The sequence below is a fragment of the Tamandua tetradactyla genome, chromosome Y, assembly GCF_023851605.1.
Source record: "Tamandua tetradactyla isolate mTamTet1 chromosome Y, mTamTet1.pri, whole genome shotgun sequence".
NCBI classification, from domain to species: Eukaryota; Metazoa; Chordata; class Mammalia; order Pilosa; family Myrmecophagidae; genus Tamandua; species Tamandua tetradactyla.
The window spans coordinates 8,550,894-8,622,982 of record NC_135354.1 but is presented as its reverse complement, the minus strand read 5'-3'; the positions used below and the strand labels follow the sequence as shown (position 1 = coordinate 8,622,982).

Below are 72,089 nucleotides of genomic sequence, written 5' to 3'. Positions count from 1 at the left end.
TGTATGGGCAGTACTTTCTTCTACCATTCTGCCTTTTGGATTTAAATGTCATATCCAATTTTTCTTCTTTTTACCTTTACCTTTTCTTCCCCACACTGATCTCTCCTGTCTCTTCTTATCTGTCTCTAGTGTTCCCTTCAGTATTTTTTCCAGAAGTCTCTTGGTCTCTTGGTCACAAATTCTATGAATTTTTTTGTCTGAAAATGTTTTAATTCCACCCCATTTTTGAAGAACAATTTTTCTGGATATAGAATCATTGGTTGACAGTTTTTCTCCTTTAGTATCTTAAATATATCCTCACACTCTCTTCTCACCTCCATAGTTTCTGCTGAGAAATATAGATATAGTCTTATTTGGCTTCCCTTGTGTGTGATAGACTGTTTTTCTCTTGCTGCTTTCAAGAGTCTCTCTTTCTCTTTCACATCTGACATTCTGATTAATAAGTATCTTGGGGTACGTCTGTTTGGATCTATTCTGTTTGGAGGAGACTGCACTTCTTGGTGCAGTATCTTTCATAAGAGTTGGGAAGTTTTCAGTGATAATTTCCTCCATTAGTTTTTCTCCTCCTCTTCCCTTCTGTTCTCCTTCTGGGACGCCACACCATGTATATTTGTTTGCTTCATGTTGTCATTCTACTCCCTGTGTCCCTGCTCATATTTTTTCCATTATTTTCCCTGCATTTTCTTTTGCTTGTCATATTTCAGATGTCCCATCCTCCAGTTCACTACTCCTCTCTTCTGCCTTTTTAAATCTGACATTGTAGTTTTCCATTGTTTTTTAAAATCTTTTCTACTGTGTCTTTCATTCCCCTAAGTTCTGTGTTTTTTTATTCAGACTTTCGATTTCTTCTCTTGCTCAATTCTTGCCTTCTTTATACCCTCCCTCAATTCATTGATTTGATTTTTGATGAGGGCTTCCATGTCCGTTTGAGTATTCTGAATTGTTTCATTTCCTTTATCTTATTTGAATTGTTGGTTTGTTCCTTTGACTGGGCCATATCTTCAATTTCCTAGTATGATTCATTATTTTTTGCTTGTATCTAGGCATTTAATTACCTTAATTAGTTTATTCTGGAGATTGCTTTCACTTTTTTTTTACCTAGGATTTTCTTGCTGGATGGCTTTTTTTGTCTATCTGTTCTTTGACATTCAGTTTAGCTTATTCTAGGCCTCTATCTTAGGTTTTGTTTAACAGATCAGAATTTTTCACTGCTGCTTTTCTTGTTTCTTAACCTGACTGTACAGTGCCTCTTTCCCCCCATTACAAAGGTCTACTTTGGTATTATAGACCCCAGCCAGATGTTCCCAGACCAAACTGGCCTCCTCTCTGGAGTAGTCACCCGCCTCAGTTTTCCCTGAGGATGAGACTCAGCAGGTTGAAAGAATTTCCTGTGAAGTCTCTGGACTCTTGTGTTTTTCCTATTCTGCACAGTATGTGGAACCTGTCTGTCTGCAGGTCCCATCAGCATAATGTGATGCAGCACCTTTCACTTCAGCAGACTCTCCCTGCTGGAGACCTGGTAGAGACAGAGGAGAGGTTGTAGGCAAGCTATAATTGCTTCATTTTCCAGTCCTTGGGGTCTGAATTCCTTGAGGGAGGGATTCCACCTGAGCTGGGCCCCACTCCTCTCCTGGTGAAGGCACAGGCTCCAGACAAACACTCAAACAAGCTCAATATGGCCTTGGGCAGTGGAACCTGAGAAGCCTTGCAGCTGTATCTAAGAAATAGTCAAGCTGTAAAAACATAGCCTCAAAAAAAGAAAAAGAAAAATCATTTTCAGAGCAAGAACCCCATTCCTTGGGTTTACCAATCAAGAGCTTAAGTTGGTATGTTGCTCTGTGTATCTCTAGGTGCTATGTGCCCCATCCTTTCCTTCAGGGCTCAGACCTTTTCAGATCCATAAAAAGCCGCTGTTTTTTTCTTTTTGCTTTTTCTGTGATCTCTGCCCCCTCTGTACCGAGGCAAAAGCCACCGACCTTGGCTTTTACTCAATGTCCAACCGAGATGGGGACCTATTTTTAGTATATTTAGTATATAAAAAATATGGTTGATTTTAGTCAGAATATGTAAACCAATTCCACAATTGGAGCTTGGTTGCACTCAGTTCCTGCTGCTGGTAAAGTCCTTTCCTCTCCTCCCTTTGGGGGAGGGACACCAGTTGCCATGGCTTGGGGAACTCACAGTTCTGGGGGGTGGGTCACAGTCAGTCCAGCTGGTTCAGACTGGGGTATGCTGTGCATCTGGCCACTGATGGGGCACCAGCAGTTGTCCTGTCCTGTTCCTGGCTGTTCATTAGTGCTCTGGAGAATGAACTAAATCCCGCACCTCACTAAGCTGTCATGTTGGTTCTCCCCTAACCATACCAATTGTATTTTAAAAACAACTTTCAATGTAGTAACTCAGTGAAGACCAATTTCTACAGAAAATGGTCAGCCTCAAGCAAAAATATGTTGTCACTGTACATTCCCACATGGCTGGGTGGGTGATGAGCTGCTTGTCAGACAGTGGGGGGCATACAGTTACCACAGGCAAAATAATGGCACACCTGGTGTCCCTAATGCCCACATCTACAGGTAAACAAGAGCCTTAGTTTTCACACCATCAGGCTTTTCTTTGCATTTCATTGGCCTAGAAGTATTAGAAACCACCAGGGGAAAGAAGTATAAGGACTCAGTGTATCCCAACTCCCTACAGTCTAGACCAAGAGATATTGTAATTTGCACCAAACCACAGGGACCCCTCCCCACCCCTTCTCCCCTCTACACCCCTCCTTCTCTCCCACCCCTCATCCCGTACCATCCCCTCCCCCTCTCTCAATCAGATGTGTGGAGATGTTCAAACTCTTCAGGGGTCTCTCACTACAAATTGAAAATGTCCAACAGAGCCCCCAAGTCTGAGATTTCCCATCCCCCCACCCCACCCCCAATCCTCCATGCAGATTGGTGTAGTTGAGGCACTGACTCCTGCTTTGGGTCCTTGTTTGCACCCTTGCTCAGATGGGGACATCCTCCTGGGTTTGCACCAAAGGCCACACAACTCAAACATTATTTCTCCCTCAAACCTTCACTGCTTCCAACCACTTCCTGAAAGCAATAATCTCTTTTCCTTTTCTAAATTCCTATCATTTCTTGGTATCTCTGCTCCCTGCTGCAATTTACTTCTCATCTCTCTAAATAGTTTGTAAGTCCTCCATAGCAAGGTCAGAGTGGGTCCTACTTTGTAGAATATCACCAAGAAGGGCCTTTGAGGATTAAAGCATAGCTGTGGGTACAAACCACTTAAAGTTTAAAACAGAGTCATTATTCTTTTCTTAACTTTTAAATACACATTTTATTGACTTCTGAAATTTTGGTTTTATACCATAATATACTGTAAACAAAGTACAGCATTAAATAAAATCCTTTTTTGCCAGTGCCACAATTTAACAAATAAGATTCATGTAAAACATGCAGGCAGTTCACAGCAGAGGTGTCTGCTTTGGCCCAGGTCTTCCCTCCCAATCCCAGGTGATCATGGGGCAGAGCTGTGTCCCCAGAGCAAATCACCCATCCCCAGGCAGAGCTTTGACCCCAGAGCAAAGCACCCAGCCCCCAGGACTCATGCAGTAGCTGCTGAGTACATCAATTTCTGTATTAAAATTCTCAATCCTGTGATGGGTGACATCAAGCATGTCCCCACGAGCAGCTCAGTGCTCACTCCCATAAGCAGTTGGCAAGGTGTGGGCCATGGCTGGGGCAGGTAGGCTGGCCTTCTAGGGTGCAGCATGGCACACACAGCCACAGGGATGCCCGCCCCAAGATGTAAGATGAAGTGACCCTGGTAGTGACCCTCATCTATCAAAAAACACAAAATAAAAATATCCTTCAAATAAAAAAAGGAAAGAAAAAGACTGTGTTATGCTACATCAAATATGGAGACTTAGGAGGTTAGAAATGAGACTCAGCATTCCTCTGTCCGTTTACTGGGCACACACCCAGAGGTGTCCTATATGTGAACCACCAAAGAGGTGTGGCCCATTCTTGAGCTGTGCATGCCCTCGGGGATGGGGCTGGCATCCTTTTGGAAGGCTGACTCCTTCCCACCCTGCAGCTGCTCCCACCAGACCCCTGGCCCTGTGACCCCTCCCATCACTATGTCACAGGGCAGCCCCCAGGCATCTCACCACGTGTAAACACCTCGTGGAAGTGTTGAGCTTGTCTGCCCATTGCTGGCCTCCTGGATCCAGCTAACTTGATCCAGAAAAAGAGAAAAGACACGTTACAAATATCAGAAAAAAGAGAAGATGTCACTACAGAGCCTATAGACAAGACTGGAATAATAAAGAGAATATTCACATCAATTTTTGTATCCATACATTCTACAATTAAGGTAAAAAATTCCTTGAACAAAAGAACAATGTATGTAGGACTGGCTACTTCTTCTTTAAATTTGCAAATAATTGAGACTTCCTGGAAGAAGGCAGAGCTCAGTGGAGTGAGTTCACTTTTGCTCCAGGAAACAAGGTAGGGGGTGGGGACAGAATGACAATGACTGCAGTCCTGGGGGTGAGTAATCAAACTGGGATGTTAAATAGTCTGGGGAGAGTAGCAGGGGATAGGATGGGGAGAGTGGGGTGGGTAGGTTACCGTGATCCCCACCAATGTGGGCTGTGGCACTCAGGCAGGTGCAGCCACAGGGAGCTGACCATCCTCCAGTCCAGCCTGCCCAGCTTCCACAGGGGGAGACCTCCCTATGTGAGTCACAGTGGACAGAGCCCATGGGAGCCTGGAGTTGAACCCAATTGTCCACTGAAGATGGCTGGGTCTCAGGGCATGACCACCAGCCCTGAGGGAACAGCCAGCCTTGCAGGTGTGGTGTCTGGCAGACCCACCAGCACTGTGGGTCAGCTCTGCAGTCCCATCAACAGAGACTGGTCATTCGGCCAGGCTGACCTGGAACATTTCCTCACTGCCATGCTCCTCCCCAACCAGAAGACTGAGGGAGGAGTGCTTCAGGACTGCCAACTCCTGGTGAGAAGGCATAAGTACAGGTAGGTTAGCTCCCTATCTGCCTACATTTTTATTCATTTTTAAATGTTTTTCCTAATATTGGCCTTTCTTTCCCCCTTTTTAAAAATATATTCTTTCTATACATCTTTCTTAATGGTATAATTGTTTTTTCATTATTTTTTGTTTTTATTTTTACAGACATTTTACATATTTGTAGATTGTTTTCTATTTCTTATTTCATACATTATTTTTATTATTCCACTTCATTTCGTATTTGTTTTTATTAAATTTTCTGTCCCTTGGGCAGTGTGATGGTGGCTCAGTGGAAGGTTGGATTCCTGGTCCCTTCCCATGTGAAAAAATTTTCCTCTTCCTTCTGCTGTTCATGACTCTGACTTCAGTTCCTGTATGTTGTATGCTGTCTCTTTTTTATTCTGGACCTACTATTGCTGAGGGATTTTTTTGTTGTTCTGCTAGTTGTTTTATTCATATTTTTATTAAATTTTTATTTTATTTTAGCAACATTATTTTTTCTTCCGGTTTTTTTGGGGGGAGGATGTTGCATGGGCTTGGAGTTGAGCCTGGGTCTCCCATATAGCAGATGGGCATTCAATCACTGAAATATTCATGCATCCCAGGTATTATGAGTCTAGCTTCTAATAGGCCCTCAAGTTGAATTGTAACATGAGATCTGGACCTTGATTTGGCAGAGAATAAAAAAAAAACCAAGTGCAAAAGGAAACCTTCAGCAAAAACCAACTTCCAAAATAATCATATCAGGAAAACCAAATGCCCCAAAGACAATAGAAAATCAAAAATCACATGAAGATCCAAGCAGAAATGGTTCAGCCAAATGACCAAAGCAAAATTCCAGAGGAAATACAGAATATGGAACAACTATTCAAGAATGCTTATAAAGAAATAAAGAATATCATGAAGACAGTAGAAGAGCAAAAAAGAATAATTCTGAAGGTTAAAAAGAAAAATAGCAGCTCATGCAGAATTGAAAGACACAGTAGACCAAATGAAAAGATACATGATGGCAGTTTCAAAGAAACATAAGAAAGAACAAGTGAACTAGAAGATAGAGCATCTCAATTAGAATGTACAAAAATAAAAATCACAAGAATAATGAAAAAAAGCAACAGGATCTTAGGGAAATGATGGGCAAAAAGAGGTGAAGAAATAGAGGAAACACTGGTGTCTTAAATGGAGAAAAGAATAAAGAGCTAGGAGAGTTAGTTGAAGATTTAATCAGGGAAAACTTCATAACCTTTACAAAAGACATAAAATGCAAAGCAAAGGAGACCAGCAAACTCCAAATATAATAAATCCCAATAGTCTTACTCCAAGACATATACTACTCAAACTGTCAGGTGTCAAAGAGAAGCAGAAAGTCCTGAAAGCAGCACAAGAAAGCCAATCTACTAAAACACTTAAGACTGATTTTAGACTACTCAACAGGGACCATGGAAGCAAGAAAACAATAGTATGATATATTTAAGATCCTGAATGAGAAAGGTTTAAACCAAGAATTCTTTATACAGCCAAGTAAACCTTCAAACTTGAGGGAGATATTAAAATCTTCGAAAACAAAAAAAGATTGACAGTACTAGTCAACAAGAGCCCAACCCTACAAAAAACACTAAAGTAAGGTCTGGCAGCTGAAAAATAAAAAAAGACAGGAGAGGGAGGTCTGGAATATGGCACAGACTTGAAGAATATGAGTAATGGATATTTATTTTAATTGCATGGGCAGGCACTAGGAATTGAACCCTGGTTTCTGGCATGGCAGGTGAAAACTTTGCCTGCTGAGCCATGGTGGCCTGTTTGAGAAATGGAAATTTAAAGGAAAAAAGAGAGAAAGAAAGAAAATAATATATAGATTTCACGAATAAAAACTAAAGGAGAAGATAATAGAGTCAAGAACTGCTTATACAGCAATTACATTGAACATTAATGGATTAAACTCACCACTTAAAAGGCAGAGACTAGCAGAACAGATTAAAAACAATAACACATCCATATACTGTTTACAAGTTACATATGTTAGATTCAAGGACATAAATAGATCAAAAGTGAAAGGACAAAAAAAATCTCCTATGCAAGCAGTAATCAAAAGAAGCAGGAATAGCTATATTAATATCAGACAAAATAGACCTGAAATGTAAAGAGGTCACAAGAGACAAGGAGGAATGCTACATATTAATAAAGGAACAATTTTCCAAGAAGAAATAACAACCATAAATACATATGCTCCCAATCAAAGAGCTTCAACATGCATGAGGCACACATTGGAGAAACTGAAGGGAGATATAGATGTATCAACAGTAATAGTGGAAACTCCAAAACGTCCCCCTCTGCTATAGTCAGAACAAGCACACAAAGATCAACAAGGAAACAGAGAACCTAAACAAAAGGATAAATGAATTAGATGAAATAGACATATACAGATTATGACACCCCAAAACACCAAGAAAAACATTCTGCTCTAGCACACATGGAACTTTCTCCAGGATAGATCACATGCTGGGAAACTAACTGGGTCTGTACAAATTTAATAGGACTTTAATTATCCAAAGCACTTTCTCTGATCACAAAGAAATAAAGCTGGAAATTAATAATCACCACAGAACCAGAGCTTTCACAAATATATTGATATTAAACTCACTCTTAAATAATCTGTGGTTCAAGGAAAATATTGTTAGAGAAATCAGTAAATATCTGGAGACAAATGATAATGAGAATACAACATATCAGAACTTATGAGATGTGGCAAAGACAGTGCTGAGCAGGAAACTGACTGCCCTAAGTGCCTATGACAATAAAACAGGAACAAGTAAACTTGAGGACTTAACTGCACACCCGGAGAATTTAGAGAAAAAGCAGGGAATTAACCCTAAAAGCAAATAAAAGAAGAGAAATAATAAAGATTGAGGGAGAAATAAACACATTGGAGAACAATAATACAATAGAAAGAATCAACAAAACCAAAAGATGGTTGTTTGAGAAAATCAGTAAAATTGATGGACCCCTACTAGACTAGCAAAGAAAAACAGAGGATGCAAAACAAAATCAGTAATGAGGGGGGGTAGTAATCACAGATCCTGAAGAAATTTTTAAAATTATAAGAGAATCCAATGAATAACTCCATGCCAACAAACTGGATAATTGAAATGGGCAAATTCCTAGAAACACTTGAATTATCTACACTGACTTGAGAAATAGAAGACCTCAACTAACCAATTACTAGAAAAGAGATTAAACTGGTCATTAAAAAATCTTCCCACAAAGCAAAGGCCAGGAACAGATAGGTTTTCCTGAAGAATTTTATCAAACATTCCAAAAAGAACCAATGCCAATCCTGCTCAAACTCTCCCAGAAATTGAAGAAAAGGAACCCTACCTAACACATTTTATGAAATACCATCACTGTTATACCAAAATAAGACGAATATGATACAAAAAAGGAATGCAAAAATTCTTAGCAAAATACTAGCACATCCAATCCAATGCCACATTAAAAGAATTACACACCATGGCCAAGTGGGAGTCACAACAGTTATGCAAGGATGGCTCAACATAAGAAAATTGGGCAATGTAATGCATAATATTAACAAATAAAAAGGGGGAAAATTCACATGATCAGTTTGATTGATGCTGAAAAAGCATTTGACAAAATCCAGCATGCATTTCTGATAAAAAAAACATTTCAAAAGTTAGGAATTGAAGGAAACTTTCTGAAAATCATAGAAGGCATATACGAAAAACCCATAACCAGTTTTGTACTTAATGGTGAGAAGCTGAAAGAATTCCCCCTAAGATCAGGAGCAAGACAAGGATGTCCATTGTCACCAGTTACTCATTCCTGTATTAGAAGTCTTAGCTGGAGCATTTAGATGGGGAAAGAAATAAAATGCATCTAAATAAGGAAGGAAGAAGTATAATTTTCATTCTTTGCAGATAGCATGATGCTATACATATAGCTCGCTGAGAAATCTACAGCAAAGTTTCTTGAGCAAATAAACAAATTCAACAAAGTGCTGGGATGCAAGATTAATGTACAAAAGTCAGCAATGTTTCTACACACAAGCATTGATCTATCTGACATGACAACTAAGGAAAAATTTCATTCAAATAGCGATCAGAAGAATCAGGTATCTGGAAATAATCCTAATAAGGGATGTCATGGACTTATACAAAGAAAATTATCAAAAACAAAATTGTAAAAAGAAATTAAATATGACTTATATATATGGAAATGTAGTCCATGCTCAAGGATAGGAAGGCTGAGTGTCATCAAGATGCCAATTCTACCGAAACTGATCTACAGATTCAATGCAATACCCATCAAAATCCCAACAATCTATTTTGAAGACTTGGAAAAGCTGGCTATCAAACTAATATGAAAGGGGAAAAGACCCTGAATAGCTAAAGATATCCTAAAATACAAAAGTAAAGGAGGAGGGCTATCACTTCTGGACTTTAAATTACTATGAAGTCACAGTAGTCAAAGCACCATTCTACTGGCACAATGATAGACCAATGGAACTGAATAAAGAGCATACAGACAGACCACCAAGTTATGGACAGTGCTTCAGGGGGCCCAGACTCCATGAAATGGCACCACAATACTTCATAAAAATAGTCCCCTATGATGAAACTGGGGCTATTACCAGCTTCTGCTATGGTAAGGAAGACAGTGATAAAAATCCTGGGTATCTAACATCTTCTTATACATTCTTAACATTCAAATTCCTCCCAAAGACTTTAAATTCTTAATACTGTGAAGTAGTTAAATGATTCTATCATAAAGAAGGTGTTTTAGTTTCCGAGGCTGCTTAAGCAAATACCATGAAATGGTTCAGCTTAAGCAACGCAAATTTATTTGCTCATGGTTTTTGCGGGAGCCGTTTCCTGTCCTGGTTTCTGTGACTTCCGCTTGGGGTCCATCTCTTAGCAAACGGGGGGACTCGGGCAGTCCGGATCTGCTTTTGGTCCCAGGGGCTCGAAGGTGTGGAGGGCGCATGACACTCAAGGAAGAGTCACGGGAATGAGTGGAGGTGCACATCGAACGTTTATTAGAGGAAGTGCAGTTGCTTATATAGGGTGAAGCATTTAGGGGAGGGGTGAGCGAGATGGGCTTAAAGCAATTTTTTGATTGGTTGGGACGGGTTTTATTGCCAGAAATGGAAGGCTCAGGCGGGGGTTTTAGAGGAAAGGCTGGTCCTCACTTGAAGGACCAATGGGATGGTTAGAAATGTGCTGTAAAGAGTTGCTAGGTAAAGAGCTGGAGGAATGGGGACCGAAGTGATATCCGGCAGTTTTAAGGCTGAGGAAATGTTGAAATCAAGAAATCATCTCAGCAATGTTTCCTTCCCAAAGACCAGTTGACAGTAATCCTAGGCTTCTCTGTCACATGGTCAGACAAAATGGTGGCATCTGCTAGTATTATCCTTCTCTTCTGGGTTTCTTTGATTTCAGCTTCTTGCTTCCCTGGTGTGGTGTTTCTACACACAAGCATTGACCTATCTTCAATAGAACAATTCTTTCATCTGGGAAAGAGAGGCAAGAGTGGATATGATTCTAAAGTTTCAAGATTCTCGCATCAAAAATGTACAATTTACAAATCTGAACTCCTCAGGGAAAAAACCTGAAATTTATACTGAAAGATCTGAAGGTAACAGAACAGTATATCAAAAGAAAATGGTCACCTATGGCTATAAGATTTGTCTCCTGAGGCTCGACTTCCAATTACCTCCAAATACGTGCCTGGGGCACCTTCTGGAATTACCTGCTGGGCAGGGATTTCTAGGGTTCCCCTGGGCATCCCCTATGGCCTCCTCTACTGCCTGCATAAACTTGGGGTCCAAGGGGGTAGTTGCATTACAGTCCATATATATTTGCCTGCAGGGTGGAAAACAGAGGTGAGTATTCCAGGAGGGGAGGAGCACAAGGAACCAGGTATTATCTGTCCCTGTCACAGAGTCCAGTGCTGCCAAGGGTTGGGCACCAGCCCCCATAAACACAAGGTGCACCAAACCTTCATGACTATGGGAAGCATGCATGTAGATTCCAATTATCTAGTATTTGCCAGTGTCTTTAATAACTGATAGGAAGCTGGACATTGAGATTTTCCAAAATTCCTTCCACAGCTCGGACAGGGTAATGAGTGTAGGGCCCAGGCCACTTATCCTGACCTTGCTGCCCTGTCCTCCTGAGGGCTGGAGGGGCAAGCTCATGTCTGGAGCCTTATATTCTCAGGGTGGGGGTGGGGGCTTCTTTCTCCTCTGTATTTTAACTTTTAGTTCCCTGTCCCTGTTCCCAAACATCTGCGAGGCTCTGGGCCAATAGGATGCCCCCTTCTCTCACCCCTCTCTGCTCCTCTCCTCCTGGCAAAGGCAGGCAGGTTTCCTCCTCAGGTGTGGCCAGTGCCTTTCCCTTGACCTGAAATGACCCCCTTCTTATGGGGTTCTGCCCTTGACTGCTTACCTTCCTGCAGCTCTCTGTGAAATGACCTGTTCCTGGCTTCCCACTAGGTCCAGCCCTGCTTCTCATCAGCTCCACAGAACATATAGTGAATAGCCACATGAGTGCAGGCAACTCTCTTTTGTCCATTGCTCCATCCCTGACCTGAGAACAATGGTTGGTTCATTCTCAGAGCTCCATTTACCTGCTGACAGAATAAATGTTATAGGAAACACACATCTCCCATGAGAATGCTCAGTCAGTAAAACTTATTTGACTTTTTCTTTCCCAACATCCAAACCTTCAGAAGTGCTAACTCAGTCTATACACGGTAGGGAACTCTATGCTATTAGCTATTCTACTGATTTAAAAGCAACCAATGATATTTAAACCAATCAATGTGAAAATTTAAATGCAATTGCTAGCTATGGCTATTAAGGCTTGGATGTTTTCTGGTTTTGAAACCGTCCAGTATAAAGGGAAGACATGTTGATATTAATGAATCTTTTTCATAAGCTGTGCATAATCAATAAGTACAGGGGTGGGAACTCTGGAGGGCCTACAGCCCTTAGAAATCTGGATTAGTAGGTGATGACCCCATGAGTCTCCATGTCCCTTGCAACTTATGCACTTAAATCTTTCAGTTCTTAAAACTAGCTATCACCCACTACCTCGTGTTGCCAGTCTTTGCAGGGAACTGCAGCTGTTCAATCTGCTGCTTTGCCAAGCTAATTTATGGCTTAAATTTCAAATCGTTTTTTCAGCTATCACACTTTGTTCTCTTGTTTGCTACTTTCTTAAAGGATATCAATAAGAGATGGGAAAATTAAACTCTATTAGTTTCATAGCCAAAAACTTTTTTCAGTTACCCTAGGGGACAGTTTTCCCAGCTCCCTCCTTTCCATACCAACAAAAGTAGAACCTCGAATGAAATAGATTTAGGTCTGAACAAATCTTTCAAAGATACACAAAAACAGTCATATTCTAAGCATACAAAGAAAGAATAAAAAATATAAATATTGAACCCATGTCTGAGCTCTAGAGAAAAGACACCCAAAAATGGACATACTGGCCCCAGCCCTAAAAGGAAAATGATTCCCCAAGGCTCAGGAGATGTCCTCCCCAGTGTTCCAGCTGCTTGGGCCAGTGGCCTAGGAGACATCCCCCAAGAAACATCCTCTGCTGCTACATCCAATGAACCAGCAAATCCTGTGGTTCCAGCTCTCGTACATCTACCTCCCCCACCTCTATCACCATGATACCAACACAAGCCACCTCCCTTCCTCCTATTAAACAATCTCCATAGGTGTCCATCCCCACACATACTCTTCACAAAGCAGTCAGAAGGACTCTTAATACCAAGTGACATTCTCCATCTGCTCCAATCTCCCATAACCACATAATCTATAGCACAAGCCTGGAAGTCTCTCCAATGCTGTAATTTGCTCTGTCTTGTCACCCCAAAGAGGGCAGAGCTAATAGCTATCTTCACTTGGGGCCAGCAGGACTCCTGGGGCCTCCTCTCTGTACTCTGGACCTTGCAGTGGCTGTTCCACTTCCAGGAACACTTCCCAGAGCTGTGGTGGCTGATTATTTGCTTATACCTGGACTTTAGCCTAAATATCCCCTTCCTGGGAGGGTCTCCCCCACCGCACTTCCATCTCTGATGGAGGCTGCCCCATCAGATGTCCAGTGTTCCATCTCTGCACAGGGCATCACTGAGGGACCCTCACAAGCCACCCCTTCTCAGGACCACTCCATAGTGACCACCATTGGCTATCTGTTGTGTGCTGAAATTATATTAATGATCTCAAATTCCAAAGAACGCCATAAACATGCTGACTACAATTAGAATGCAGATGAACTGAGAAAAACATGTCTTTACAATAAGTTATAACCAAACATCTGACAAAGAACTGACATGGGTGGCATGATGCTTGCCAGAGGGATGCCTCTTATAAAAACCCAGCTCTGGGCAGAGTCCCCCTGCAGAGCCCAGATCAGTCTACCATCACCCTCTCGCTAGTGGCTCAGGTCCCTTAGGGTTTAGGGGTGACGGCCACATGCCCTCTCCTTAGGAATTAGGGGTTGGCCATGGCATGCCCCCTCCTTAGGGATTAGGGGTGACCACTGAACGCCCTCTCCTTAGGAATTACAGGTGCCTGTTACACACCCTCTCTTTAGGGATTGGGGTGACCACTGCATGCCCTCGCCTTAGGGATACTTTACCTGATTTTCCACAATGGTAATCTTTTGCAAAACTATAGTTCAATAGCACAGTCAGGATATGGACATTGATATAAACCATCTATGCTATTGATAATTCCCAGGCTTCACTTGTCATTTTTGTGTGTATCTGTGTTTGCTCCCATAGAATGTATCACTTGTAGTTCATGCATCCACCAGTTCCCTCACCACAAGCATCCCTTTATGGCTTCTTTATAAACAAACCACTCCTCTCTTCTGAGCCTTTCATCTCAAAGACCTGCTACTAGTCATCTTTTATCACTTCTTCAAACTGTGCTGCTCAAATAGGTTCTATAAATGAAAAACTGTATCACCTTTAGGAGCACAATTCCCAGAAATTTATCCAAGGTGGGAATATTAGTACTCATTTCTTTTCACCATGGAGTTGTCTTCCACAGGACACATGTCTCACAGTCTGTCTAGCACTCACAAGTTGAAGGACAGCTGGGCTGATTGCAGTTCATGGATAGTATGAAAAAAGTTACTATGAAAATTGATATACAGATTTGTTTGCTGGATATGCTTTTGTTTTCTATTTTCTCACCAAATATTTAATAGTATTAAGAAATTTGTAGAAATTTAATATCTGAAATCTCCCCTAATACCTTGCAATTTTCCAACAAGTAAAAGAAATAAAGAAAATGTAATGAGTTTTTCACCAAACCACCTTTATTTTTTAGCTTGTTAATGTTCCTAGAAATGCAATATGTCAGAAATGCATTGGCTTTTTTAAAATTATTTTTATTAATCAAAAAAGCAAAGAAATTAACACAACATTTAGAAATCATTCCATTCTACACATGCACTCAGTAATTCTTAGTATCATCACATAGATGTACGATCATCATTTCTTAGTACATTTGCATCGATTTAGGAAAAGAACTAGCAAAACAGCAGAAAAAAGATATAGAATGTTAATATAGAGAAGAGAATTAAAATAATAATACTAATATATATATATATATATATATATATATATATATATATATATATATATAAAGGAAAAAGAAAAAACAAAAACAAAAGATACAAACAAACAAAAAAACTATATTTCAGGTGCAGCTTCATTCAGTGTTCCAACATAGTTACATTACACTTAGGTATTATTGTGCTGTCCATTTTTGAGTTTTTGTATCTAGTCCTGTTGCACAGTCTGCATCACTTCAGCTCCAATTACCCATTATCTTACCCTGTTTCTAACTTCTGCTGGTCTCTGTTACCAATGATATATTCCAAGCTGATTCTCGAATGTCAGTTCACAACAGTGGGACCATACAGTATTTGTCCTTTAGTTTTTGGCTAGACTCACTCAGCATAATGTTTTCTAGGTCCTTCCATGTTATTACATGCTTCATAAGTTTAGTCTGTCTTAAAGCTGCATAATATTCCATCGTAGGTATTTGCCACAGTTTGTTTAGCCACTCGTCTGTTGATGGACATTTTGGCTGTTTCCATCTCTTTGCAATTGTAGATAATGCTGCTATAAACACTGGTGTGCAAATGTCCGTCTGTGTCTTTGCCCTTAAGTCCTTTGAGTAGATACCTAGCAGTGATATTGCTGGGTCATAATCCATTCTGCCAGTCTATGTCTTTTGATTGGGAAATTCAGTCCATTAACTTTTAGTGTTATTACTGTTTGGATAATATTTTCCTCTAACATTTTGGTTTTTGTGTTATATATATCATATCTGATTTTCCTTCTTTCTACACTTTATTCCATACCTCTCTCTTCTGTCTTTCCATATCTGATTCTAGTGCTCCCTTTAGTATTTCTTGCAGAGTTGGTTTCTTGGTCACAAATTCTCTCAGTGACTTTTGTCTATAAATGTTTTAATTTCTCCTTCATTTTTGAAGAACAATTTTGCTGGATATAGAAGTCTTGGTTGGCAGTTTTTCTCTTTTAGTAATTTAAATATATCATCCCACTGTCTTCTAGCTTCCATGGTTTCTGCTGAGAAATCTACACATAGTCTTATTGGGTTTCCCTTGTATGTGACAGATTGTTTTTCTCTTGCTGCTTTCAAGATCCTCTCTTTCTCTTTGACCTCTGACATTCTAATTAGTAAATGTCTTGGAGAACGCCTATTTGGGTCTATTCTCTTTGGGGTGCGCTGCACTTCTTGGATCTGTAAATTTAGGTCTTTCATAAGAGTTGGGAAATTTTCAGTGATAATTTCTTCCATTAGTTTTTCTCCTCCTTTTCCCTTCTCTTCTCCTTCTGGGACACCCACAACACGTATATTTGTGCACTTCATATTGTCCTTCAGATCCCTGATCCCCTGCTCAAGTTTTTCCATTCTTTTTCCTATAGTTTCTGTTTCTTTTTGGAATTCAGATGTTCCATCCTCCAGTTCACTAATTGTAGCTTCTGTCTCTTTAGATCTACCATTGTAGGTATCCATTGTTTTTTCCATTTTTTCTTCTTTGTCCTTCACTCCCACAAGTTCTGTGATTTGTTTTTTCAAATTTTCTATCTCTTCTTTTGTTCAGCCCATGTCTTCTTCATGTCCTTCCTCAATTTATAGATTTGGTTTGTGAAGAGTTTTTCCATTTCTGTTCATATATTCAGCATTAGTTGCCTCAGCTCCTGTATCTCATTTGAACTATTGGTTTGTTCATTTGACTGGGCCATATCTTCAATTTTCTGAGCATCATCCATTATTTTCTGCTGGTGTCTGGGCATTTGATCAGATTTCCCTGGGTGTGGGACCTGGCTGGTTGAAAGGTTTTTCTGTGAAATCTCTGGGCTCTGTTTTTTTCCTGCCCAGTAGGTGGCACTCGTCTGTCTGCGGGTCCCACCAGTAAAAGATGCTGTGGCTCCTTTAACTTGCCTTCCGAATCTTGCAGTCGGCCCGGGAAACTGCACGTGGAGGGGGAGGTCACCAGCCGCTGCATCTTGGAGGAGTGCCGGTCCAAATTGCCCAGCTAGCTCGAGACGCCAAGCGTGGCAGGAGGGCCCCACTATCCAACATTCCCAGTCAGACTGGGGAGCCACGTGCGTGGAGGGGACCCCAGTTGCCAGCCGCCCCAGCCGGAATACATGCGCCCCTCGGGTATCTCACCGCAGTGGATTCTCCCTGCCCGTTCAGTCATTCCAGAATGGGGTATGCTGTCTTTTTGGTCTCTGTCATGGCTCTGGGCGCTGTTTTGTATTGTTTCTGTTTCTTTAGTTGCAGTTCTGGAGGAGGAACTATGACCTGCATGTCTTACTAAGCCACCATCTTCTCTGGAAGTCTGCATTGGCTTTTATAAACAGAATATAATAATTTATAAGTTTACAGTTCTAAGGCCATAAAAATGTCCAACTTAAGGCATCCAGAGAAAGACACCTTGAATCAAGAAGAGCCAATGATCCTAGATTTTTTTTTCTGTCAGCTGGGAAGGCACATGGTGACATGTCCTAGCTTTTTCTCCCAGATTCTCTTTTGAAACAGCTATGATGGGTGCATTTTCTTTCTGCATCTACAAAGGTTTCTGGGCTAATTTGAAAGGATGTATGTCCCCTATAAAAGCCATGTTTTAATCTAAATCCCATTTTATAAAGTCAGAATAATCCCCATTCAATACTATATGCTTGAAACTGTAATCAGATCATCTCCCTGGAGATGTGATTTAATCAAGAGTGCTTGTTAAGCTGGATTAGGTGATGACATGTCTCCACCCATTTGGGTGGGTTTTCAGAAGTTTCTGGAGACCTATAAAAGAGGAAAATTTTTCAAGAATGAAGGAGATTCTGAGAGAGCTGAGAATGCTGCAGCAACATGAAGTAGAGAGTTCATCCACCAGTGCTTTGGAGATGAAGAAGAAAAACGCCATCCGGGGAGCTTCATGAAATAGGAAGCCAGTAGAAGAAGCCAGCAGAGGATGTGGTATTCACCATGTGCCTTTCTAGATCAGAAAGGAACCCTGACTGTGTTTGCTATGAGCCCATCAGTTGAGAGAGAAACTCTGAATTTTATCGGCATTCTTAAACTGAGGTATCTTATCCTGGATGCTTCAGATCAGACATTTCTATAGGCTTGTTTAAATTCAGATATTTTCTCAGCCTTAGAACTGTAACCTAGCAACTTATTCAATTCCCCTTTTTAAAAGCCATTCTGCTTGTGGTATACTTCATACTGGCAGCGATTAAACTAGAACACCAGGTCTTCTCTATGTCCCTCAAACAAAATAACATATGCAATTGGTGAAATACTAAAGTAGACATGAGAATTTAGCTGTTTTCTATTGTCAGGCACTAAAGATATTTCCAAAAATGTATAATGTTGCCACATTTCTCCTTAATATTTTGCACAGGCTTCTCATTAAAAGGCTTAGATGTCATCAAATCCTGGCAGGCAGTGGGAATTGTTGGATGAGGGCAAAGAGGAGATAAGCTGCCAAGGAGGATGGACAGGGGGTGAGAGGCAGTTGTGTGTGATGTGAGGGGCGGGCACAGACCTACTCAAGGGGATTGGAAGGTCCTTTGTTAACATCTGGAAAGTCCTGGCCAAGTCCTGGAGAGGAAGCCAAGGAGAAGGCTGGTGTGCTGGTTTGAAAGAATGCATGTACCCTAGAGTAGCCATGTTTTAATTATAATCCCATTTAGTAAAGGCAGCTATTTATTCTAATCTCTATTCAATGCAATATGGTTTAGACAGTAATGAGATCATCTCCCTGGAGATGTGACTAAAACAAGAGTGGATGTCAAGTTGGATTAGGTGAGGACAGGTCTCCATCCATTTGGGTGGGTCTTGATTGGTTTCCGAAGTCCTATAAAAGAGGAAACATTTTGGAGAATGAAGGAGATTCAGAGAGAGTAGAGCAGAATTACATAGTCACAAGAAACAGAGTCCACCAGCCAGTGACCTCTGGAGATGAAGAAGGAAAATGCCTCCCGGGGAGCCTGATGAAACAGGAAACCAGGAGAAGAAGATGGGAGATGACACCATGTACAACATGTGCCTTCCAGATGAGAGAGGAACTCTGACTGTATTCACCATGAACCTTCACACTTGAAATAGAAAGTTTAAACTTCATCAGCTTTCTTGAACCAAGGGATCTTTTCCTGGATGCCTTATATTGAACATTTCTATAGACCTGGTTTAATTGGGACATTTTCTAAGACTTCAAACTGGAAACTTACAACTTTTTAAGTTCTCACTTTAAAAGCTATTCTTCTTCTAGCATGTTGCATTCCAGCAGGTAACAAACTAGAACAGCAAGTGAGGCCTCAGGGTCATGCTGGGGAAAGGGTGCTGTGTGATGGTGCGGAGAAGATGTGGCTGGCACTGGATGCAGCTGGGAGGGGTGGTGAGGTACACCAGGGATGAGGTGCAGTGTGGATCCCAAAAGGAAGGGGCTTCAATGGGTAGGGTAAGTCTGGGGGATGGCAGAGAGGGGAAAGGGATGGGTAGGAAAGGCTGGATGCAATGTAGACTTAGGAGAAGGACTCAGCAGTGATTAGCACTCCCATCTTTTGCTCCCCATCTACCTCAAGAGCTGAGGACATGGTCGCATCTAGGGGAGGTCTGTGGTGGAAGAAGGTTCACAGGGAGAGGTGGAAATAAGCTTCAGGGCTGTGGAGTAACTGACATCGTGCATGGGAAATGAAGAGCTACAAGATGCTCTTCAAACTGCAAGCACAAGGACGAGAGAACACCCAGGAGTGGGAGGAGGGTGGAAGGCCACACCTGCACTGATAACCACAGAAAGTCAGCCAGAGCAGGACTCAAAGATCTAGAGCCATCAATAGATTACTAACAGAAATAACAGAACCAGTAGGCATACACATAAATATAACATTAAAAATGTACTTTTGGGTGGGTCCTGGTGGATCAGCAGGCAAGAATGCACGCCTGCCATGTCAGAAGACCCAAGTTCACTTTCCGGGGACTGCCCATGTTAAAAAAAAAGAAAAAGGACTTTCATAACTTACATTTCTGGTGAGAAAAAAATCGCTGCTATATAGTGGGTGTGGAGCACCCACAGGGCTGGGTAAACCACCTTTGGGTTTGATTCCCAAGCTCATACTTTTCCAGCTGCAGCTCTTCAGCCATGAGCCTGTGATGCAGGACACAGAGCACTGTGCAGGAACTGCATGGCAGGATATGCTGATGGCTCTGACACCCTCCAGTTCCAACAATCACCCGTTTGTGGTAGTGAAAATATTCCTTCATTATGAGTTTCGGCCTTGAGAAGCAAACCAGCATAAATGCCAAAGCTGGGGGTGGCTTTGAAGGCCAGCTTTCCTACTAGGAATTTTCCATTAGGAAGGAAAAACAAGGGGTCTAACCAGGTTGGTGCAGGAACTGTGGGACCTGAAGCCATGGTACACACTGCACAGCTGCCTACCACCAAAGCTAGCTTGGGAGAATCCACAGCTGGGAGCTCCCAGGGGAACCCAGAAGCCAGTCAACATGGTCTCCCTGCACACAGAGACCCCTGAGCTGGTGCCCAGAGCCTACCATGCCCCTCTGCCTACAGAAGCCTGTAGGCCAAGGAGTGAATGGATGGGGAGGTAGGGATGGGGCAGTGAGCCATGCTGAGCCACATCACAATCCAGTGAGTGCCAGGCCTGGCCCCACTAATGACATAAAGTTGAGTAAGGAGACACTAGAAGAGCAAAAAGTAGAGTTTGAAAGAATAAATAGAAAAACAACAGATCTCACAGAGATAAAAGATACTTTTGACTAAATTAAAATATCCTGGAGACACATGACAGCAGCTTTGAAGAGGCAGAAGAAAAAGCAAGATAGAAGAAAGGACCATTGAATGAAAATGCACAAAAGAACAAGTGGCCAAAAAGACAGAAATCCTGGAACTGGATTGCAAGGAAATGAAGAGTACAAAGCACGTAAATATAAGAATCACTGGTGTCCCAGAAGGAGAAGAGCTGAGTAAAGGGCCAGAAGATTAGTTGAGGAGTTAATGGGGGAAAGCACTCCAGCCCTTATAAAGCACATAAATATGCAAAGAAAAGAAGCCCAATGAACCACAAATAGGATAAATCCAAATAAGCCTATTCCAAGACATATACTAGTCAGACTGTCAAATGCTGAAGAGAGACAGAATGTCCTGAAAGCAGCAAGAGAAAAGTGACTTATCCCATACAAGGGAAGACACAGAAGACTGAGTTCAGACTACTCCAGAGGCACCATGGAGGTGAGAAGGCAGTGGTATAATATATTTATGGTCCTGAAAGAGAAAGACTTTCCAGCCAAGAATTCTTTACCCAGCTAAACTGCACTTCAAAAGATGAGTGGATAAATGAAATATGGTATTTATATTTGATGGAGTATTATGAAGCGCTTAGATAAAATGTTGTCCCAAGGCATATGACAGGGTGGGCCATGGTGATTCAGTGGCAGAGTCTTCACCAGCCATGCTGGAGACCCGGGTTGGATTCCCAGTGCCTGCCCATGCAAAACCTAAAGACAAGAACAAAAAGACATAAGACAATGTGGATGAGACTTGAGGACATGAAGTTGAGTGAAAGAATTCTGAGACAAAAGGATGGATACCATATGATTTTCTCATTATGGCTTTGAAAAAGCCACCAGTGTTTTGGAACAGATAGAAGGAAAAGGCTGAGATGAGGGTATGGTGGCCTTCATGACAAACCCTGGGACCACTCCTGTAGCTGCTTGTTGAAGTGTAGTTTGAAATTATTGATTTTTCTTTATTTGCTTTGCATATAAATGCCATATTTTACAAAAGAAGATAAAAAATAACAATAGGCAGCTATAGTAATATTAGATAAAACAAATTCCTGAAATCAAATATTTGAAAATATTTGTAACAAAGTCACTACTATAGCCAAGCTCATATCTGTAATTACTTTCTAATTGATATTTGCAGAATGTATACTTTTCACTGTTAATCAAATGGGACTGAAGATAATGTATAATATTTAGAACTTAAGAAACTTTGATAGCTGTATCTATAGATTTTTCCTTCCTTCCTTTAATTTTAAATGGGTTCATGAAACTTACAGTGCAAACACAGATTTTACAATCATTATTTGGATACTTGATTTAAATATGCCTAAGTTTAGGCTGATGAAGATATTCACTTTCAGTAGTTCTAAGTGTATTGTTTGTTTCTTAATTTTTTTAAATGTCGATATCACATTTATTTTTTTAATTTATTAGAAAAATTAACTAACACAACATTTAGAAATCATTCCAGTCTACATATGCAATCAGTGATTCTTAATATCATCACATAGATGTATGATCATCATTTCTTAGTACATTTTCATCGATTTAGAAAAGAAATAGCAAGACAACAGAAAAAGAAATAAAATAATATAGAGAAAAAATAAAAATACAAAAATACAAAAATATAAAAAAACAAACAAAAAAACTATAGCTCAGATGCAGCTTCATTCAGTGTTTTAACATAATTACATTAAAATTAGGTAGTATTGTGCTGTCCATTTTTGAGTTTTTGTGTTCAGTCCTGTTGCACAGTCTGTATCCCTTCAGCTCCTATTACCCATTATCTTACCCTATTTCTAACTTCTGATGGTCTCTGTTACCAATGACATATTCCAAGTTTATTCTCTAGTGTTGGTTCACATCAGTGGGACCATACAGTATTTGTCCTTTAGTTTTTGGCTAGTCTCACTCAGCATAATGTTCTCTGGGTCCATCCATGTTGTTACATTCTTCATAAGTTTATTCTGTCTTAAAGCTGCATGATATTCCATCGAATATATATACCACAGTTTGTTTAGCCACTCCTCTGTTGATGGACATTTTGGCTGTTTCCATCTCTTTGCAATTGTAAATAATGCTGCTACAAACATTGGTGTGCAAATGTCCATTTGAGTCTTTGCCCTAAAGTCCTTTGAGTAGATACCTAGTAATGGTATTGCTGGGTCCTATGGCAATTCTATATTCAGCTTTTTGAGGAACTGCCAAACTGCCTTCCACAGTGGTTGCACCATTTGATATTCCCACCAACAGTGGATAAGTGTGCCTCTTTCTCCGTAACCTCTCCAGCACTTGTCATTTTTTGTTTTGTTGATAATGGCCATTATGGTGGGTGTGAGATGATATCTCATTGTGGTTTTGATTTGCATTTCTCTAATGGCCAGGGACATTGAGCATCTCTTCATGTGTCTTTTGGCCATTTGTATTTCCTCTTCTGAGAGGTCTTTTCCCACTTTGTAATTGGGTTGGCTGTCTTTGTGTTGTTGAGTTGAACAATCTCTTTATAAATTCTAGATACTAGACCTTTATCTGATATGTCATTTCCAAATATTGTCTCCCATTGTGCAGTCTATCTTTCTACTTTCTTGATGAAGTTCTTTGATGCACAAAAGTGTTTAATTTTGAGGAGCTCTCATTTATTTCTTTCTTTCTTCAGTGCTCTTGATTTAGGTTTAAGGTCCATAAAACAGCCTCCAATTAAAAGATTCATAAGATATCTCCCTACATTTTCCTCTAACTGTTTTATGGTCTTAGACCTAATGTTTAGATCTTTGATCCACTTTGAGTTAACTTTTGAATAGGGTGTGAGATATGGCTCTTCTTTCATTCTTTTGCATATGGATATCCAGTTCTCTAGGCACCATTTATGGAAGAGACTGTTCTCTCCCAGGTGAATGGGTTTGACTGCCTTATCAAAGACCAAATATCCATAGATGAGAGGGTCTATATCTGAACACTCTATTTGATTCCATTGAGGCTTCATAATATGCTTTAAAGTCAGGCAGTGTGAGACCTCCAGCTCGGTTTTTTTTCCTCAAGATACTTTTAGCAATTCGGGACACCCTGCCTTTCCAGATAAATTTGCTTATTGGTTTTTCTATTTTTGAAAAATAAGTTGTTGGGATTATGTTTGGTATTGCACTGAATCTGTAAATCACCTTAGGTAGAATTGAATCTTAACTATATTTAGTCTTCCAATCCATGAGCATGGTGTCCCCTTCCATCTATTTAAGTCTTCTGTGATTTCTTTTAATGGTTTTTTGTAGTTTTCTTTGTATAGGTCTTTTGTCTCTTTAGTTGAATTTATTCCTAAGGATTTTATTCTTTTAGTTGAAATTGTAAATGGAATTCATTTCTTGATTTCCCCCTTCACTTGTTCATTGCTAGTGTATAGAAATACTACAGATTTTGAATGTTGGTCTTGTAGCCTGCTGCTTTGCTGTACACATTTATTAGCTGTAGTAGTTTTGTTGTGGATTTTTCCAGGATTTCAACGTATAGTATCATATCTTCTGAAAACACTGATACTTTTACTTCTTCCTTTCCAATTTTGATGTCTTGTATTTCTTTTTCTTATTTAATTGATCTGGCTAGAACCTCCATCATGATGTTGAATAATAGTGGTGATAATGGACATCCTTGTCATGTTCTTTATCTTAGGGGGAAAGTTTTCAATTTTTCCCCATTGAGGATGATATTAGCTGTGGGTTTTTCACATATTACCTTTATCATTTTAAGAAAGTTCCCTTGTATTACTATCCTTTGATGTGTTTTCAACAGGAAAGGACGTTGAATCTTCTCAAATGCCTTCTCTGCATCAATTGAGATTATCATGTGATTTTTCTGCTTTGATTTGTTGATACGGCATATTACATTAATTGATTTTCTTATGTTGAAACATCATTGCATATCTGGGATGAATCTTACTTGGTCATGATGTATAATTCTTTTAATGTGGTGCTGGATTCAATTTGCTAGAATTTTGTTGAGGATTTTTGCATCTATATTCATTACAGAGATTGATCTGTACGTTTCTTTTTTGGTAATATCTTTGCCTGGTTTTGGTATGAAGGCGACATTGGCTTCATAGAATGAATTAGGTAGCTTTTCCTCCACTTCAATTTTTTGAAGATTTTGAGCAGAGTTGGTACTAGTTCTTTCTGGAATGTTTGGTAGAATTCACACGTGAAGCCGTATGGTCATGGACTTTTCTTTTTGGGGAAGCTTTTGAATGACTGATTCAATTTCTTACTTGTGATAGGTTTGTTGAGGTCATCTGTGTTTCCTGTAGACAGCATACAGAAGGATCCTGTTTTTTAATCCATTCTGCCAGTCTGTCTTTTGATTGGGGAATTCAGTCCATTAACATTTAGTGTTATTACCGCTTGGGTAATACTTTCCTCTACCATTTTGCCTTTTGTATTATATGCATCATATCTGATTTTCCTTCTTTATACACCCTTCTCCATACCTCTCACTTCTGTCTTTTCATATCTGACTCTAGTGCTCCCTTTAGTATTTCTTGCAGAGCTGGTCTCTTGGTCACAAATTCTCTCAGTGACTTTTTGTCTGAAAAAGTTTTAATTTCTCCTTCATTGTTGAAGGACAATTTTGCTGGATATAGGAGTCTTGGTTGGCAGTTTTTCTCTTTTAGTAATTTAAATATATCATCCCACTGTCTTCTAGCTTCCATGGTTTCTGTTGAGAAATCTACACATAGTCTTATTGGGTTTCCCTTGTATGTGATGAATTCTTTTTCTCTTGCTGCTTTCACGATCCTCTTTTTCTCTTTGACTTCTGACATTCTAACTAGTAAGTGTCTTGGAGAATGCCTATTTGGATCTATTCTCTTTGGGGTGTGCTGCACTTCTTGGATCTGTAATTTTAGGTCTTTCATAAGAGTAGGGAAATTTTCAGTGATAATTTCTTCCATTAGGGTTTCTCCTTCTTTTCCCTTCTCTTCTCCTTCTGGGACACCCACAACACATATATTTGTGTGCTTCATATTATCATTCAATTCCCTGAGCCCCTGCTCAAATTTTTCCATTCTTTTCTGGATAGTTTCTGTTTCTTTTTGGAATTCAGATGTTCCATCCTCCAGTTCACTAACTCTATCCTCTCTTGAAATCTACCATTGTAGGTTTCCATTGTTTTTTCATCTCTTCTACTGTAATTTTCATTCCCATAAATTGTGTGATTTGTTTTTTCAGATTTTCCATTTCTTCTTTTTGTTGATCCCATGCCTTCTTCATATCCTCCATCAATTTATTGATTTGGGTTTAGAAGAGATTTTCCATTTCTGTGTGTATATTAAGAATTGGTTGTCTCAGCTCCTGTATCTCATTTGAGATATTGGTTTGTTCCTTTGACTGGGCCTTATCTTCAATTTTCCTGGTGTGATTTGTTATTTTTTGTTGGCGTCTGGCCATTTAATCAGATTTCCCTGAGTGTGGGACCCAGCAGGTTGAAAGCCTTTCCTGTGAAGTCTCTGGGCTCTGTTTTTCTTGTCCTGCCCAGTATGTGGTGTTTGTCTGTCTGCGAGTCCCACCAGCAAAAGATGTTGTGGCTCCTTTAACTGTGGAAGACTCTCGCTGCTGGGTGTATGGTGGAGACTTAGGAAAGCTTGTAGGTTGGTTTTAATGGCTTCAAATTGTGAAGTCCTGGGATCTGAATTCCTTGAGAGAAGGATTCCACCTGAGTTGCATTTCACCCCTCCCATGGGGAAGGTTTAGGTGTTAGAGAGCCCTGAAAGAAGCCTGCCTCTGCATTTGGGGCAGTTTCAACCTGTGTAATCCCAGCGCTGAGCCCAGAGGCAACCAAGCCTCCACAGAAACAGCTGCAGAAGGCTCTGTTTTGCCCCCTTTCCTTTTTTTCAGTTATCCCAATAGGCAACTTCCACCTTGATCAGTTTTGCCTGAGCTGAGGGCCTATTTTTAGTAGTCAGAAGTTGTTCATTAATGCCACTATTGGTGTTATGTTGGACTCAGTCTCTACTACTGTTGGAAACTCTTTCCTTTCCCTCTTGGAAATCGCCTGTTGGGGAGGGGTGCCTGCCACCACGGCTTGGGCCACTGCTGATCCGAGGCTCCCAGCCGGCCCAGGAAGCTTCATGTGGGAGGGTTGCTGGTTGCCGGCTGCTGCAGCCTGGGGAACCTCTGATCTGAGGCTCCCAGCCAGCCCAGGAAGCCACACTTGGGGGATGGGTGCTGGCCACTGTGTCTTGGGGAACCACCGATCCATGTCTCCCAGCTGGCCTGGGAACCTGCGTGTGTGGGAGGGGCTCCAGTTGCTGGCTGCCATGGCTCAGGGATCCATTGATCCGAGTATCCCAGCCTGCCTGGGAAGCCATGTGTGTGGAAGGGGCTCAAGTCACCCTTCACCGTGGCTTGGGGAACCACTTATCTGAGGCTCCCCGCCGGCCTGGGAAGACACATGTGTGGGAGAGGCTCCAATCACCATCTGCTGCAGCTTGGGGAACTGCTGATCCGAGTCTCTCAGCTGAGGGAGGGGGGCCGGCCACCAACCGCCATGGCCTGGGGAAGCACACACCACTCGGTGACCTCACTGCAGTGGAGTCTCATAGCCGGTCCATCTGTTCCAGACTCCACCTTCATTCTTAAAGGACACTTTTATGGGATACAGAATTCTATATAGTCTGCTTCCTGTTTGGACAATGAAGAGTCCACTGTCCTTTGGCATCTGTTGTTTTCTGCTGAAGGGTGAGCTGCCAGTTTAATTGTTCATTTTGCACTACACTCCTTCCCCTGGAAGTTTTACAGATTTCCTCTCTCTAAGGTTTTCTGAAGCTTTACTATATAGCTGGGACTGGATTTTTATTTTAATTTTAAAATGAATGAATTAATTTAATTCATTATGAATTAAATTAATTCACTTATTCTCCATTCTCAATCCCCGCCTACCTGCGGAGCCCAGGACATGGTCCCCGTCTCGGAGAGGTCTGGGGTGGAGGAAGGTCCAGGGCGAGAGGTGGAGATGGGCCTCAGGGTTGTGGAGAAACTGACACCCTGCATGGGAAATGAAGAGCTGCCAAGATGGGAACTGCAAGCACCCTGAGGGGAGCCCACCCAGGAGTGGGAGGAGGGAGCAACTGTGCCCTGCCCCTGGGGGTGGGGGCTGACAGCTATTGGCCCTACCCCTCAGAGGTGGGCAGGGACAACAGTCCCACCCCTCCCCCCACAGTGGGTGGTGGTGACTCTGCAGGCGGCCTTCATTGTGGGCTTATCCTCGGGGCCCTGCCCACAGTGGTCTGGCCCCACCCCATTTCCCCATCAGTCTTCTCACTGCCCAATAGGCTGGGAGAATGGGGCAATGCCCACATTCCATGCTGCCTATAACCTCCCTGGCCACTCCCTTCCCTGGCTCAGTTCCACATTGCTGCAGTAGCTAGTGGATGCAAGTTCACAGTGGTTGCTGGATTAGATGATGGTGCTCCTGCGACCCTTTCCCTTGTTCGAGATGTTGGAAGAAGCCTGATGGCAGAAATTGGCTAGGGCCAGAAAAATGTTACGTGAATTTCAGCTGAGAAACAATCTCCTCTTTCCACCAAGAGCAAAGAAGAATAAAACGACCAAAGTTGGGCCTGAAACACCAACATCTGGTGGCCACTCGGCTGAGGATGCACCCAAAGACTGCACCACTCCTGCTTCACTTGCCGATGACACCACCCCTCTTGGCAGTGCCCATCTCGCCTGTGCTAGTTCTCCATGTACTAGTGGCATGGCATCACCTGAGAACTATGATGCCGAAAGTAGTCCTCTTCCCTCGGAGGAAAACAATACTGTGTCCTCTACTGAGAGCCTGCAACAGGTTTCACGAACCCTTCACGGGCTCATGCCTGAGTCCTCATCCAACATCAGTGGGAAGGACCAGACATCCTCAAATGACATGAAGAATCTAGAGAGCCAATACCAAGACCTATCACTAGGCCTGGATTCCAGCAGTCCTACACACAATCAACTCACAAAGAAGATATAAGAGTTGAACCAAGAAAAACAAGATGCTTTGGATCAACTGAAGATAGTCAAACAAGAGTTTGAACAAAAGTTAACGAAGGAGCAAGGAGCTCTAAGACAACAGCTGCAAGAACACACTCAGACAATTGAGATTCTAGTGTATGAGAAGTCTGATTTACACACAGCCCTTATGCACACTCAACAGGCTCTCAGACAGAAAGCAGGAGAGGCAGATGATCTTGTAAATCACTTGCAGTCTTCAAGGCAATGTGTAAGTGAGCTGGAGCAGACACCGTGCGCTGTCTCTGCTCAGCAGAAGCAGACGGACAAGACCAACCAAGATCTAACCGAAGAACATGAGAACCTGAAAGTAGACCTCTGCACACAGAGCAAAATCAATGAGACCCTAAAACAATGTAACTCAGAGTTAGAAGAGAAACTTCGGGTTCTGCTCATGGAAAAGTCAGCCAGGCAGCAAGGGATGGATGAGCTGCACAAGAAGCTGCAGATGAGAGAACTTGCAAAACCACCACCACTACAACCTGGAGATCTTAACGACAACCAGCAGTTATGGCAGACCCTGGAGGAGTGGGTAGCCCCACCCCAGAAGCCCCCAGCCACGCCATCTGAAATGGAACAGTGGCTGCAAGCTGAGGCTAGCAAGCTGCAGAAGAAACCAGAGAAACTATCAGGGCAGCTGCAGGCCCAGGTGAAGGACAATGAGGGCCTAAGTCTTCTGAATCAGGAGCAGGAGTTGAGGCTGCTGCAGCTGGAGCAGGAAGCTGAGCTCTGGGAAGAGCAGGCAGCAGATCGCAAACACATTCTGGAGACCATGGAGAGCGACCACGTCACCATCAGCCGTGCTCTGTCCCAAAACCATGAGCTCAAGGAGCAGCTGGAAGAACTACAGAATGGCCTTATCAAGCTGAGCAATGAAAATATGGAGGTGACCACTGACCTACTTTCAGAACAGCATGCTAAGAAAGAACTGGCCAAGAAGCTGGGAGAGCTTCAGGAACACCTGGCAGAACTCAAAGAGATGATGGAACTCAACAGCAAAGAGGCTCAGGCTTTGCAAGAGCAGCGTGACCAGTACCTGAGCCACGTGCACCAGTACACAGTTGCCTGTCCAGCTCGTGGCTGCCTATCAGCAGCTAGCCACCAAGAAGGAGATGCTGCAGAAGCAGTTAGTGCTGCAGACCCAGCGAGTGGAAAAGCTGCAGCATGAGGAAGTTCAGAGCCAGGCTATGGCTGAGATGATGTGCCAGGAATTGCAGGGGACTCAGGAGTGCCTGGAAGCTGCCAATCAACAGAATCAACAACTGCAGGCCCAGTCGGGCCTCATGACCCTGTCTGGGGAAGGAAATGACATAGACAGTGAGCCAGCAGATGAAGACGAGAAACATCCACAGCTGAGCATCCCTGAATACCTAGACAGTCGAGAGGCCATGGTGGCACCTTTAAAATTGGCTCTAGCTAGTGCTAAAGAAAAGGAGGCATGTCTTCGCAGGCAGCTGAAGGAGCAAGAACAACACTGCCAGCACCTGGCTCAGGAGACCTCACCCCAGTGTGAGCCAGAGGCATCCCCTCCCACTGGGACCAGTGGGGAAAGTGTATCAGGGGACATTAATCAAGCTCTGCCAGGGGCCATGAAGAAGCTGCAACACTGCTTTTCTGAAATTATGCAAGATCAACTAGATTTGAAGGACTGGGTGGAAGAACTTGAACATCACTGCCTGCAGCTACCTGGAGAGATAGACACAATTGGTGAGTGCATTGCCCTCCACAAAAATCAGAGAGCAGTAAGAAGGAGCATCACCGTGTACAGGAGGACATTAGCTGCATAGCAAATGACAAGGAAGACATGATGGTGAAACTGCTCGAAATGCATAAGCTCAGCAAAACACTTGTTGGTGATCAAAAAGGACAGCATGGCATGTTTCTGGCAGCTGCCCAGAGCCCTGCTGGTCAGGACACAGCGTCCCCAGCCTCCCAAGTGCTTGGAGCCAACAACGGACAGGGACCTTCCCAAGGGGAACCTGGCAAATGATGTAGGATCCGTGAACGGAGAGGCCCTCCAAGGCAAAACTGTTCCCAAGACTTCCACTGCCCAGCAGAAAATGCAACTGCTACATGAGACTCAATACCCCCAGGATCACCATGGCCTGGGCGATAATCCCTGCATCCCCTTCTTCTACCAGGCTGAGAAGTATGAATAAGCAAAGGTTCTGGTCATCTAAGCCTGTCTCTGGCCCCCACTTTATCCCTAATACTCTTTCCCCACCCCCTTTCATGACCCCTTTTCCTACCACCCTTTATCTCTAGAGTAGCAAAGTGGGGACCCTGAGGGCCTCCCTTCAGCTTCTTACACCCCTTGCTACCTTGGCCAGGATAGGACTATATTTTAACTTCTGGGCTAAGAATATTTAGTTCTAATAAAATTAAAAGAAAAAAACAAAAAATGTTTAAAAAATGAAAAAAATAACTAAAAAATGTATATATAAAGGAAGCAGGACATTTTCTTATAGAAACCTGCTTGATGACATCAGGCCTTTGAATCTCCAGGTAGAAGTATTGACGTGCAACTCAAGAATTACTGGGGATGAGCTGTAGACTTCCTTCCCCTGCAAAAGGAGCATAATTGGTCTTTTTGGAATAAATGGAAGTCTCCAGCACATAAACTCTTATGCCCAGAACTACCAATCTGTCATCTTAGAACAAGGGATTCATACAACTCCTATTTAGAGGGGTGGATTCATTCTTTATCCTCAGGGGCTCAGATGCCCCCTCTTAGAGGCACTGTTGGGCACACTGGTTCCGTTTATTTCAGCTTCTCTTCTGGGCAGTATTTACACATTTATTTAGGCAAGGGCATGGGCTGGTGGCAACAGTGATGCCCCCTCAGAATGTAAAGACTGTAACTGTGTGACATTTTGTAAATCCTGGAGGCAGGACAGCACCCTGTTTAACAGCGGAGGCTGGGGCTGGCTAATGGAGCCTGGTGCTTTATTGATATATGGGGAAGCTTCTTCATTGATTTATGGAAACTTCTTTATTGATATATGGAAAAGCACAGAGGAAGGAGGTGGGAATAGGGTCTGCACCCATGTGAGAATAGCAACTCTACTTATTGATACCTGGTTCAGTACAGAAGAAAGAGGGGGAAGAGTGTGTTTTACCCTAGTGATACTGATTATTTTTATTTCTACTTCACTGTTAATTCTCAATAAATAGGTTCTGCCCACAAAGAAATGTTAAGTGAACATGTAATGAATTCATGAACTTAATTTGTAAAAAAGTTTGCCAATATGCTCCCTTCCTTGTCCTGCCATCACACCCTCCCCCAGTAATCTGGAATCTGTTATCTCTGTGAATTTACCATTTCTAGTAAACACTTACAACTATCATAACATTTTTATCCTTGTGTGCCTTCCTTGTCACACTGAACATGACATTTCAAGATTTTTCCATGTCGTAGCACATCTCATAACTTCAGGTTTCTCATGGCCAATGACATTCTGTTGTGTGCATGTACTCATTTTGTTGATTCATTCACTTGTGGATGGACGTTTCTGCTCCACTTTTTGGCTATTGTGAACAATGCTGACATAAACACTGGTGTTCAAGTGAAAAAATATTAAAATGAACAAATACTTGGCAGCAGTTTTCAATTAAAGATAGACTTTAGGGTTTGATTTGGGGAGGGCAAAAATGTGAAAAGCTGTCAGGTTTGAACACTATGTTAAATAGGCTACTGTGACACAATAGCTGGTTCCTTATTTAATGGAAGTGACTACAGAAAGTCTTCTAAATTATGGATGATAAGGTCAATCTAAACCTCAGCAAGGAATTTTATTCTGATATTGCACAGACCCTTTGTCTTCTAGTCAGAGTACTCAGAGCACTTTCCTTCTAGTCAAGAAAAGCTTATTATAATCTTCCACTAAGATCAGACCAATCATCTGCATTATCTTAATAGGGAAAACTAAACTCTAGTTTTTTATGAATATGCAGTTGATGCAAAAATCTCTTGCAAAATAGTGCAAACAAGCCTATCAGTTTTGGGGGTAGCATTGAGTACAACCAACAATTCCCTTTCACAAGCTTCTACAACTTTTCTTATTGAATCAACTCTCAAAACCAGGCATTTATGAAACCACGCTCCCTTAGACAAGTTCATCAACTTCTAGTCAGCATTGACCACCACAACGCACTTCCTCAACTCTCTATGTTCACCCATGGTTTGCCTTCCACCTTCTCCAGTCAAAGGCACACACCTTTCTTTAATAAAGCATTTCATGAATACTTTACACACACACACAGACCTACCTCATGTTACCAAAAATATCTTAAATACTGTCTTAAGACATCAAGGGGCTCAAGGGCACTGGCCCCATGGCAACTCAAAGCTCAGCAGGAGGAAGGGGGCTTGCTAGGAGGCACGAGGGCTAAATACTTGGGTGGCTCTGGGGTCTGGCAGGGTGGGGCAGAGTGGGGCAGAGGGAGACTGAGGAGGAGCTGGAAAAGATCCAGGAGCCCAGCTGTGCCCAGCAGAGGCCCAAAAGTCCTGGGAGCAACGTGAGCCCACTCATGGGGGAAATCAAGGCCGCCTCTGTATGTTTCAGTCCCATCCTGATGAAGCAACCCAGGCAGAGGAGGCCAGGAGGCTTTGGGGACAGCAGGCACATAGAGACCTTGAGACTGAATTCACCCACTTCATCCTTCCCTTGCTGCAGTCCTTTCTCATGTCCTTCCCCCACACTTCCCACAAAGGAAGGCTGCCATGCTGTCCACTGCTGAGGAGTTGACACCAGAGCTGAGAACTGATAGCAAAGGGAGAGGGACCCACACATGTCCCCTCCCCACAGAGTGTCCTGGCCAAACACCAGCTCTTGTGCCAGGACTGCATCAGGACACATGCATCAGGAGCTGGGTTTTTGGGACCCTAGGAGATCACCAGGGGTGATGGGCAGTGGACAGGACAGGGGACTGCAAGCCTCAGCCAGTATCGTTAGGGGCCAACAGGGGCAACAACGGGAGTGATGTCACAGGGTGTCCACATGCCCGAGAACACCCTCAGGGGCTGCATGGGGCACACGCAAGCTCTGCTGAGACCTCTGGCCCCACAGCTATCACCGGGCTACAGGGACAGTGCAGGGAGGGCTCACAGAGTTCCCTTTCCTGGGACACCAGCAGAGCCTCCTACCTGCTGCAGAAACGCATCCAACATGGCCCCGCCTCTTGGCCACAGCATCTCGCAGAAGCCACCACGTTGGCTCTACATTTGTTTAGGTGTTGACAACAGTAGAGCTCATGGCTGTGGTGAGGAAACAGCACTTTTGCTGGTACAAACTGATAGGTGAGAGAGGAGACAAGACCACCAGACAGGAAGCTGCCCACACAGGGATGCAACAGGGCTGTGTTGGACGTCAAGGGACATGACGGGGCCGAGGCAAATGCTGAGGTGATACACTGGGGCTGTGCTGAACACCAAGGGAGATGATGGGGTGGTGCTGAACACCAAGAAACCATAACAGGACCAGGCTGGGCAGCAAAGGGACATGACGGGACTGTGCTGGATGCCATGGATTGGTGGGGCCATGCCAGACACCAAAGGACACAGCAAGGTCATACCAGGCACCAAGGGGCATGATGGGGCCATGCCAGACACAGACGGAGATGAGGGATGGATGCCAAGGGACCTGAGAGATGGACACCAGGGGACATGGGGCCGTGTTAGATGCTGAAGCAATAGACACATGGCAGGAAGCATGCTACTGCATCTGGGAACTGAAGTTTCCCCACGAAAGCATCAGGCTGTTGGCAGGAGGTGCTTACTCTCTTACACACGTTTGAAGCTGTTCTCCATAGTACAGTTTCTGTAGTAAAGCATAGCAAAGCCTCATGTGATATGATCAGAGCTGCTGAGGAATTCACCTGAAGAAACCCATCCCTGGAAAAGGTTGAGATGGAGATAGCAAGGAGGGAGGAGAGAAAGGAATTTGAAAAAATGTGACAGAAAGTATCAACAAACAAAGCCAGGATTTCCAGAAAGATAAATGAATAGTGTAGCTCAAGTTCACTCCTGCTCCATGGACAAGTTAGAGAAGGGACACGAGGGTGGCTGAGGTGGTGATCCCAGAGTACGACTGAAAACACATGGAATAAAAATAAATTATATGGGGAAAAATGTTAATGTAAATTTACATTGAAATGCTAATGATCAGTGAAAGGGAGCAGTAAGGTGCAGGATATGTATGAATTTTTTTCTGTTGTCTTTTTATTTCTTTTTCTGAATTGATGCAAATATTCTAAGAAATAATCATGATGATGAGTATGCAATTATGTGATGATACTGGGAATTATCGATTATATATGCAGAATGGAATGATCATTAAAAAAAAAACAGTGCCACTGATATGGGAGAGCCTTTTGCACCACTTACGGAGGGCCCTGGCTGCAGAGACCGAGGAGCTGAGTGGCAGAAATCTGGAGCATGGCACAGTGGCATGGAGCCCACAGGAGTGCATGGATGGGATCCAGGGAGAAAGAAGTAAGCCAGGGGTTTTGTTTGAATGCATTACCCTCACCAGAACAGCCCATGGCCCCATGACTCATGCCACACCCCATGCATGAGAACCCCATCACCATCTCCCATTCCCTACACTCCCAGTAACCCCTCCCCAACAAGCCCCATCACCTTCATACCAGGGCAACACTTACCTCCCTACCCATTGTGTTGCAGAGCCTCACCCCATGGACCGTGAGCTCTGTGCATCAGTTTATGGCTCTCCTAAACCTGTGCAAGCACACAGCCCTCTGTCATGCTCCCCAGCTCTGTGAAAGCAGAGACAGCACAGCCTGGTCACACCTACACCCAGCCCACAAAAGCATAATGCAGACCTGCTGCCACAGCTCTACAATGCACACAAATGGCCCCATGTCCTCGACCACTGCACACCAGAGTACCATCCCCCAGATGTGCACACCCACACAGCTACATCTGCCCTGGATGCTTGGCACCCAAGCTCAGAAACATCACTTGACATCCACAAACTGTACCTATACCTGCTCTGAAACAAATCAACACACTGACTGTTCCACTCCGTACCCTGCTCCATGCTCTACAACCATCCTGCAAACATAGACTACTGAAAAAAAATCAAGCCCCAAAGTAAATCAAGGTATTGACATGCAATGCAAACAGTAGAGGATCACTAAGAATACCACAAGGCAGACAGACATAGACCAAACTGACGACTAGGTTAAAACACCAGAGGAGACACAGACATTCCAATAACTGATCAAAGATGTTTGTATGACTCTACTTATTAAGCGGGAGAGCAAATGACATAAAGGAGAGCAAGAAGACAGTAGAAGACCATTAAGAGTAATTTGAAATATACATAAAAAAGAGCAGATATCACGGAGATTAAAGGCTCTGGTGACCAAATAAAAAACATAGTAGAGGCACACGGCACCAGATTTGACGAGACAGAAGAAAGAATAAGTGGTCTAGAGGCCAGGATAACTGATTTCAAACACTCAAAACAGCAAATGGCAAAACGATGGAGAAATTTGAATTGGGTCACAGGAGAATGATGGACAAAACAAAGCCCTCAAACATAAGAATCATCAGTTTTAAGAAAGAGAAGAGAGGGGTAAAGGGCTAGAAAGAACAGCTGAGAATAGAATGGGGGAAAACCTCCCAACCCTTATAAAGGACATGAATATATATGTCAAAGAAGCCCAGTGAACTCCAAACAGAATAAATCCAAATAAGCCTTCCCCAAGATACACACTAATCAATCTGTCAAATATGGAAGAGGAGCACAAAATTCTGAAAGTTGCAAGAATAAAAACAATCTATTACATACAAGGGAAGCCACATAAGACTGAGTTCAGACTACTCAGCTAGCACCATGGAGGCAGGAAGGCAGTGCTGTGATATACTTAAGATCCTGAAACAGATCATTCAGGGGGCTGTGTCCTGCCTGGCATGGGCAGGGCACTGTGTCCTGCCAGGAGTGGGCAGGGGACTGTGTAATGCCAGTTGTAGGCAGAGGGCTATGTCCTGCCAGGTGTGGGCAGACAGCTGTGTCTTACTGGGTGTGGGTAGGGGGCTGTGTCTTGGCTTCCTGCACCTCCACCCTGCCAGGAAAGCCAGCATCAGTGTGTAAGTTACAGGAGGAGGGCAGGGATGGTCCGCCATACCATTCTGGGTGGCAGAACCAATGTCCACACACAGCTGCCCATGCCCACCTGACCAAGACAGAGCCCACGTGCCTAGGACTGTGTCTACATGTCTGCACCCACATGCCCTGGATAGCATCCCCACCAGCTGTGCCACCCTGCACCAGTCCATGTCATGAAAGGGTCAAATTCCTGTGCTAGGGTCACTGCAAACAATCCACACCCAACATAGGGCCTACCAGGTCCCCACCTACCAGACCTCAATGCCATTCAGGGAAGCCCAAGGCCACATGGCTGGCACATGGAAGGCCACCCCTGCACTAGTCACCACAGCAGGTCAGTCAGAGCTGAAGCCCAAAGACATAGACCCATCAACAGTTTACTAACAGAAACAAGAGAACCAGTTTGAAGATACATAAATACAACATTAAAAATGGGCTTTCATAACTGTTACATTTCTGGTGAGAAAAAAATAGCTGACATCCAGTGGGTGCAGAGCAGCTGCAGGGCCAGGGAAGCCATCCTCAGGTGCGACCTCCTTACTCATCCTGTTCCAGCTGCTGCTTTTCAGCCACGACCGTGCACTGCTGGACACTGAGCATTGTGGGGGAACTGCGTGGTGGGGGATGCCTGGGGCTCTGACTCCCTCCAGTTCGAATAATCACCCCTTTCTGGCAGTGAGAATATTTCTTTATTAGGAGTTTCTGCCTTAAGAAACAAGCCAACACAAAGGCCAAGGGTAGGGTAGGATTTGAAGGCCAGCCTTCCTCCTAGCACTTTTCCATTAAGAAGATATACCCAGAGATCTTCCCAGGCTGGGGCAGGAACTGTGAGACCAGAAGCCACAGTGCAAACTGAACTCCTGCCTGCCCCCACAGCTAGCTTGGGAGAATCCACAGCCGGGAGCTCCAATGGAGAACACAGAAGCCAGTCAACCTGTTCTCCCTGCACACAGAGACCCCTGAGCTGGTGCCCAGAGCCTACCATGCCCCTCTGCCTACAGAGGCCCATAGGCCTAGGAGTGCCCAGATGTGGAGGCAGGGATGGGGCAGTGAACCATGCTGAGCCACATCACAACCCACTGAGTGCCAGGCCCAGCCCTGCTAATGACATAAAGGTGAGCAAGAAGACACTAGAAGAGCATAAAGTAGAATTTGAAAGGATAGACAGAAAAACAACAGATCTCACAGAGATAAAAGATACTGTCAACTAAATTAAAAATATCCCAGAGACACACAACAGCAGCTTGAAGAGGCAGAAGAAAAAGGAAGCTTGAAGAAAGAACCATTGAACTCAAATGCACAAAAGAACAAGTGGCCAAAAAGATGGGAAACTTGGAACTGGATCACAAGGAAATGAATAACACAAAGCACATAAATATGAGAATCACTGGTGTCCCAGAAAGAGAAGAGCTGAGTAAAGGGCTAGAAGATTAGTTGAGGAGATAATTGGGGAAAGCACTCCAGTCCTTATAGAGCACATAAATATGCAAAGAAAATAAGCCCAATGAACCACAAATAGGATAAATCCAAATAAGCCTACTCCAAGACATATACTAGTTAGACTGTCAAATGCTGAAGAAAGGCAGAAAGTCCTGAAAGCAGCAAGAGAAAAGTGACTTATCCCATACAAGGGAAGACAGAGAAGACTGAGTTCAGACTACTCCAGAGACACCATGGAGGTGAGAAGGCAGTGGTATAATATATTTATGATCCTGAAAGAGAAAGACTTTCCAGCCAAGAATTCTTTACCCAGCTAAGCTGCACTTCAAAAGAAAAGTGGATAAATCAAATGTGGTATGTACATTTGGTGAAGTATTATGAAGCACTTAGATAAAATGCTGTCCCAAGGCATATGACAGGTGGGCCATGGTGACTCAGTAGCAGAGTCCTCACCAGCCATGCCGGAGACCCGGGTTGGATTCCCAGTGCCTGCCCATGCAAAAATTAAAGACAAGAACAGAAAAACATATGACAATGTGGATGAAACTTGAGGACATAATGTCAAGTGAAAGAAGTCTGAAACAAAAGGACAGATACCATATGATTTTCTCATTATGGCTCTGATAAAGCCACCAGTGTTTTGGAGCAGATAGAAGGAAAAAGCTGAGATGAGGGTATGGTGGCCCTCATGACAAATTCTAGGACCAGTCCTATATCTGCTTGTTGAAGTGTGGCTTGAAATTATTGATTTTTCTTTATTTGCTTTGCATATATATGCTACATTTTATAAAAGAAGATAAAAAATAACCATAGGCAGCTATAGTACCATTATATAAAACAAATTCTTGAAATCTTTTGTTGGATATAGAATTCTATATAGACTGCATCTTGTTTGGACAAGGAAGTGTCTGCTGTCCTTTGGTGTCTGCTGTTTTCTGCTGAAGAGTGAACTGCCAGTTTTTTTTTTTTTTACATGGGCAGGCACCGGGAATCAAACCCAGGTCCTTGGGCATGGAAGACAAGCACTGTTACCTGCTGAGCCACCATGGCCCACACTGATGCCAGTTTTATTGTTCATTTTGTACTACTCTTCTTCCCCTGGAAGCTTTTCAGATTTCCTCTGTCTAAGGTTCTCTGCAGATTTACTCTATATCTAGGACTGGATTATTTTTTTAATTTTGTAAATAAAATCTTTATTATGAACAGGCAATGTTATAAATGTGAAACATAGAAGCCGTTGCTTCAGAAGTCAATTGCATTCTCTAGCTACAGAGATGCAATGTGTAGTTCATTGCTAAATGGAAGTTCAGATTTACTTCCTAGGTCGTATGATTTGAAGTTTGCTCTCTTTACCAGAGCCATAATAGTGAAATCATACTGTATCTATCCTTTTGTGTCCAACTTATTTCACTCAACTTTACATGTTCTAGGTTCATCCATGTTGTCCTTTACTCCAGAACTGCAATAATAGACCCTCATATGCATATGACACATGTTATTTATCCACTCTCCTGTTGATGGGCACTTGAGTGTTTCTCTCTTTTGGCAATTATGAACAGTGCCACTAGGAACATCAGTGCACAATTTATCTGCTGGTGTTTTTTGGGCTTCTTGAACTTGTACATCGAGGTCCTTCTTCACTTTGGAAGTTTGTCACTTGTTTAATCCACAAAAATGACTTTCATTCCACTCTCTGTGCTGTCCTTTCCAGACTCTAAGTACACATATATTAGACCACGTACCTTTTATATCTCTTACTCATCTCCTTCCCTACTCACAGTTGTTTGGGGCTATATACCCCAGAGAAATATGGTTTTGAACTAAGTCTATTTCTTTTAAATAGGATGAGGTCACTTCAGATAAGTGTGGCCCAGGACTGTCTTAATCCTATTACCAGGGGCCACATAGGGAAGGTCACAGGAAGGGTAAGCCCTAGAGAACAGCCAGAAGCTGGAACTCAAAAGAACTCAGAAGAGAAAGGAAAAACCACCACGTGCATTACCAGGTGTAATGGCAGGTTCTCATGTCAACTTGGCCAGGTGATGGCGCTTAGGGATTAGGTCAGGCAAGCACTGGCCTAATCGTTACTGCAAGGTCATTTCAAGGCTGACTCATAAATGAGAAGGGTGGATTATTAAGGCATCAGTCAGTTGACTGCAGCTGTGGCTGATTACAGATATGATCAACTAAGAGCATGTCTCCCACAAAGGAGAAAATTCTATCAGTTAGATGTGATCCTATCAGTTGTGGACTTTTAAGGAGTAGTAGAATTTTCACTTCTTCAGCCAACAAGTCCCTACTGTGCACTTCATCAAGACCCTTCCTCAGAGTTGGAGCCTGCAGCCTGCCCTATAGTTTTAGGGCTCTAGTATTCCCATGGGTGTGTGAGATACTTCTATAAATCCTAAATTTGTAGCTATCTCCTGTTGGTTTTGCTTCTCTAGAGAACCCTGACTACTACACCAGGTGACAGAGGAGCCCAGGATCCTGAACCACAGCAGCCAGCCCTGAGCACCACAGTCTTCTTTGAGAAAGCATCACCTTAGTAATGTCTTCATTTGGACTTCTCCTGGCATCAAAACTACAAGCCAATAAGCATTTGTATCAAGCAGCTCATCACATGGTCTGTTCATTGGCAATGAGGACATGAAAACATCACTCCTTTTGTCTCTCCATGCTTCATTTTAAATATTTTTTCTGTCCTATCTGTAGTTCATTAAATATACCTTTAGCTCCACTAGTTTCTAGCTAGTGCCTTGGGCAAGCACACAATGTCAGAAAAGCCTCATTTACAAAATGGAGTCTTTATCTCTAACCTTCCCTCCAGGAAGGTCTAAATGCAATAATAAATACAAAACGCAATGTTAAATTAGATCTACTCAATAAAATACAGTCCTATACCATTCCCCATATTTGGTTAATCCCAAATCTCAGCTTCTAGCAAAAACCTGTCTTCTAAGCTTTAAAACTCACAAATTTACTGACTATCCAATCAAAGCCATCCCTAAATCAACACATCCCCAAATGAACATTCCCTCCACTACTACCACCCTGGTTCACACCTACTTCTCTGGCCCCTTTCTCAGCATGGTCGGGGCTGAGTGGTGATGAAAGCAGGTTCTGGGGTGAGGGCACCAAGTTCAAGTCCCTCACCTGCCTCCTCCTGGCTAGAAAACTTTGTTTCTGTTTGCCAATGCTGCCAGAATGCAACATGGCAGAAATGACTTTTATAAATTGGATTTATTAAGTTACAAGTTTACAGTTCTATGACCATAAAAATGTCCAAACTAAGGCACTCAGAGGATTATACCTTGACTCAAAAATGGCTGCATCCTCTCCTGGCTTCTGGTTTCAAATGATGCTCTCAGCCCCTGGGGATCCTTCTGGTTCTGGCCTGCTCATCATCTCATGGGAAGGCATGTGGTGATGAAAACTGGGCTGTGCATCTCCAAACGTCTGGGTCCATGTTGGCTCTCCAAATATCTGCATCTGCTTCTTACAGCATGTTTCTCCCTAAAGAATTCCAGGTAAACTAGTCAAGACCCACCTTGAATGGGTAGGGTCATATCTCCAAAGAAGGCCACACCCACAATTGGGTGTGTCACATCTCCATGGAAACAACCTAATCAAAAGATCCCACCCTACAATACTGAATCAAGATTAAAGAACATGGCTGCCCCCACAAGAATGGATCAATCTTTAAGAGAATATGGGTATTTAGGGGTAAATAACAATTTAAAAATGAACACAGACTTCAGCCAAGTCACATAACCTCTGTACATCTCAGTTTTGCCTTCTGTCAAATCAGCAAGACAACACTACCATATACTCCACCAAACTGTTTTTGATTTCTAAATGGGATATAGGTAAAGCAGGTAGGAGAGTACCTTAAGAGTCATGTAATGAGTATTCCAATTAGATGATGCTATGAATTATTCCCTCTCAGAAATGGGACCCTTACCATGATGGTAAAAGAACAGAATGTGGCTGCAAGTGTGTTTTCGGCTGCTGTTAAAATTGAAACAGGCATGGCTGGGAGGGGTGTGCCAACCAAGGATGGTTTTCTACTTCCAATGTCCCATGGAAGCAGAAACTGCCCTGAAATCACTCCACAGGTGGGTCTCCACAGCCCCTCAAGACCAGGGCCAAGGTCAGGTCCCTCCAGTCCCAACAGAAAGGAGAGGCCCATCACAGAGGTGACCCCTGCACCTCTTGTCTTGGGAGCAGCCAGCCACTTCAGGCTTTTCTTCTGAAAGACCTTTTCTTCCCTACCTCTCTTCTGGGGCCAAATCATGAATAGCCCTTATAGGAGAAGATTTCCAAAGAAAGTCATCTCCCATTCATGGCCTTGTTGTAAAGTAGACCTTACTAACAAAGGTCAGGGAGAAATGACATCCATCCAGCCAACCCCTATGTTGGCTTGGTTCCTCTCCCCCAGGCACTGCTTACCACATGACTAACGATTATTTCCCAGTAAAAAAGTCACTGCCAAGAAATCAGTGTTTCCAAAGACCAGGAAGTAGCAAAGAACTGCACAGGTTTGGGGGCAGGGTTAAAAAACAGGCTGGGGAAGGAGACAGGAAGAGACAGATTCGATGAGAAAGCAGGTAGTGTAGAAGCAGTTTCAGAGCAAGGCCGAGAACATGTGTGGATGCACACTGGAAGGGGACTTGGCCCTTGGGGGTGGGGGTGGGCATGTCATCTCATGCAAAGTTGGTCACACAGGAAGTGAAAATGTTTCCAGAAAGGGGAGATAGGATCACAAATAAATTCTCATGACAGAAAGCAAGATGTTTAACTACAACTACTAAATGACATCAAAGCGAACACAAAACCAAAACCCCTATGTGTTACTCCAGTCACACAGTTATAAAATTCAATTCCAGAACCACATTTCATGTTGACTACTAAAAAGAACAAATGGGTAGGGGAGCATTTTGTTCTGCTTTTACAGAACATAGCAGTGTTGCTCTGTGGACCTTGTTCTCTGCACATGGTGTGGAAAGCACTCGGTGCCATTCTCTTAAAGAAGCACCAGACGAAATGGGAGAGTCCCTATGGCTGCTCCCAGATAAAAATCACCATGTGTCACAATGTGCAGAACCCAAGCCCTGCCCTGGAAAAGGGGTTTGTAGGTATATGCCAAGAGGAGAACAGGGCTGCCCCCAAGATGAGACAGTTCACAGGAAATTTCCACTCTTATGAAGGCATCACTTCACGAGAGGCCTTAATAAAAACTGAGTAGACTCATCGTGAAAAAAGCAGAGGTGGAGAGTTGGGGTCAAGGACACAAAGGACACAAGGCTGGTCGGTCTTGCAGGTCCTGTCTTTTTGTGCTAAGGGACCTCTGAATGAGAAGTGGCTTTTGTAAGAAGCGTGGTGCCACCTCTTCTGCTTGCTGGAAAGACCTTGGCTAACCATCCTCAGTGGGCCAGACCTGCACAGCTGAAAAGGGGAGCTTTCACTTGTCCAGTAACCCCAGAGAGCACCCATACAAACCCTGGAGAATTTGCTTCCTGCATCATAGCTCCCAATGTCTTGTCATCTGGACAGTGAGGAGCAATGGGTCCCCAAGTCTCTGAGGACAGGTCACCCCCACTGGGTCTTGGGCAGCACATCTGGGCACACCCCTGCATTGCCTGGAAGGAGACCCTGCCCCACACTGGCATCCTCCTTTCACCTGGATTGACCCTGCCCATTTTAACCTCCACAATTTCTCCCAGGATGGTGGGGATGCCTCACTAGAACAGACCCCTGAGAAGGCAGCATATGGGAGGCGGCTGGCTCTCCACTATGTGTGTGGAATTTTGAGTGAGGTCAAAATTAGGTCTCTTTTTTGAGACCTTTGACTGTTTGAGGTCTAAACAGGGACACAGGGGCACTAACGGTAGATCCTGAGTGCAAAGGACAAAGAGATCACCCAACCTCAAGCTGAGGACACCAACAGATGAGCAAACCTGCTTGGCTGGACAAATAGATGTTCTAACCAGACAGCGGGCCATGAGAAGTGGGTGAGACTTTCAGACCCCAGGCCTGTGCCCTCTGATATTTGTCCTGCCATGCTGCCCAATTCTCACTGAGCCAGAGGGCAGGCATGCCACCCAATGTACACCCAGGCAGGGGCAGGACACTCGGTAGTCAGCAGCACAGGGATGGTGGGTCAGCTCCTTGCAACCACCACTTGGCTGGGCTATGGTTTGCATATCTGGCTGTTCCCACCCCTATGGCAGGCGTGGCATTTGCTGTGGGGTGCTTTGCCCGGAAGCATAGCCCTTCCATCTCCTAGGGCCATTCCTCTTTAGCTTTTAGAAGCAGCACCCTGGGTGCTTGGCTTCTGGGGCCACTGGATGGGGTCAACCAAGGGCCTAAGTGAGCTTCTCCTCTCTGCCCGGGGGTGGGTGAGTCTGGTGCTCAGACACAACACAGCTCTGTGGGGAATGTGTGCCTTGTGTGAGAAGCATGTCAAGGGAAAGGCACAGAGGCAGAGGGTTTACTGCTAAGAATGACAAAACCAGGAATGCAGCCTTCAGCATGGGGAGGGCATGCACCTCTGTAAAGTTTTCTCCTTTCACCTGCTAAAGATCTATGCAGTAAATGAAAGCTTTGCTGCACCCTCCACTGAAAACACAGCCTCTCGGTCCACAGCCACCAGTAGCTTTCAAAGCTGCATGTCTGCTCATCTCTGGCAGTAACTACTTGGAACAGAAGTCCTGGAGGTGTGCAGGGAGGCCCTCACTGTGGGCAGGGAGTCAGAGACCCAGGACGGCCATACCCAGCTGAGAAGCCACTGGCCCTGCCCTCCTGGACCTGGCTGAAGAGAGCAACCCTGGAGCGTGGTAAAGGGCACCTCAGCATGGGTGTGGGAGTGCTGGGTGCGGCAAGGAGGTGACTGGTGGGCAGGAAAAGGGCTGTGGACACCCATGCCTACATCCTACACTCTGTGGCTCATTGTGTTGCCACAGACAAGGTTGAATGATGCCATGGATGCGATGGGAAGTCCCATCCAGGTTTGTCCAGGGTCATAGACCAGGAGCAGTCCAGGAGGGGGGAGGGGGGGTGAGGGGGTCAGTCCTGGATGTCACAGGACAGTGCCACTCAGCAACTGCAGCATCTTGTGGTGCACCCACAGGATGCCAGGGACTCCAGGTCCAGGGGTCCTGCTTGCCCATGGCCCTCAAGAAGCAGGCCCAGTCCAAGCCCTGCCTCCGTACACCCATATCCAGGAGCAGCAACAATGAGGAAGCATATACACTGGCTTTGGGTCCAGGGCCCAAGCACCCCGAGACCTCTGTTGGGTCCCCCAGATGCCTCATCATTTGTGGAGCAATGGCGGGTTCAGAAGCAAGAATCCCATTGTCTCTGGGCCCCACAAAAAGGAAGAGGAGCTCACACACACTTTTGGGTGAGCAGATCAGAATAGTCGATTGATGGCCCAAGCTTCTGACATCCACAGAGCTTTCCAGACAAGCGAACCTGGGGCTGAGAATGCCTTTATCTCTTCAAGAGCAGGGTCTTCTCACCACCTGCCTCCCTCCAATTTGGGGAGCAAAAGCCCAAGTTTTAGTAGTTAAAATAAATCAAACTGAAAGACAAAACCCATATGGCCCCCACACGTACACACTGTGTGAACAGCTGTCAAGGGAAACGTGCGAGCACCTTCTTATGGAACTGCTAAGAGAAGTGATTCTTTTTATAAACTCGAGACATTTGAAAAGCAAGTGACCCAGTGCACCCATCTCCGTTGACACAGGATCTCCCAATTGAGGGCAGGTCACAGCCCAGCATACAGAGCCCACAGTCAGCATTTGCTGGGGGGTCTCAGGGCACAGGATGCACCTTTCCTGACAGGTGCCTCTCCCCACACTGGACATGGCCATTGCTCCAAACAGAAGAGGGATGCCGCCACTGGCTCACATAAGTTTAAAGTCAAAGAATCTTCAAATGAAGAAACCCAAGTAGTGCCTGGCCTTGGGGTCAGGAAGAGCTCCAGGAGCCATAATGGTCCTTGGTCAGTGCGACTGAATGGAGCCCCAGAGTTGACCGTGAAGGCAGGAGGGTGGTGTGGGCAGCCATGCCCAGGAACTGGACCCATCAGCTGCTGCTATGAGGTGCCATGTGGCTGGAATGGCTTCCTGGGCTCCACTCACAATTAAGAAGTGTCTATTTTAGGACATCCACATGCTAGAAAATGGAGAGGTGGCAGCTCTGACATGAGGCCAGTGGTCATGGCTTGGTCTGGACGTTCCTGGGACTTAAGCACAGTCAGAGACTTCAGCCCAGCCCTGGGGGGAAGGAAGCCATGCACACCCCATGCCCAGACCAGGGAGAGGCCTGGTGCTCAGAGCAAGCAGGCAGAACTGTCACCTCTAGGGCCACCACAGACATGGCATGAATTAAACAACTGAGTTTAAACATGCAGAAGTTTCCTTCTCAGGCTGACAAAGAGGAACAGATACCATTGTAAGGAAAGTGCTTGGATCTTAAGCAAACTTCCACCCGGAACTGGGAGCATCGGACTGACACACTGAAGGAATAAGTGAAGGTGGCCAAAGCATGGGCAGGGAACCCTGTAGTGCGGTGCCAGTCCCAGTTGTGGCATGAGCCTCACTGCCATGTGCAAACCCGACCTTGGGGGTGCAGGGCTGGTGGGTGGCTCTGCAGGTGCATTCACCAATTTTTTATGCCTGTCCCTCTAAATGTGACCCTGCTCTGAGCCTCCACCCTCAGACAACTTCACAATGCAGAACAAGGAGGCCCCCAATAGTGAGAAATCACAAACCCTGAGGGGATGGACAGAGGGCAGTGGGGCCCAGGCCTGGCCATGCCACATGGGGGCCAAGAGCAGATGTGTGCAGGGCCCAATTCCTGAACTCAAAGGAAAAGCCTGCAAAAGAAATGGGCCTGAAAATTGCCATACACAGTGGTTCAGAATGAAAGCACCTGGAAGCGGCAGGCCCATCAGACATAAATCTCAGCAGAGGATCCATGTGGCACTGGGAAGTCCCAGTACCCTCCTGTCCATGCACCCCCATGCACAGCTCAAACCCAACTCAGAAGCTGAGGATCTCATGGTTACTTACAAAATGGCTTTGTCCATTGGCTGAGTCCATCATGGCTGCTGGCTTTGCTCATTTATAGAATTCTGTGCCACTATCAGCAAGGTCTCCTGCAAAGGAGGGGAAAAATGAGTACAAATCCATGTCAGGAAACCTGCAAGGGATGTGGGGGGCTCTCACCATGCACATGCTAGACTGAAGGGAGAGGATCCACCCAGGGGATCCCCAGAGAGCGAAAGGCACAGGTCTCTGACAGCCAGAGCCACTGAGATGAAGGCTGCCCAAGGTCCCCAGTGCAAGCATACAGGATGGGCCCCTGCACCCTGCCTGTGCCCCCAGCTTCCAGGCAGATCTTGGCTGCTTGCAGAACAAGGTGGGTGACCGGGAAGCCCGTGTCAACCATCTCCCTGCCCTCCTGAAAACTGCCTGGCCTCTCCACACGAATGACCTGCAGTGCAGTGTTCAGTGCATCATCTAACCACAGCCACAGCCCAGGGCCTCGCACCCATCTTCTAGCCTGGCCGGCATTCACCCTGCTCTGCTCTGGCCTGTGTAAGATGGCTTCCCCTTAGCACACATGCTCTCAGTGTCACTTAGTCTTGAAACTGGGGCTGCTCATGTGGCTAACAGGCCCTAGTTTAATCGCATCAGCTAGTTAAAATGAGCACACAAGAACCTAGTCACTGACTCTCATTCTGGGTATAAAGCCTCTAGGAGTGGATGTGGAGTTCTGGCACTGTGCTGGGAGAGGGACCACATGGAGGTGGTTGGCACTGTGTCAGCCCAACAGAGACTGCATCTTGCCAAAGGGAACTGTGCAGAGGTGGACACTGTTACATTCCAGACTTAGGTCTGAAATCCTGAGGTTTCCTGGCTCTGCCCTCCTCCCCAGGACACTGCTACAATATCAAAGAAACCTGATGTTCATGCAGTAAATGCTGGGACCTGAGCTTCAGAAAATGCAAGATGGTTTTTCTGAAACACTGACGCAGGCCCACTAGGTAGAAACTCACCTCTGCTGATCTTAGAATACTATAACGTTTGATTAAACTCTAGCCATAAAAGTGTCTAAAAATAAAAATGTGTACAACTTAAAGCTCCACATAGCATTTCTCATGCAGCAATGATTAAAGAGATGACTGGAACGGATTTTGAAAAGATACGTTATAAAGAAAGGCCTGAGTCCTTTTCAAGAGTTTTCCTTAACACCAGTTATTGGAAAATTTCCTTTCAAATTAAATTTTTTCAAAGGACTCTAGAAAATAAAATTCACTCTAGAAAACAAAGATGATGTGTGCTGTGAATACTTCTCCAGCAATAATTACTATAGATATAAATCTATGTTCCATATTGCATACTATCAAATCAACATAATGATCTTACTGTAGAAGTATTAGCTGAAACGGCTGTTCCTGTGCTGGATTTGTTCAGTTATGCTGGACTCATTGGTTGTGCTGCCCAGAACTGCCTCCAGGAACTAAGAAGCATGCCTCAGTAATGCCGAATCCCACTGGTCCATCAGAGAACACAGCAGTGCACTGAGATGCTGTCACCACAGGGCATAGAAAATCCAAACAACAAACTCTGCCCCATGGACCTCCAGCACTCAGACTTGATCTGAGTTTTGGGAGCACAGGCCCGAGTGGGCATCATCCCTGTTAACCACCATCCACAGATGTCCCTGCAGACACATTCAGACAGCAGACTGGAGGTGCCAATGGCAAGCCTCCATTCTGGCAGCTCTGAAACAGGGCTCTGGTGTGGGTCTGTTGGACAACTCCCTGCAGATGGTATCCCAGTGGACCCTCCATCAACCCCAGTGCAGGGGTGGGCACCAGGAGTCTGTGCTGATCATGAAATGTGTGTGGCAGTGGTGGCCTCCTGCAGCCATGATTCATGAGCTCCCCACAGGTGTGGGACAAGACATGGACACCCGAGGAGATGGCTGCAGAGATGCTGGAGCTGAGAACGGCCAGCACAGTCCAGCCCTGCCATCTGCCATCTGCCATCTGCCATGCTGTTTTGGATGGAACTGGCATGGTGGCGTGGAATGGCAAGGGTCCCTGTGCTCCTGTGGCCTGGCCTTTAGCATCCTTCCCCATCACATGGAAGTGCCCATGCAGGTGCTGCATCAGGCAAGTTCACTCTGAGGCCCCAGGCCACCCCCAGGTGGAGCAAGTGGGGGGCATGGGAGAAGGGGGTGCGGCAGTGGCAAGAGAAAAGGCAGGATGGAGGTTGGTTTGCACAGACCAGCTGGGGTCACGACCCAGCAATGTGTGTCCTTACATTTCTGCAAAGTGATGCTGCAGCTGGCACCTAGCTAGTGAAATGAAGTTCCAGCATGACTAGTGACTCCCAGACCCGACGACCAGCACATTCTCTGTAGCACCAACTCAAGGGAAGGTGCCTCATTGAGGCTTGGGTGAGGGCAGAAGCCACATGGGGTCTTCACAAAGGGACACAGTGAGTCTGGCCCCAGCTGCACATGCAAGCACCAAAGCAGAGTCAGATCCAACACCTTTACCCAACCAGGATCATTCCAAAGATGCAAACCCACCATGAGGATTTTGTGTTAATTTCAGGGTAGGGAGGATGGACAGATGTAGGAAAGGAAGGTCATTAACAGACACTAACCAGAAGAACCAAGAGATGGAATGGGGCCCTTTCTGGGTTTCCACTGGATATCACCCAAGGCTTGCAGGAGGGAGGCTGGAATGAGCTGTCCTCAGTCTAGCCATCCACAGGCCACTCCTCTCATGGACTTGGACCTGCTGTCCCTCAGAGCCCTTTCTGGCGTGCCTCAGGCCCTGGAGAAGGGAAACCTACTTGTGGCTGCCGAGAAGGGTCCCGACTCTGGGTCTGAAACAGCCTGCATCAGCACAAGCAGGCCTGAGGGAGAAAGGTCAGCTGTTCCTGAGCCTGAGGGGCGAGGATGCACAGTCCATGGAAAGCGCCATTATGAGGGTCTGGTTATGTCAGCACCCAGGAGGCCTGCCCCCTCTTTGTCTCACATTGTCAACTGCTCATCTAGAAAAACAACAGGCAATAAAGGTCCTTCCATCTCATGTTGAGGCTGTTCTGTGCCCCAGCCCTGAAAAGATGAACATGGGATAACAGAGCAGTGACGGCATGCAGGCAACATGTGCCTGGGGCACCTGAGGCCAGCCTGGCCTGTCCCATCACGGAGGACTCCATGGAATGTTGTAAAAGAGAGCCCTGGCTCCTCCTCGGAGCATGTTGTCCAGGCACCTGGCTGCATCCTGTGCCATCCACACTTTTTCTTTGGCCTGGGCCTCCTCGATGGCCTTCACCAGGACACTGCAAAGTCCCCCTGGCCAGCCTGCCCAGCCCCAGGCTGGTGGGAGGAACAGATCCTCTCAGCACGTGTGGCTTCTAAGGCACAGCCTCAGGTTCTGAAGCTCAGTGCAGGCAGAGGCCGGCATCCCCAGGACAGCTGCTCAGCACGGCCCCAGGATCCACTCCATGCCCACCACCCACAGACCTAGGGCACCCTAAGGCAGAGAGGGAGCAATTCAAAATCAATGATGAACTGCTAAAAGATAGAGAAAAAGGCATTAAGATTAGTGAACATCAAGCAGATGCTCAATGAGGAGTAGATCAAAACCTCCAGTTTCTGGAACAAGTCCCAAGAAAGATGAGGGAAAAAAATTCAGAAACCTTTAGCATTCCATTTTGATAAATTTGATAAAATGGAATCATTATTTTTACACAAAGCCAGCAGCTGGAAACACTGGTTAATGTTTATAAAGGGAACTGAACTGCCTGGAAGAAAAATCCTTTAAATCTACAATTCAAAATTGTCATTATAATTAAATAAGGGAACTGAACTGCCTGGAAGAAAAATCCTTTAAATCTACAATTCAAAATTGTCATTATAATTAAATATATAATACAATGATTTATTTGTGTTTAGTGTCACAGGCCTGCAGAGAAATAAACCAATTAGAGCAGTGTGTTAATAAAACAGGTAATTAAAAAACAAAAGACAAGATAAAAACTCTTGTTTTCTAACCAAATATTCTTAAAAACCAAGCAAACAAGTATGTTGTGTGGCGAACATGTCCCAAGGACCGAACCTCCAGCACCCCTGACCTGCAGGCTTCAGGACAAAATGGTCTGGGGCAGGAACTCAGACAGGAGAGGGGGCCCTGCCCACTGCAGAGAGGCTGTAGTTGGGGAGGAGGATGCCCCAGCCAAGTGTGGCCTGGCTGAAATCTGGACAGAAGGCCACCCACCAGGCCCCAATTTAAAATGAACCTTCAGAATCTGGGTAATCTCCCTCCTTCCCTGCTGCCCTTCCTCTATGCCTGTTTCTCCTCTCCCTCAGGACTACCCTGCCCCTGCTGACACCCTCTCCCACCCCTGCTGACACCCTCCCCCGGGGCACCACTACCCTGTCCCTGTTGACCCCTCCCCCAGGACACCACCCTCCCCTGTCCCTACTAACCTCCTATCCTGGAGTGCTGTCCTCCCTGCCACATCCCAGCTGCCCATTTCTTCCTAGGATCCAGCCCTGATGTATGGGGCCTGTATGACAGACATGGCCTGCACTTAGTATGTACATGTCAGCACCTGGCAACTGGTTTGAAAAGGCAGCCACCAGCTCCTCAAATCACATCCAGAACAGGAACTGTCAGGAAGGACCAGGCAGCAGATGAGCAGAGGATGGGCCAGGGAGAGACAGCAAGCCTGGCACCACTGTCACTCCCTGTCACCTGAGCACAGCTGAGTACCCCAGCTACCAGTTGCCAGTTGCCAGCACTCAAGGCATAAAGGATACCCATGGGAGTGCAGCAGCAGGCAGCACCCAGAGCCCAGCTGGACACCCATCCAGGGGTGCTGCATCCTCTCAGGCAGAGCAGGAGCATTATGTTTAATTTCTATACATTTTAATTACAGCCCACAAGGTGCCAAATCTGACCTGTGCCCTGCCATCACAGGGCTACATGGAAGGAGGCACACCTGTCCATGTGCATCATAAGAGTGACCCATGCTGATTCTGTGGGGAAGGGCCTCCTGGGGGGCATGGGACAACCTTCTCTGGCCACAACCATGCATCTAGTTTCCCGAGGCATCCAGTTTCCAGGGTGGTGCTTGTCTGTGATCTCCAGGACACTACTGGGTGCCTGGCATTGGACAGAACACCCGGGGCAAGGGACGTGGGGTGCCGTGAAGACCCAAACCTTGATGCCCTGCCAGGCATGACCCCCAGGACCGCAGTCCCTGGAGCATACCATGGGACCCCTCATTACTCTGTGAGGATGGGCAAGGCCAGTGACCCGACAGCAAGGTGGCAGGAAAGATTTGCTAGACAAACGATGAATAAATGTCAGAATTTATGAACAGCAAGTTTTGATGGTGAGAGCATATCTGGAATAGTCAAGACCTCTGCACACCTCCTTGGAAAGACAGACGCCTCTGGCTCACTCACGTCTGCCAAGCAGGCACCAGCAGCCTGTGGGCACTGACCCACTCTACACATCAAGATTTTTCTAAACACACTCTAGTTCTGCACAATTATTAATCACAAAAAGCAAAGAGGCTGACATACAAAACATATCTAAGGGGATGTAGGTGGTCTGGGAGGACTGACCCCACAGCAGCTGCAGCCCATACCTGTCCGAGGGGCAGAGGCAGTTGGAGGGTCAGAACTCTGGCTCAAATTCCATTGGAGTCCCTGGACGGCCTACCCCAGGTTATGAGTCCACAGGAACAGGTGGGTCCCAGAAATCCATAGGCCTAGCAAGGTCCCAAGTGCTGCTGGTCTGGGCACCCACCACCCCTGAGTACCCACTTTTGAGGACCTGCCCCCAAGGACCCAACCACAGAGGACCCACCCCCAAGGACCCAGACCCGAGGATTCACCCCCTGAGGACCCACTCTCTGGGGACACACCCTCAAGGAACTGCCCCCGAGGACCCTCACTGAGGACCCACTCCCTGGAGTCTCACCCTCAAGGAACTGCCCCTGAGGACCCACCCTCTGATGGCCCACCCACTGTGGACCCACCCCAGTGAGTCTGTCACCTGGAAGTCTCCTTGGTCCCTTTGTGACCCTTTCCCTGCCACCCACACCTTCCCCAGAAACCACCGATCTTCTTTCTGTTGTTAGGGAGCAGTCTGCATTTTTGTGATTATGACATGGAGTCCAAAGGACACATTGTTTTTCCCTGGCTGCTTCCATGCGGTGCATCATGCTGACATCCATCCACACCCAGGTAGTATGGGTGCTCTTTCCTGTGTATTGTTGAGCATGTCCCACAGCACAGATGTACCACAGCATTTATCCATTCGCTGCTGAATATGATCTGAGTAGTTTGCCATGTTTAGTGATTACGAATGAAGCCAAACAATGAACAATGAACACTTTCATGCACGTGGCCCTCCATGTCTCTTAGGGAAATACCTGGGAGTGTAATGGCTGGGTCATAGGAGAGGCATATTTTAATGTTCCAAGAGGCTGCTGGATGCTTCTCTGGGTGAGGTTCCACTGTCCATTTCCACCTGTAGCCTGTGAGAGTACCAGCTCACTTATATTTTTATCCACACTTGGCATGATCAGTCTTTTTTTATTTTAGCAAATGTTGGAAACTCAGTGGTATTTAGGGGGAAATTGCAGCCTTCACTGCACTTCCCACATGACAAGTGAGGCCGAGCATCTCACACACACGGTTTGCCACTCTGAATCCTGGGTGAGGGGTCTGTGGGAGGTAGATTAGGGTGTCAACTTGGCCAGGTGAAGATCCCTAGTTATACTGCTGTGGATATGAGCTGATGGCACGTGAACCTCATCTGTTCTTGATCACAACTGCAGTCGTGCAAGAGGCATGCCTGCTACAATCAATGTCTGATTTAATTGGCTGGTGCTTAAATGAGAGAGCTCAACATAGCACAGCCCAAGAACCTCAGCATACCTCATCTCAGCACTTGCAGCTCAGTCCAGGCCTTTGGAGATGCAGGAAAGAAATACATGAGGAAAGTCGTTGGAACCTAGAGGCTTGGAGAAAAGGCCAGCAGAGATCGCCCTTTGTCTTCCCACATAAGAAAGAACCTCCATTGAAAGTTAGCTGCCTTTCCTCTGGAGAACTAACAAAATAAATCCCCTTTTATTAGAAGCCAATCCTTCTCTGATGTGTTGCATTTGGCAGCTGGCAAACTAGAATAGGTCCCATTCAGACTTTTAACTATCTTTCTTTAACTGGGTTTTTGTCTTACTGGGTTCTGGCAGTTTGTTACTTATACAGTGTTTAGGTACAAGTCTTTTCTTCAACATGTTTGCAAATTTTTCTTCCCAGGTTGTGAATTTCTTGCTTATTTTTACAAATGTCTTTTGAAGAGCAAATGAGCTCCATTTTGATGAACTCTAATTGAATTTGATCTTGAATTTTACACTAGTTGATAATTCAAGTGTAACATTTAAGGAATCTTTGCCAAACCCCTGTTTTCAAGATGTAATGACATAATGAGATATAATGCTTTCTTGAAGTTTTTCAATTTTAGCTTCATTTAGGCTTCTGGTCAACATGAGTTCATTTTTTTTTTTTTAACATGTTTTGCTGTCACGGCTGGCCAAGATTCTCTTTCTGCCTATGGCCATGGAGCTGCTACAGCACCATTTGTTGAGAACTTTGTCCCCTCCCCAGTGAACCTGTTCTGGTGAGTTTCTCAAAAGTCCATCTGTTTACAGGTTGGCTCTTGGCACTGTTCTCTGGCCACTTACCTGACCTGCACTGGCCTGGCACTGTCTCACTAAGCTGAGCTCTGTGGCACATTGTAGTTGGGTAATGGAAGCCTCCAGTTTTGTACTTTCACAAAGTTGTTTGGGCTATTCTAGGGTGTTGATATTTCCTTATAAATTTCAGAACAGTTTCTCAGTTTCCAAAATTTTCACAAGGAACCCAGTCAGACTTTGAACGGTTTTCCCCTGAATCTCTAGATCCATGTGGGGAGAGCCCATCCAAGGTGTGGACATGGCAGTGTGGGAGCTCACAGCCAGGAGTGTGCAGACCCCACTCCCCCACTTGGCACCCCACCCACCCCCTTGGGCAGCCCACCCATTGCCACTCTGTGGCAGACATCTCGAGAGCTCTCTTGCAGGAGCTCACACCTCTGCTTGAGAACTTGTGTATGGACGTGTGCCAGTTTGAAAGGATTTACATACCCAAAAAAGCCATGTTTCAATCCTAATCAATCTTGTGGAAGCAACCATTTCTTCTAATCACTATTCAGTACTATCATTTGGAAATTTGATTAGATTATGTCCATATATATGACTCACTCTATTCTGGGTTTTATATTTCATTAGATGCAGCTACTTCTCCACCTATTCTATGTGGGACTTGATTAATCTATAAAGAAGAGACATTTTGGAGAGAGTTCCTTTTGAGAATGAGAGAGCCAAAGAACCACAACAGAAGGATGAAAGAACCACAGAGTCCACCAGCTGGTGACCTTTGGTGGTGAAGAAGGAAAAAATCTTCTGGGAAGCTTCAATAAGCAAAAGGCTTGGAGAGAAAACCAGCAGATGCTGCCATGTTGGCCATGTTCCTTTCCAGCTGAGGGAGAAACCCTGAATGTTGCTGGTTGTGGTAGTTAGGTCCAGCTGACAACTTGGCCAGGTGAAGATGCCTAGCTTTTTTGCTGTGGACATGAGCCAATGGCATGTGAAGCTCATCTGTTGCTCATCACATCTGCAGTCTGTGAGGAGGCATGACTGCTGCAATGAATGATGTTTCATTTAATTGTCTGGAAGCTTAAATGAGAGCACTCAAACCAAGCAGCTCAGCATACCTCATCACAGCACTCACAGCTCAGCCCAGGCCTTTGGAGATACAGAAAGGAATCACCCCAGGGAAAGCTGCTAGAACCCAGAGGCCTGGCAAGAAGGCCAGCAGAGATACTCCCCCCTCCATGCCCTCCCCATGGCTACCCATGCAAGAAAGAATCTCAGCTGAAAGTTAGCTGCCTTTCCTCTGAAGAACTATACCCTGTACTCCTTCCCTCTGTTCTCAGTACCTGCACCCTGCATTCTTTCCCTCTGTCCTCAGTGCTTGCACTCTCCCAGTCCAGGCTGCGTGGAGCTGCATGGTGCACTGGGGGTTCAGCCCAAAACTCAGGGCACCTTAATAATGAAAAGCATCTCAAGACAAACAAGACTGACTGGCATTCCATCATGCTGCTACAAGGGCCTGAACAACCACAAGCACCCACAACTCAGGTCCTCCAGGCTGCCCAGGAGGCTGTGGCAGAGGAGCAGATTTACAGGGCCCACAGTTCCTTCCCAGCTGTCTACAGGGAGGGGGAAAGACTTCTGGGCTCATCCTGCCCTCAAAAGACACCAGGCCTTCCATGGAAGGAGGCTTCTTGGCAGTGCCAATGGCAGCAGGAAAGGACATGCACACCTACTGGTCAGCAGGGCTGGGGCACTGGCTGTCCCAGGCCAAGCCACCAACAACACCCCTGGAGGAAGCTGCAGTAGGGATGGTGTGGCCTGAACAATGGAAGGAGCTTCCACCCTACAGGTTCGAGCCTGCCTTGGCTCAGCACAAACTCCCTGGGCTCCGTGCCTCAGTTCAGCACAAACCCTACTTCCACCTATGGGATCTGAGGGTCTCTCTGCAGCTGTTGGGCCCTGCCTGGAGCAAGGCCTCGAAGAGAGGACCCACAGACAGCTTGGCTTCAGGGTCACAACTGACCAATGTCAACACTGGCAATGGCCCCATGGCCCCTTTCTCCCATTCTCTCAACATTCCTAGGTCAGACAATCAGGAGAGAACACTTATGACGCTTCCTGGGGTGATGCCACGCTGTTGCAGCCAGAGGAGTTGACAAGAAATCATACAAAAATAAAATTGCCATTTCTACCTCATTCCACCACTCGGAAGCCAGGGACCAGGAAAGTCACTGCCACGGCATCCTTCTATCAACGTCCTGGCTTTGGGAAGGAGGGATGAGTCTTCTATGCTCCTCTGTGGGCCGGATGTGTCTTGGAGGGGGCCAGGCAATCCCCTTGGAAGGTCACAAACCCCACAAAGCATTCGCTCAGCATCAGAGGCCAGGGAAGGACTCAACTGAATCATATCCATGGAGGTGCACCCATCCGAAGGGCAACAGCAGGAAAGGTCCTCCAGGGGAGGTGCATGCTGAGACCAGGGGTGTGTTGACCCTCAGAAAGCCTGACCCCTGCTGAAGCTGCACTGATGCCAGACCCCAGTACTCCAGGCCAGGTAGGTGCCCATTTCTGTGGCAGGTGTGGACCCAGGTTTCAAGGTGGGTGTCTGTGGGGAGCACTCCTCCCTGACCATTGGGATCCCCAGGCTCAGCTCACCCCATGGAGAGTCCTCGAATGACCCACGAGGTTGGTTAGGGCTTGGTGTGTGGCATGATGAATTCTCATGAGCCTTCCAGGGCACAGCAATTTCCTCTCTTTGACTCTCTTCTGGAAACAAAGCTAATGTTCTATTTCCAATGGTCAGAGGACAGAATTGGAAACTTAAAAACTCGCTGGTGATTCAATATGGAATCCATACAGAAATGTTCTTGGGGTGCTGATTCACCAAAGTTTGCAGGAGACCCAACACATTTAAGGTTGTTAACACAGAAACCAAATGGTGCAGCCCCTGGCCCTGGGCCCATCCACTCAAATGCCACAGCCTTCCTGACGGGTTGTGGTCACTGGCTCTCTGCCAGGACCCTGTGGGGAAGATTCATCTTCTCAGGAAGCCACAGGAAGGAATCTGGGCCTTGGGAGGCTGGCCGCCAGGCAGAGAGCAATCCCCAACCTGGACACAAAGTCTGCCCTCCTCCTGCAAGTCCTCCTTGGCTCCATGAGCCTTCCAGGATACCTCCCTCCCAGGACAGGCCAACACCAAGCTTGACACCTGGGGAGCTCACCAGCCTGTGACTTGAGACAGCTACACCCCCACTGCCCCCATCTATCTCCTTGACCTGACTCACCTTTTAGCTCTATGCATGTGGACCCCTGCCTCCCAGCTGGAGGTAACAGGCACTCACATTTAATCCACAGATGGACTTCATGGGCCCTCCAACCCCCAGCACTGCTCAGCCCCTGGGGACTCAGCCATCAATCCAAACCCATTCACTGAGCACAACACCCCAGAAGGATAGAGGGGTTACAAGGGCTGCTCAAGATTCTTCACCCAGTAGCCTCCCTGACCACAGGACACCATGGCAGAGGCTACAAATGGAGGTGGGGGGGTGTCTATGCACTTCCAGTGAGGAAATGTCCCAGGGTCGGCACAAGCATTGGCCCTGGGGTAGGAACATGTAGGTTATTCCAAGAACTGCACAGCAGCCAGCAGTGTGGCTGGGACCCAGGACCAAGGTGGGACCAGAGATGCTCTGGGGGAGGGGGCTCAGGCTGGGAAAACACTGAAGGTATTATGCTGTGGGCATTTTCTCAGGGAAATGAGAGCCACAAGAGACTCTGCACTGGGGAGCAGAGAGCATGTTGGAGCTAACTGCTGCCAGGCGGGGAACAAGAGGGCCAGCATGGGGGTGAAAGGCTGTGTGCAGTGTCATCTTGGTGACCCAACCACCCAGATCACAAGGGTTCAGGGCCTCTGCCTCAACTGCCCCTAAGCCTCAGCTGATCCCTGAAGCTCTACTTCAGACACAGACCCCGCTGCCCACCACTCCTCACTTCCACCATTTTCCTCCCCATGGGCCAGCAGTGAAGCCCACTGGATGCACTGGCAGAAAACAAGTGAAGTGACACAGATTTCTCTCTAGTGCCCCTTGTAACAGACGAGAACTGGATGGACTGACTCCTTGGGCTGCACACTCCTGGGCTCAGGAAACACAGCCGCCTGGAGGGTAAGGCCGACAGCAGCAGCAGCTAACATTTTGATGCTGTCCACATGCAAGTATTGTCCACATGCAGTGCTGTCCACACCCGGTGCTGTCCTGAGTAGCCAGCACAGCCCTGAGGACCCAGCACTGTCCACACCCCATGGTGTTCTGAGCACTCTGCACTGTCCACACCCCGTGCTGTCCTGAGCACCCAATGCTGTACACACAGCACACTCTCCTGAGCACTCAGCACTGTTCTACCACTTGGCCCTGTCCACATCTGGTGCTGTACACACCTGGAACTGCAAACACCTGGCATTGTCCTGGGCAGGCCCACCATATGCACGGCCTCACCTAAGCCCACCCATGCTGTGGCCAATAAAGCACAGTCACAGCACTGAGCTCAGGGTCTCACCCTGAGGCCTGGCTGCCCTCCATGATCTGATGAGAAGCCACACAAGGGAAGGTCCCAGTGAGTACCCAGAGGCTGCACTGGGTCCTAGACCCATTCCAGAGGGGATGGCATCCTCAGGAGGACATGCTCAGCTCTGCAGACCCAGCCACACAGGGTGACTTGCCACACCCCACCTCCCCACGCCTTGGGCCCCTTCCCTCAATACCCTCCCAGAAGATCTTCCTTTATCCCAAGCTGGGCCTCCCAGTCTCATCTTCCTGAGGCTGAGCTGGCCGTCCAGCATGGACCCCTGTAGGGGAAACCTCCCTGTACACCAGCCTGTGAGTGCCACCTCATTCCCCACCACAGGGTGGCAGTGGGTGCTCTCAGGGGTCAGGGCTGATGGGCCTGCGCCCCTCCCCACCAGCAACCCCTGGCCCCTGCCCAGGACCAGGACATCCTAGGACCCCACCTGACCACATGGTCTCAACTAAGCCTTGGTGTACTGTCTGGATGGTTGCAGAAGCCCCCTGAACACCCAAGTGTCAGGCTTCCCAAGGACATGCAGGCGGCGGGGGCCTGGCGAGTTCACAGGCCAGGGAGCCGAGTGGGGAACCTGGACAGGTACCCACGAGGAGACAAGACTTGCCCGGTCAATTAAGGTGAGATGATCGGGCCTCGGGGCCAGAGCACAGCTTTGGTGCAACCTCCTGGCAAAGTAGGGGCCAACAGCATGTAGGGCCTGGACTTGGGGGGCTCAGGTGAGGGATAGAACCCTCAGGTGAGGGTCCCCACCCTACCTGCTGCCTCTGAGGGGTCAACTTCATTCTGGGTACAGGCCAGGACTCTGACTCCGTTCATATTTGTGACAGCATTTACATACAAGCCAAATGCATTTCAATTTCCTCTCTCAATTAATGGCCTATTTTTTGAATCAGAATCAGCTAAAAACATTGCTCCACCACTATTAGTCTTATAAATATTCAATTTCCCTCCTCTGACATCCAGAGACCAGGGGACTGGAGTGGGGAGGCTGACCACCAGGGCCAGTGTGGCCCAGCCCTCCCGGACGCAGTGGAGTGCAGGATCCACTTCACCACGTACAGCACAAGGGAGACAGTGCTGGGCTGGTGGGAGAGGGCTGCATGGCAGAGCAGGGAGTCGGTGGGCTGGCCTGGTGCCATCACCCCAGCAGGGAATAGGCAGAGGGGCAGACTCTTGGATGAGCGCCAGATTAAGAGGTGGAGCATTGCTGGGCACTGCTCTGTCCATGCACCCCGACCCCTGTGCACCTGCTGCAGTCTACCCGAGGCCAGGGCAGTGTGGGGGTGCCTGAGCACTGGGAAGGGTGAGGCCAGACAAGGTGGAGAAGCTGTGTGAGGATGGCCTTCAGGATCAGGAAGGGTGAGGACAGCTCCTTGACACTAATGGAACAGATGTCCCAATTTAACAACACCGGAAACCCTGGCCTGCTCCCTGCTCCCCCTGCACCCAAGGTGGCACCTCTGTTGCTGTGCACCCTCCAGTGGCACGCTTTTCCCCACACTGGCTTAGACACTGCACCATCACTGCATCCAGCCCCAGGTGGGGCCATGCTCCTGCCAGTGCTAAGCCCTCCGCTGGGCTCAAGGATGAACCAATAACATAGACCAGGACTCATGGGGAAGACAGATCCCACATGGGTGCTGCACACACTGTGAGGGTGGGGAGGCAGCGAGGACAGGTGAGGAAATGGTCCACTGTGAGGGAAGCTGGGGCTTCCCTACAGGGGTGGTGTTGAGACGATCATGCTCCCACCCAGCAATCAGCTTCCAAAATCCTGCTCGAGTGGTTCCTGCTCAGAAGGGTTTCCACCTATCCCGAGCAGAGGGTCTGGCCTGTCTGTAGCTGGCCCCCACCAGACTCTACCCATTGCAAGTGGCCATACACAGCCTTGCAGAAGGTGCCACACACCTCTGAAGTCCAAGAGCCACCTGTATGCCGCACTCTGTCCCTCTGGGCTATCCACCTTCCACCCCACATGGTGGGCTCTGCCCTACACAGCAGACTTCACCTGTATGACAGACTCCACCCACACAGCAGGCTCCACCACATATGAAAGGCTCCTTCTACACAGAAGGCTCTTCCAAATGCAGGATCCACTCCACCATTTAAGGGCTGCAGAGATGCAGCTGGGTCTTCACCTAAAGCGCCATCACATTCTGTGAGGGACAAAGAACTTTCAGACCAAGGCAATGGATTTCACCAGGGAAAGCACGTGCTTCCAGGCCCTCACGGCCTCACCCTGGGGTCCCAGGCCGATGAGGGCTTACCATGAACAGCTACTGGGACTCGTAGTTTCATGCAGGTAGATGCAAGCTGTCATGAACTCTATCATCATGTCACTGGATAGGAGCTCTCTGGAAAAGAAAGGTGACTCTTTAATGCAAACCCACCCAGGCACCTCACTGTTCTGTGGGCACAAGAGTGCTGGCTCCAATACTTTCACACCCTGACAACCACGAGGCAGAGGAAGGGATGAGAGAAGGATGCTGACAGCTGGGAGAGGAGCTGGCAAGCCTGTGTATGTTTGTGTGCTGGGTGCAGAGCCCCCTAGTCACCCCACAGGGCCCCAGATGGAGGACCCTGCCAGAGGTGCAGCTGGGGCATTCCCTCAGGCACTGGGCACAGGGACCCCAGTCACCTCACAGCCCCGAGATGGGGGACCCTGCCAGGGTGGAGCCTGGGCACCACCTCACAGTGTACGTTTGGGCTCCATGTGGACACCCGAGCTCCAGCAGGAGTCACACTCAAACTCACACTTTCACACTCACAGTCCTGGGGCCATGAGGGAGGGCAGTGAACAAGGTCTTCTTGCCTCCATGGTTTCTGCTGAGAAATCTATGCGTAGTCTTATTGGGATTCCCTTGTATGTGATGGATTGCTTTTCTCTTGCTGCTTTCAAGTTCTCTCTTTCTCTTTAACCTCTGACATTCTGATTAGTAAGTGTCTTGGAGTACATCTATTTGAATCTACTCTCTTTTGGGTATGTTGCATGTCTTTGATGTGTAATTTTAAGACTTTCATAAGAGTTGGGAAATTTTTAGTAAAAATTTCCTTCATTAGTTTTTCTCCTTCTCTTCTTCTTCTGGGACACCCACAACATGTATATTTGTATGCTTATTATTGTCATTCAATTCCTGAGTATCTGGGAATTAAACTGTCCTTTCCCCCCATATTTTCTTGTTCTTGTTGGATTTCAGATGTTCCGTTCTCCAGTTTATCAATCCTATGTTCTGCTTCTCGAAATCTACCAATGTCAGTTTCCATTTTTTTTCATCTCTTCTGCTGTGCCTTTCATTCCATGTGAAAGGTTTCCTCAGACTTTTTATTTCTCCTTTTTGCTCATTCCTTGACTTCTTTATATCCTCCATCAATTCATTGATTTAGTTTTTAATGAGGTTTTCATTGTCTGTTTGTATATTCTGAATTAATGGTTTCAACTCCTGTATCTCATTTGAATTGTTCGTTTGTTCCTTTGACTGGGCCACAAGTTCAATTTTCCTAGTGTGATTTGTTATTTTTGCTGATGTCTAGGCATTTAATTACCTTAATTAGTTTATTCTGGAGATTGTTTTCACTTCTTTTACCTAGGGCCTTCTTGCTGGATGAATTTGCTGTCTATCTGTTCTTTGACCTTCAGTTCACCCTTTTCTGGACCTCTAGCTTAGGTTTTGTTTAACAGAGGAGAATTTTTCAGTTCTTCTTTTCTTGTTTCTTGCCATGCCTGTATGATGCCTTTGCCCCCTGACCCTTAGGACAGTCTACTTAGGTATTATAGACCCCAGCTGGATTTTCCCAGACCAAACTGGCTTCCTGTCAGGAGGACAGAGTCCCCTGCATCAGTTTTCCCTGAAGGTGAGACCAGCAGGTTGAAAGATTTTCCTGTGAAGTCTCTGGACACTGTTTTTATTGTCCTGCCCAGTATGTGGTGCATGTTTGCCTTCAGGCCCCACCAGCATAAGGTGATGTGGTATCTTTAACTTTGACAGACTCTCCCTGCTGGGGGCATGGCAAAGACAGAGGAGAAATTCTAGGCTGGTTTTAATGGCTTCAAATTACCAAGCCCTGGGGTCTGAATTCCTGAGGAAGGGATTCCACCAGAACTGGGCATCACCCCTTTCCTGGGGGAGGCACCAACTCCAGACAATCTCTCAAAGAAGCTTGCTTATGTCTATGCCTGGGTCAGTTGCAGCCTCAGAAGTCCTGACACTATATCCAAAGACAGCCAAGCCTCCATAGAAACACGGCCACAAAAACCACTGTTTCTTTTTTTTCCTCTTTTTCTGTCAGCCCTGCCCCCTTAGCACCAGGGCAAAAATGGGCCAGCTCTGCTCTGACCAGGTTCACCTGAACTGGGGGCCTATTTTTAGTAGTCAGAATTTGTGAATTAATTCCACAACTGAAGCTAAGTTGTGGCAGAAGTTATGGATGGAGCAAGCCTGGACCTGTTGATGGCTGGACACAGCAGACACCTGGTGTGTTCTGGCCCCAAGTAATTTAAGAAATAGTCTCACACTGGATGGCACGAAGGCGAGGAATGATGGTGGCATTTGCAGGAGAACAAGAGTGGCTGCTGATCAGACTTTTCATTTTGTTCATGGATGGAGATGCCTGCACCATGAACTTCTGCTGGAAATCTGCTTGAGGAAACACAGACAGATAGCATGCGCATTTGAACTGTGAGTTAAACATAAACTCAAGTTCATTCAGAGAACTAGTCATTTAAATAAACCTTGACATGAGCTATTCTGCAAAGGCAAGATTTCTCCTGTCTCACACATATACACCTTGAAATCTACAAACTTCTCTCCCACCCCACCAGAATCACATGCTTCCTTCTCCGAGTCTGCCTAAAAGGAAAGGTGCCTATGTGAGCAGCCATGCTTCTAGCAGCCTGGACCACACTCACCTCTCAGCTCACTTTCTGTGCTCAGTCACAGTCACTAATGCCCCTAAAGTGGGTGAGATTTTCAGGAGACCAGTGTCTTTGTACTGAATAGAATGGCCAATTTCAACAAAGGTTCATTTTGAAACCCTAGGTCTTGTGTTTCCAATAGCTCAGTCCCCACTATTGGGACAGAGTAGGTAGGGATCCTTGCGCACACCAAGCCCTTGCCCCACCCCACAACCAGGCTCTCTGTTCTTACTTCCAGCAGGCTCCTGGCCACTGACCAGAGGGAAGGCTGATGTGGTTGCCATCCTTAAGTTTCAGCCGGCTCTTCCTGAACTTGCCCATGTGTTTTTTCAGTAGGGGCTTCTCCTGGCACACCTGGTGGAGGACGATGTTAAGCTCCCACTCCAAGATGTCGATTTACCACTCAGCCAGCTCCTACTCCTTATGCCACAACAGCTCTTCCAGGTTCTTCTGCTGGAGTGCAGCCCACATCAGCTCCTCCTCCCAGGTGTGGAGTTCCTGCAGAACAGGTGGGAACCATGAGAGAGAATCGGGACACTGAGTGCACAGCGGCTAGGGGGGTGAGGCCAGAGAGCCCCAGAGGGCAAGTGTTCGTGACAACCTGAGGGACTGGCCAGGCCCCATAGAACTTGTACTAGGTACCCCATGCTCCAAGTCTCCAGTGGGGAGAGGAGGATGGTAGTTAACTGATCAATGAGCCCCTAACCACCATGGATAGTGGGGAAAGGAAGGCATAACATAGGTATACTGAGCATGCAGCTAGAGTAGCTAAAGCCACAGGCCAACCCATAGAGAGGGAAGCTGCAATCTCCTGGCTACCCCTTGAACCTTGTTTAAAATTGCCTGTGGCTGAAAACTATAGTCTTGCATTTGAACAACACAGTCTTATTTCTATTTTACTTTTTTCATTTTATATAGGATTAAAAAAAGACAAACAGAACCAAATTAATGTGACTTAACTTAAAATATGGCCACTGCAAATGACTCACCCTCTTGGCATCACCTAACATTCAAATAAAAACAAATATGTTTTCAGGATGGCTGTTAAAGAAGTATGTCAGGCATGCCATCTAAATCTTAGTTTATTTGGTGAATAAGTCCACTGAAGCACATGGTTTTAACTCTCATCTGGTCCAAAGGAATAATAATTTGCTCTGGAAGGATCAGGAGAGCGCAACAAGAAGAGGGAACATTCCCTGTAGTCTTTGCCAAAAGAAGCTCACCTCTGTTCTGCCACACAGCCCTGAAATGAACCTTCAATGAACATGTTAAGATGTCATCCCAGGCTATGCTGTGCCTCTGCAGCAACTCAAGACAGCCATACAGAGAATCTCAAAAAAATGCAGACAGAGAACTCTCTTTTCCTTCTTAGAAGGAGAGCGTTCAGAAAACTGGATGAGTAGAAGTGGGGCAAAAATCCCATTTTGATTCCCATATCCTTAACCAAGAATGCTCCTTTCCATTTCCAATGCTCTGAGAATGGGAGTGGAAGCATACAGGTGGGCAGAACCCCTTTCCAGTTTCTCCTTTATCCTCCTGCATGAATTTATAAATGAACACAGCACTGGTTCTCAGGAAGAGGTTGGGGGTATGGAATCAGGAAACAGGAAAGAGAACAAAAGATGTGCATAAAAGTTTAAAACATAGAATATAAACTATTATCCCTAGTTCACCTTTGTGGAACTGAAGTGAGGTGGCAGTTGGAGGCTAAGGCTTAAGAGGACTTAATGTCATTAACCAGAGACCCACACCAAAACAGCAGGACATTTCTTTCAATAAAGGAACCACAACAACACTTTGATGGCTGAAACTTGAATTTTCCCCAGTGAAATGCTCCACTATGAGAAGTCATTTTGGACTAAAATAAAGTATAGCAAAAAAGGAACTCAGAAGTAAATAAAATATATATAGGTATGAGTGTGTGTATGTGATTGTGTGTGATAGAGAGAACAGGTATGGGGAAAGCTGAGCAGACAGGTAGAGAACAAAGAAAGAACAGAGTTAAGATATGAATAAAATACTTTATGAACTTTTCATCCAACTTGCCCCCCATCCCCAAGAAAATATCAAAACAGCCATGAAAGTGATAGAAAGGAGATACATAGGAGGATGATTAGCACCTTGAAAAGTGTTACAGGGTAGCAGCATCATAGGATTGACAAACCCTTCCTGACCAAAACGGAAATGACACAAAATGAAGTTTCAGTGGCTGAGAGATTTCAAACAGTAGAGAGGTTATACTGGAGGTTATTCTTATGCATTATGTAGATATCCCTTTTTAGTTTACGGTGTATTGGAGTGGCTGGAGGGAGGTCCCTGAAACCACTGAGCTATGTTCCAGAAGCATTGATTCTTGAAGACGACTATATAACTAAACAACTTTTACAATACGACGGTTTGACTATGAAAACCTTGTGTCTCATTACTCCTTTTATCCAGGGTATGTACAGATGAGTGAAAAATAAGGTTAAAATAAATAAATAATGGGGGTTGGGGGGAATAAAAGATAAAAAATTGGGTAGATTGACCTACTTGTGGTCAATGAGAGGGATGTTTATGGGGTATGGAATGTATGTGCTTTTTCTTTTTTCTTTTCTTTCTTTTTCTGGAGTGATGCAATGTTCTAGAAATGATTATGGTGATCACCAACGTAATGATAATGTGAGTCATTGATTGTACACTATGTATGGAATACATGTGTCTGAAGATTCCTCAGTTAAAAAAAAGATAATACAGAAAATGTAAAGCCAAAATAAAAAATGTTACATGGTGAGTACCAATAGTTGTTGAATAATTGCTAAGTCAATGAATGAATGACCTAGAAATAGGAAGAGGAGATAGAAGATAATTTTCTAAATGCAAACCATTACATAAACAGGTTCATCATAATTTCCACCAAGAGGGAAGTGTGACAGACACTGTGGAATCCACAGACAGAAGGTGGGAAGACCTGGGCAAACCCCAACCCCAAGCCCAGATGTCCGGGTGGCTGGGCCCTGGGAGCACAGACACTGCCCAGCACTCACTTAGGCTATCACAGAAAACTCTATGGCAGAAGGAAGGCTAAAGTTACACAGAACTACCTCACAGGCTGGCTTTGATTAGTAACCAGATTTATGGGAAAGGAAACTCTATTCTTTTTAAGGTTCTTTAGATGCCAACTGTAGGAAACTAGTTTCAGAATTTAAAACATATATAATTGACATAAGATGGTTCAAAATGTTACATTAAATAATGCACTTTAATACCTATATTGTTAATTTATGAACAAACACTTAGAGGAGATGAGATCTAGACATGATGCTAACACAAGGCAACATGTAATAATCAACATAAAAACTGATCAAGTGTGTTGAAAATAACTCAAAATCATCAAAGAACACTTTTAGTCAGGATTATCAGAAAAATCTGGTAAACTATTTAGAACAAGCCAAATATTAAAAAAAAAACCTTCCAAGTGTATTTTACTTTACTGATATTTTAGGGTACTTTTTGGTTCTTTAAAATTTTAAATGGTTCTACTTTTTTCACTTATTTTTCATAATGTATAAATAAGCCATTTGGTATATGAGATACACAACCTTTGTAAGCAATCTCAGGTTTGGTAAGTGCATTACTAGAAGAGTTTACATACATAAGGATACCAAGATTCATTCTTTTATATCATAAATATAAATTTTAGAAGAAATTTTACCTTTCTCTCAGCCATTGGACTGTCACTTATATGGACCAAAGGTCCTGGGTGAGATTTAGATGACCTAAAAGGGAAAAAGTTAGTTAGACTTTTTTCTCAAAAATTTCAAATACAACTAAATGAGAATAAATATATAGGAAATAAAGAGGTCTGTATAAAGGATACAAACATTTCAGTAAGTAATATCTTGCTATGGATCAGAGGAAGAAGAGGAAAAAAATGGAAATAACTTGCATGTTGATTGAAGCCAGCAAAATTTGCAAATAAAGACCTCCTATGTAAGAAAGATTCTCGGATTCAGTCAAAGCACTCCATACCCCAGAAACTGGTACCCAGAAGAGTTCTCCAAGCTGAGGTTTCTACACGACTGTCAGTGTTGGCCTCATGCCACCTGTTCTAGTTTGTTAGCTGCAAGAATGCAACACAACAGAAATAGATTGGCTTTTAAGAAAAGGGGATATATTTTGTTAGTTCTTCAGAGGAAAAGCAGCTAACTTTCCACTGAGGTGCTTTCTTACGTGGGAAGGCACACAGAATAGTCTCTGTTGGCCTTCTCTCCAGGCCTCTGAGTTCCAACAACTTTCCCCAGGGTGATTTCTTTCTGAGTCTCCAAAGGCCTAGGCTGAGCTGCGAGTGCTGAGATAAGGTATGCTGAGCTGCTTTGGCTGTGCTACATTGCGCTTTCTCATTTAAGCAGCAACCAATTAAGTCAAATGTCATTCATTGCAACAGGCGTGCCTCCTAGCCAACTGCAGATGTAAGCAGCAACAGATGAGATTCACATACTATTGGTTCATGTCCACAGCAACAAAACTAGGTGACTTTCACCTGGCCAAGTTGACAACAACTGAATCTAACTACCACATGTCCACCCCTCGTCAGCTTGGCAATGACAAGCATCACCTTAAACGGGTGCAAAAAATTCTTTTCTGGCTGCAGACCTGTGAATCCCAAAACAAGTTATCTGATGCCAATATGCAAAGGAGGACAGCCACAGGATTGGAGAAACTGGAAGGAAAACTTGCATGGCAAACACCACTGGATTTTAAAGTCTGAAAGTCATTTATCCTTCGGCTTTAGAAACTGGCAATCCCACCTTTTCCGAGGGCCTATGCAGTGGCCTGTCTCTTTCCAAATCAACCTCAGGGAACATTAAGGAGACCACATCTTGCTTGACTCCACTCTCCCCAGGCATCAGAGCCACCCCTGGGCTCTCTGCCATTTCTGGGGCACATGCTGGACCCCACCATGTGACAGTAGCCAGGCTCTCCCCAGTCCCCCAATGAGCATGTTCTACCTTCTCCAAGGCCTTATTCCACTGCAACAAGGTTGGAGACTCATCCTCACCCTTTAGGGTAAACTCACCCTCTCTGTGTATATGGGTGTGTCCACTGTCCAGGCTGAGGTTTCTTGGCTTCAGGCCCAAGCTTCCATGGTTCTTACTCTGCAAACTCCAATCTCTCCCTTCTGTGTCCACCTTTGCCCAGATTGACAGTGGTTCCGTTTACACAAACAGTCTCTTCAAGCACTCCAGGAATTCTCCTTCATTCTCTTTACAGCTCCTCCAGAATCTTCCCCGTAGCCATCCAAAACACCGTTCCAACATATCTGGTACTTGCAAATTGCAGCAGCATTCCACTCTCAGATACCAAAATCTGTTCTAGTTGGCTAGTTGCCAGAATGCAATATACCAGAAACAGAATGGCTTTCAAAAGGGGGATTTTAATGAGTTACCAGTTTACAGTTCTAAGGCCGAGAAAATGTCTAAATTAAAACAAGTCTAAAGAAATGTCTAATCTAAGGCATCCATCCTGGTAAAGCTATCTTGTTTCAAGAAGGCCGATGAAGTTCAGGGCTCTCTCTCAAGTGAGAAGGCACATGGCAAACACAGTCAGGGCTTTTTTCTCAGCTGGAAGGTCACATGGCAGGCAGGGCATAATCTGCTAGCTTTCTCTCTTGGCTTTCAGTTTCATGAAGCTCATGGGGAGGCATTTTCCTTCTTAATCTCCAAAGGCCTCTAACCAGTGGACTCTCTGCTTCATGGTACTGTAGCATTCTCTTCTCTCTCTGAATCAAATGGGTGGAGACATGTCATCACCTAATCCAGCTTAACAATCACTCTTGACTAAATCACATCACCCAGGGAGATGATCTGAGTACAGTTTCAAACATGCAGTGTTGAATACAGATTATTTTACCTTTATGAAACGGGATGTTGGTTAAAACATGGATTTTCTAGGGGGCATACTTCCTTTCAAACCAGCACACCACCTGAGCCCCCAGTGGGGCAGCTGAGAGGCAGCAACGCCTCTCCCCCTGGCAGAGGGAGGCAGCCCTGTGTAGAGAACAAGGAGCCTAGGTGAGGAGACCAACACCTGTATGACCAGGGCACCCAGTTCGGGGTGGTATAGCCTCCACCACCCTTGTGCAGCACCAACAGCTGCAGGGGTCAGTCAATGCTGTTCTCAGGTTAGAGACAGAAGGATGTCGTGAGTGCAACCTACAAGCTATATCTATATGTTCCCCCCAAAATAGAAAAGGACAGAACAAAAAGCAGCACGGAAAAAGCACCCTGCCAAGGTAGAATCCTTGGGTCCCAGGGTTTTTGCTGTTAAAATTAGTTGAAACAATCACTGCACTCCTAAACTAAGAAAAACCAGCCTTTGGTTAACATGGCAGTCTGCGGACCTTCACCAGAAATTAGGTCACAGACATCAATTTGTGAGTTTAAAATAAGTGGGGTTAAGACAATGTTTTCAAACACCCATTACGGGGTCGTGACTGGCATCAGAAGAGGAGAAGGATGAGGCTTTTCACCTAGCAACAGCAAGGACTGCTGTACATAACACGTTCTGGTTCACACCCATGTGAAAACACACTATGGTGTGCACGGGGTTCCTGCAGGAGTATGCACAAAGCAGTCAAATCTGCAAAATGCCAACAGGGTGTGCACAGGGGAGCAGGAGGCTGAGGAGGTCTAGGCACTTTTGGGCAGTTGGGGGACTCACAGCTCGATGGCTTTGTTCCACATGATGACAGCAAGAAGGCCTCCATGTTCATGATGGGGATGCTGCCTCATCTGGTGCCCATATACATCCACTTACTCTGGAAGGGCAGATAGCAAAATGTCACCCTGCTGGAGGAAAAACCCAAAAGACAATGAAAGAAAAGACACACAGGTTTCAGGAAGTGTGTGAGAGGATCCCTCACACATGTACTTCCAGAAAAGTGAGGGGGGTGGACTGCCACCTGCCACACCCCTCCCTACAGGGGCAAGAATGCATGAACACGTGGGCTGGGGCAGGAGGAGGCAAGGGTCAGGAATTGGGGGCAGCCTTGGGGTACCTAGCACATCCTTGGTGGTCCAACCCCGTGCCCTTCCAAGCCACCATGAGATGAGTGTCACTGGCCCCATCGCCATCCTCACCTGGGCTCAGGCTGCTTCCCAGCAGATTGCTCCTGCTGGCTTTCACCTGACTTTCAGTCCACAGGCCAACTCTCACAGTCCTGGAGGAGTAGTAAGGTCTACTTCCTGGCCTGTAGGCACAGGCTCTCTGCTCCAGCCCTCTAGAATATTCCCCTGGGGTCAACTAGGGGAGAGCACAGCCCTCTACAGTGTTCACCTGGGTGTCAACTATGGGTTAGCAGAGCCCTCTTCAGTGTCCATGGGGGAGTCAACCATGGTTTAGTAGAGCCCTCTACAGTGTCCACCAGGGAGTCAACTACAGGTGAGCGGATGCCACAATCTCAAGCAGTTAGTGAGAAGACATCAACACCCCTGAACATACAGAAAGAGTACTGAGGGCTTAAAGGATAAAGTAATTAAGGAATAACTGAGAAGGCTTCCATATAAAAATTAAAACTAAGAAAACAATTCCACTGAATATTTAAAGAGACAACATATTAGAACACTTTAGACTATGCATGCATCTGTATTTATATCTCCATAGTGACAGAAAACATAGATTTATGGGTTATGTAATGACTCTAAGAACGTGACCCATGATGAAACCTAGCAGTTTTCAAGAAGAAGCCATGAGACAAATGGCACTGGACATTTATCCATTTTGGTAGCTTGGAGCTCTATACCAGAAAACATGCTCTTAAATTTCATCCATTCCTGCGGGTGTGAATTCTCATAGATACAAC

At 45.6% G+C, this 72,089-nt stretch overlaps 2 pseudogenes; both read left to right on the top strand.

Moving 5' to 3' along the window:
* The first annotated feature begins 27,921 nt into the window (after window positions 1–27,921).
* LOC143672494 (golgin subfamily A member 2 pseudogene) lies at window positions 27,922–28,935 on the top strand (annotated as a pseudogene).
* A 42-nt stretch (window positions 28,936–28,977) lies between these two features.
* Window positions 28,978–30,613, top strand: LOC143672642 (golgin subfamily A member 2 pseudogene; annotated as a pseudogene).
* Window positions 30,614–72,089: the final 41,476 nt, after the last annotated feature.